Source organism: Macrotis lagotis, chromosome 8, assembly GCF_037893015.1.
Source record: "Macrotis lagotis isolate mMagLag1 chromosome 8, bilby.v1.9.chrom.fasta, whole genome shotgun sequence".
In the NCBI taxonomy this organism is placed as follows: domain Eukaryota; kingdom Metazoa; phylum Chordata; class Mammalia; order Peramelemorphia; family Peramelidae; genus Macrotis; species Macrotis lagotis.
Genome location: NC_133665.1, coordinates 26,480,223 through 26,552,311, shown reverse-complemented (window position 1 = coordinate 26,552,311; position 72,089 = coordinate 26,480,223). Strand labels below are relative to the sequence as shown.

Here is a 72,089-nt window from a genome sequence, read left to right as displayed (position 1 = left end):
CTCACTCAAAAACCAGTGACACAGCAGAGTAAGAAAATATCAGGGCTAAAAAAACATCCCCATATTAGGAAAAACTTTTGCATGTGGGTTATTTACCCAATGCCAAAACATCTTTCTCCCTCAAAGGATTGAACCCATGATCTTACCTAGGGACAAAAAGATAGCACTTGTAGAAAATTCTTAAATTAGAAAACCAAAGTTGCAATTTGGATTCCACTGGTTACAAGAAGTCTAAGTCACAAGGTGAGATTATTCATTTATAAGATGAGATCATAGTTTTTCTTATACTACTCACCTCAGAGGGTTGTAAGGAAAAGTTGTTTTTGGTTTTTTTTAAGTGTGAAGAGATATATGACTCACTGAGTTTAGAGGCAATGTGGCAAAGGAAGCAGCTGGAGTTAGGGAGACCTGGGTTTGTCTCCCCTCAGATATATGCTGATAACATGATCCTAAGGAAGTAACATCTGCTCAGTGTCTGAGGGTTCATTAAGGATTCCTCAAGTTTGCAAGTTCCATTGATAAAGCCTCATTCTAATACCTTACACCAGTAGTTCCAAAACATTTTGCTTCAGAAAACCTTTATCCATCAATATTTATATTAGAAAATTTTTTTGACCTTAAGCACTGTCTTACATTAGGAAATGTATTTATGGACAAAAGTTCATATTAAAAAAATTCCTTAGCTTTCAGGCCTACTTTCAGGTTAAATAAATTGCCTGAGCTTACCAGTTTCAGATAAAAAAAATCTGATCCATTTTTCCCTCTCATAGGACTTCAAGGGGATGACATTTTTCTGAGATCTCTGAGCTTGCATTTGCTAAATTCAAGGTAGGCTTAGAGTAAGATGGTCTTCCCCATTCTTTATGTAGTCAAGGCCCTAGAGATTCAAGGAATTCAGTAAAGGACCAGAATTCGACTTCAATAAGAAGAGTAGTTAGGATTACAGGGAGAAATTCTAATGGGGAAGCATATATCAAAGCCAGTATTTTGTCTTGGTCTCATACCAACAAGTTGCCTCATACTTTCCTTTTACAACTTATTAACTTTTATGGGCTCCCCTGGATCCCAACAGCAGATTCAGATTATCTGTGGAAGGGGAAGGGACTCAAGGAACCCCAACAGAGGTCAATATGTACTACTTAAGCTCTAGATCCCCCCACCCCCAGGTAAATATAGGCAGGGGACCAAGAGGGTCATTTCCTTCTCAAAGAGCAGCTCCTTCCCAGATCAAGCTGGGGAGGAATGGTGATTTCATGAGTCATGGCTGTGCTTCCAACCCCAGCCAAGTAGAAGCAGCATACAAGCACCTGGCCAAGGAAATGAGAAGACACAACAGCTCTGGAAAGTTCTTCCCAAGTCTTGTCTGGGTATGAGGCACTGTCTTGGCACCCTCCCTCCCTGCATAGAGAGGACAATGAAGATATCAGAAAGAGGTTTCCAGGGGAAAAGGAGGAGAAGGGGCCAGGACTCAAACTCTGATTTTACCCAAAGTTTATTATCTCATTACAACATATTTTTGGTTTAGAAAATGCTTGTGATTAATTTATTTTTCCAACATTAACTCATAAGTGTGTAAAATAAAATGAGTTTACTCACTATGTAAACCCCCAGCAGCTGTGGCCCTTATCCTGGTTTGGACAGGGAAAGAAGTGACAGTATGGGCAGCATGAAATTCAGGTGCTTTTATCACTGCTAGGGACTGGATGCTGACTCCCTTGCTCTTGCCCTACACAGGTCACCCAACTGCTATACCCCACCCCAAACTACAAAAGAAATGGTGCAGGCTTAAGGCCCTAATTTCCCTATTGATAATTCACTCTCCACCTCCCAAATGAAAATCGATTTTATTTTATTTTTATTTTGTTTTGTATTTTTTGCTACAGAAACGCTCTGTCCAGAGTCTGACTGCACTTTAACTGTATGGACTGAGGAATAGAACAGGCACCAGGTGCCCCCAGCCCCTCTCAGGCAAGCGCCTCACTCACCTGGGGACCGAAGTCTGGCCAGCTTGCTCCATGGCTAGCTTAGGTCATCCTCACTGTCATCCATGTACTCGTTGTCACCTGTGCTTCCTCCACTGCCCTGGCTGGGACCAGCCCGGCCTTGCTTCTCTCAGGGAAATCTATAGGCCAGAAAGTGTCATTAGGACCTAGTCAGAAGCAGCCTCCTTCCTTCCACCCCAGGAGGCTATCCAATCTAATTGTTCATTGATAAATGGGGCTTACCCTCTCAGGGAGGACAACATCACACAGAGGGGGAGAATTAGAACCCAGATTTGGGGCCTGGACAAATTCTCTGACCCCAGGGCCAAGTTCCTTCCACTGTCCCTTCTTTCTCTGCCTAGCTTGACCAATTCCCAAGTCAAAGATATCATCCCATTTCCCCTTTGACTGGTTCACATTCCCTATTCGCTCCCAATGGCCCAAAATATCTACAAGTCTCCACAATCGATCCTTCTGACACCTTAGGCTTCACTTCATGAATCCCATACCTAAAGCTGCCAAATCCCCTGATCTGCTGAAGGGTCTGGGCAAACATCTCTTATTTCCAGATATCATTGTCACTGACAGAGCTGCAGGCAAAGCACATGGCCTCCTCAAAGTGGTCCAGGCAGGTCTCAGGGACTGGGTCATCCTCTTCTACCTCCTGCAGTATAGAAAGAGTTAAGTGGGGGCTAAGGTCTATTATGGGCTTGCCAAACTGGTTCTCCCTTTCTTTCCCCCCACCCCGAAGGAGCTCAGGGCAACTGGCACATCATACTTGGAACAAGATAAAGTCCAGGCTCCAGGTGGGCACTGAACAGACCAGCCCTGCAGCCTTCTCAGTTCTAGAGTCCAGCTTTACTGTACACAAGCATAGTTTGAAGAGGTTATTCAGAACCGTCCCTAATGCTGTCATCAAAGATGGCCAAACACCCCATAGTGATCCATTTCAGGATATAAGAAATGGTCAAAAAAACCTCCTTGATCTTAATTTTTATTTTCAGCTTCAATCACAACTTGGGCAGCTACATGATCTTCTTAAGTCTGGTGCCTAGTTTCCAAGAATGTCCCAATATTTGCACTAAAACTAATTCCCTTCATTCCTGATGAGGAAACTTTCTCTTCCCAAGGTAATTTGGCAATGCTCTGAAGTTTTAGAAAGTTGTTTAGGACACTGAAACGTGATGACTCTTCATACACAAAACTTCCCCTCAAAAATCTCACTACTGACAGTACAGAAGACAGACAAAAATAACTACTCCATGGTAGAAGACCACAATGTACTCAGAGAATATGGGGAGGAAGCAATCACTTCCTCTGTTGGGGAATTGCCTAGAGGAAGTGGCATCTGAGCAGTGACTTGAAAGCAGGATGGAATTGGAAAATGACAGGCAGTGTGTTTTGGTTACAAGTCAGTAGACAGATAATGCAAATCAAAGGATATTAAAGTTGGAAAGAACTTTAGGAAACAAATAGCATAAGATAAAATCAGGAAAATAATTGGATCCAGATTATGGAGAGCTTTAAATAGCAGGCCAAAAGATGACCTTTGGCAATGATGTAAAGGATAGATTAGAGATAGGAGAAGGCTCAAGTCTGAAAAACCAAATTAAAAACTATTTCAACTATCTAGGTCAGAGGTCATCACAGAATTTGAAGCAGGGTGGTAGTAGAGGAAGAAAAAAAGGAGGGGATGGATTCAAGAGATATCACTAAAGGTCCAAGATGACTTGGCACTTAACTGCACTGCAAATGGGAGATGAAAGGGAAAGAAGAGACAAGGTTTTGAGGTGGTTGACTAGGGATGGGGCTGGGGAAGATAAGTTGTTCAGTTCTGGTCACATTGAGTTCCCATGATATACATGTTAGAATGGAGCTCAGGATGAAAGATATAAATATAGGCATCGACTGAATAAAAGTGATAAATAAAATTAAACTGAATAGCTAAAATAGCCAAGGAACAGAAAAGCAAAGGAGAACCATGATTTAGAAGAGGAGAAAAATGGGTTAACAAAGACAGCCAAAAAGTAGATTTATGCAAAAAGTTGAGAAATATCATTCAGTGAATGTTCAATCATTAAGTTTGACATCAAGATCAAGGAAAATGCAGAGGAAAAAAATTCACTGTTTTTGATGATAAGATAACTGATAGCCTTTTATTATTATTATTATTATTATTATTATTATTTTTAATATTCTCTTTTTGTACAAATGTTTTTTATACATTAATAAAATATTCTTGTTTAAGAGTAAACAGAATACCCCTCCCCCACAAAATATAGACTTGTTTGAGCGATACAGTAAAGGGGAGAAAAAAAATTAAAATTAAAAAAATAATAATAGGAATCATTGTATGCATGGCCAGGTGGCGCAATGGACGGAGCGCCAGCCTTGGATCCAGGAGCACCGGAACCCATATCTGGCCCCATACACCCAACAATCACCCAGCTGTGTGACATGCAAGCCACCCCAACCCCACTGCCCTGCAAAAACCAAAAAAAGAAAAAAAAACCCAAAATAAAATAAAATAGTAATAATAGTAGGGGTGGCTGCGTGGCGGATCGAGCATTGGCCCTTGAGCCAGGAGCACCTGGGTCCAAATCTGGCCTCAGACACCCAACAATCACCCTGCTATGTGGCTCCAGGCGGGCCACCCAGCCCCATTTGCCCTGCACCCCCGCCAAACAATAATAATAATAAAAAATATGCTTGAGTCTTTGTTCCAACACCAACAACTCTGTTATGGGTGGATCACATTCTTTATGGTAAATCTATAGCAAAAGTTACTTCCATATTTTTCCACCATTGCCATTGGTGATTGCAGCTCCCTCCTTTTGTATTTCTCCACTACCAAGTACTATATTTTCTGTCTCCTTTTATTTTGACTCTGCTGTAGGGTAGCTGAGTGGTGCAGCAGACAGATCCCTGGCCCTGGGGCCAAGAGGCCCCGAGCCCCCATACCACCCCTTAAGCCCAGAATACACCTGGCCCTATGGTCCTGGACAGGCCATCCAATCCCAGCCCCTTGCAAGAAGTAAAAAAGAAAATGTGTTATATCTGACCACTCTCCCCTCCATGGTCCATCCTGTCCTCCATCACTCACATCCCTCCTTCCCCCATCCGCCCCTCTCCTTCTTACTCCACATGTCTATACCCCATTGAGTATATATGCTATTTCTTCTCCTAACCACCTCTGATGAGAGCAAAGATTCCCTCATTCCCCCTTGCCTTACCCCCTTCCATATCATTGCAATAGCTCATTGTAATAAAAAACTTATTATATGAAACATCTTGGCCTATTCCCCCTCTCCTTTTTCTTTCTCCCATTACATTTACCTTTTTTCTATTGACTCCATTTTTGCACCATATTTTATCTTCAAATTCAGCTTTCTGCTGTGCTTCATCTCTAAAAGCTCCCTCTAGCTGCTCTATTAACTGAGAAGATTCATATGAATTTTTTCAGTGTCATTTTTCTATGCAGGAATACATGCAGTTCATCATCATTAAGTCCCTCATATTTTACCCTTCTCCTTCAATCTCCATGCTTCACCTGAGTCCTGTATCTGAAGATCACACCTTCTGTCTAGCTCTGGCCATTCCAAAAGGAATATTTGAAATTCCCCTGGTTCATTGAAAGTCCATCTTTTTCCCTGGAAGAGGACATTCAGTTTTGCTGGGTAGTTGATTCTCGGTTGCATTCTAAGCTCTTTTGCCTTCCAGTATATTATATTCCAAGCCCTGTGAGCTTCCAATGTAGTTGCTGGAAGTCCTGTGTGATCCTGACTATAGCTCCACGGTATTTGAACTGTGTCCTTTTAGCTGCTTATAATATTTTCTCTTTGACTTGGGAGTTCTTGGATTTGGCTATAATTTTCCTAGGGGTTGTTTTTTTGGGAATCTCTTTCTCAGGGGAATTGGTGGATTCTGTCCATTTCTATTTTGCCCTCTGCTTCTAGAATTTCAGGGCAATTTTCCTGTAGTAATTCTTTGAAAATGATGTCAAGGCTCTTTTTCCTGATCATGAATTTCAGGTATTCCAATAATTTTTAAATTATCTTTCCTAAGTTTATATTCCATATCAGTTGTTTTTTCAATGAGATGTTTCATATTTTTTTCTAATTTTTCATTTTTTTTTTTGGTTTTGAAGTAATGAATACTCGTTTCTTGTAAATTCATCAATCTTCCTAAATTCTATTCTTTGTCTGAAGGATTTGTTTTCCTCAGAGAGTTTTCTTATCTCCTTTTCCATCTGGCCAATTTTGCTTTTTTAAAGCATTCTTCTCCTCAATAACTTTTTGAACTGTTTTATTCGTTTGACCTAAGCTGGTTTTTAGCATGCTATTTTCTTCAGCATTTTTTTTTGCATTTTCTTGACTAGTCTGCTGACTTCATTTTCATGTTTTTCCTGCATCTCTCTCATTTATTTTCTCAGTTTTTCTTCTAAATCCCTCATCTGATTTTCAGTCTTTTTTGAGCTCTGTCATAGCCTGAGCCCAATTTCTGTTTTTCTTGGAGTCTTTAGATGCAGGAGCTTATGCTTCCTCATCTTCAGACTGAGTATTTTGATCCCTCTTGGGCTCATATGCAAAATATTTCTCAATGGTGTTCCTCTTATCTCTCTGCTTGCTTATTTTCCCAGCCTTAGCCTGTTTTTTGGGTCCTTCCTGATCTTTTGGGACACTCCTACAAGGGCCTCAGTGTGTGAGGCTCTGTCCTCCCTCCTGATCTGTGAATGACCATATGTGCCCCCTTCTGCCACGGGGCTGAGGTTGGGGGGGGGGCCCTGCTGTTCTATGGGGGAGCCTAGACTGCGATCAGGATCTGAATGTGGTCAGAGCCTCAGAGTCCTGTTCCAGGGACAGAGGACAGAATTCTGCAGTCTCTCTTCACTCCCCTCCTTAGATTCAATGGGCTCATGCCCTGGGGGCTCCTGCTTACCAGCTCCTGCCTGATTCTGTTCCTGGATCTGGGCTTCCAAAAGACCACTTTGCTGGCTGTGTGCCCTGAGGGCTGGGTTTCATGTGCTTGCTCTGGCAGAGGTCCCCCCTCTGACCCCCAGGTTGTGCTTGGTGCTCCCCGAGGTGTAGCTCAGGAGACTCCCCTGCTGCTGTGAGTTGGCTCCCAGTACCCTGGGGCTGCCTCTGGGAGGTTGAAGTTCTTTAGGTCTGGTGGGCCACCCCTCTGGCGGGCTGCCCCTCCGACCCCAAGGAGCAGAGCCTTTCTGCTCTTTTCCAGGTTACCTTGAGTAGGTGAACTGCCTCACTGGGTCCCTCTGTGGGTTCTTTCTCTCAAAAGTTTAGTTAGAGTCCTTAGTTTCAAAGTTTTATGAGAGAGCTTCTAAGAGATGTTCCTCTCTAGTCGCAATCTTGGCTCCACCCCCAACTGATAGCCTTTTTAAAAAGACTTTCAGTAAAAGCACTGGCAAGGGTTGAGCAATATATGAATAAAAAAATTATAGCCATAGCATAAGGTCCTATTTCTAGAAGTTTGGCAGTGAAGGGTAAGACGAAAGTATTTAGGCAAGGACTTTTTTTTTTTTTAAGATCAGTACTCTTCTAGGAGGGATGGGAATTCAGGGAAGCCTGGAAGGATTTGCATGAACTGATGCTAAGCCAGATGAACAGAACTAGAAAAGCAATGTACACCCTAACAGCAACACAGGGGTGATGATCAACCTTGATGGACTTGCTCATTCCATCAGGGTAAAATCAGGGACAATTTTGGGCTGTCTGAAATGGAGAATACCACCTGTATCCAGAGGAAGAATTATGAAATTTGAACAAAGACCAAAGATTAACATATTCAATTTCAAAAAAAATGTTATCTTAGTATATAATTTTGCTATCTCTTATACTTTATTTTTCTTCCTTAAGGATATGATTTCTTTCTCATCACATTCAACTAAGATCAATATATACCATGGAAACAATGTAAAGACTAATAGATTGCCTCCTGTGGTGAGTGGGGGGAGGGAAGCAAGAATGGGAGGGAAATTGTAAAACTCAAAATAAATAAAATCTTTCCTTAAAAAAATTCAGTATTCATATAGGGTAGTCAAGTGGAGAAAATTAATGCAAGGAAAAAGAAACCGGAGGCAATGAGATCAGCTATTTGAGATAAAGAAACAAAAGAATGTATGAAAACTTGAAGCTTTTGCAAGAGTATTAAGAGAGCTCCTTGGGGCAAAAGTCCTGTATCTGAAGCTTTGCCAGTGTCTTGCAAACCAGCTATTTTCTGAACTCAAGAGCATGGTACTGGTTAAGTATTTCGTAAAATCTGGCTAGATGGGAAATCGGGTTGGAGTAAAGGACTTGGCCTGGCTGGCTGAGTCTGCCTTTCTCATTCTCCTCAAATTTCCCTCTCAGTGGACTCACAGATACCCAGCTTGCAAGTAGGCTGGCAGATCTCTATCAGGTCAGCCACAGAGAAGCCATTAGTTATCCTGGCCAGGAACTCTTAGTCTACATCCTGTCACAAGTCAGAAAGAAAATTCAGCACAGAAGACCTAAAGTCTCAAAAAGGTCTTCCCTCCTATAATGATTATTCCTGACTTTGAACCCAGAATTCCCAAGGAATTTACAAGGGCTACCCGGGAACACTCCGAATAAGACCTACATTTTTGGGGGGATGGGGGGAGAAGAGTAAAAACAATTCAGGAGGACCATTTTCTCACCACATTAAACTGCTGTTACAAAGAAACATGGTTGTCAGTTTTTCCCTTCAATCCCTATACTGACCTTTGCAACAGGTGACTTTCTCAGGTTGGCCTTAAGAATTGCAACATGCCACTTCTCATAAGGCAGGTGTATGTAGATGAGCTGATCCAAGCAGCCAGGTCGAAGAATTGTAGGGTTCATATCAGGTGGGTTGGTGGCACCAATGATGAACACAGATTTCTTTGTGGACATACCATCCATCTCTGTCAGGATCTGCATGATGACTCTGTCAGCAGCACTTCTTCCATCTCCAGTGTTGCCACTACCAGCCTTGGGGATTAAATCCAGTTCATCAAAGAACAGAACACAGGCAGCAGCTTGGCAGGCCTTCAAAACAGGAATGAGGTGAAGAGATATGAAGATTTGCAACAGGCATTGTTTGCCCCAAAGGGCTCTTTCATCCCATATCAAATGATTATAATTAGAGAATGCTGAAATGATTTCATATTTCAATCCAATTATCAGCTCCTACCCATTGTTAGTTTGGAAATCAAAAGGTTAAGAGGCTTGAACCAATAAATACCTTGTCAATCATCTCACAGACATTGGCCACAGATTCATCAAACCATATAGTCAGAAGTTCAGGTCCCTTAACGGAGATGAAGTTTGCCTGGCATTCATTGTTGATAGCTTTGGCCAATAGGGCTTTCCCACATCCAGGGGGCCCATAGAACAGGACTACCTTGGAAAGTGTCATACTAAATTTGAGGAATTTGTCTGGGTGCTCCACAGGGTACTAAATGAGAAGAGAGCTCATGTCACCCTCTAGTATGAGGAATTAGTATGAATGAATGTCATCAACAGCATCTCCCCTTCTGGGAGTAGGAAAAGAACACACACACACACACCCAGTTTGTTTCAAGACAGCAGTTTCTCATTTCCATAAGCCCAGGCTCCATTCCATGCACCCCAAAGTAGTCTCATCTGCTATAACAATCCTTGGGGAGTAGGTACCAGAAGTCTGATTTGTCATTCTACAAAACTCTGAAATAGTTTTAGTTTCAAGATTCCCTCACCTGAACAAGTTCTTGGAGCTCCTGCTTTACATCCTCCAGACCACTGATGTCTTCCAGGTCAATGAGCTCCATCTTCTTTTGAATAGCCTGCAGTGCTGCCTCTGAACAGGGCTGCCAGATTAGCATCTATGGGTCCATGGGTCTCATTGGCCACCTGTGGGCAGAAGGTCAATCTGATTTAGAGCTCAGTTCCAGACCTGGGGTTCCCTCTTCCTCACTGTGCAGTTAAGGTATGAAGAGAAGGCTGGGCACACTCCACACAAGGCCTCCTAGAATATCTTGCTCAATTCCCTCTCCCCATAAACTCTTTCCACTGTGAGGTGATGCCTCAGTCTTCTCTTCTCAGGAGGCATCACTACAAGATTTGCCTTCAGAATTTCAATTGTTCTATTCACAAATTCGAATCACCTATTCAGAAACAGTTTACATTTGCCAGAGCCAGGCACCCAATGACTGGCACTTGACACACACACATCAACATTAATCTATTTCAGAGTAACCTCAAAATCATTTTTCTTCTCCAACAGTTTATCTTCCAAAGTTCAGGTGTCTCACTATACTTCTGTATCAGTAAGAGCTCCACTTCAACAACCTAGAGTTCTACTCTATATAGTCTCTGGGGCTCAAACTTTCCCCTCATTCCTTATCTTCCTACTTAGCCATCACCACCCCCTTAACTCTTATGTGTTCTAGGTCTACATCGTCCCCCAGCTTCATGCTTTTGGTATGGATGTGCAGAATCTACAAGTGTCCTGTGGCATCAGGAATTCCAATATTTACCTAACTGTCAAATAGACCTGTAGGGATACAGGAATACACCCAATTCAACCCAAGGCTCTGGCCATATGTACCTGCTCCCTCACCAAAGGAAATGTGCTTTTGTAAAAGGGAAGACTCCTCCTGTGATCCAGAGCACATGTGATCCAGAGAAAGCTCAAACCCTGCTATTGTTGAGAGAAAGGGGAATAGAAGGGGAAGGAGAAGAAATGGATGGGAAAATGAAATCTCAAGAAAAGCAGTGGCAGGAACATGTTAATCCCCAGGCCAATATGCTGTATTTTAAAATGAGATATATAATCCTATGACTTCATAGAGAAGAGTTTTCATCAAAAAAGCCAAGGGGCAATTACCAAACCATCTAAGATCTGGGTCAAAGCTGTGAAGTCTGTTGGTTGTTGCCATAACAATCACATGTGCCCTCTGCTTCAAACCATCCATGAGTCAGGAGCTGTGACACGATTAGACATTCTACTTCTCCAGGAGTCTGTCAAAGCACAAGATCTCTGGATTAAAGTCCTCTCTCCCTTAGAGGAATCTATAACTTTTCTCTCTTGGGAGCAATGGTATCCAGTTCATCAATGGAAATAATGGCAGGAGCATTCTTTTCTGCCTCTTCAAAGGCCTTCCACAGGTTGCTCTCTGACTCACCAGCCAACTTGTTCATAATTTCAGGACCTCAAGAGATGCACAGAAAAGGTTGGGTTTTTTGCTCCCCAAAGAGAGGAAGCCATAAGGGTTACTCTCTAGCTCTGCTCAGACTCTTACAGCTAAAGCCCTCCATACACCTCTGACAGATCCTGACCTGGGAAAACAGCCAAAAGCAGAAAGCAAAAGTCTGGTTTTCCCTGCTATGAAAATAGGATTATGATGATGTTGCTAAGAACACATTAAAGGAGACAAGTTGGTCAGAACAACCACCTGAGAATCAGATGCAGTAGTCACTCCGCACTTCAAGGCTACTTTTCCTATGACCCCCCCCTTCCTTTTTCCTCAGGGAATGCAGGACCCAACAAACCATGGATTTTTTTTGGTCTCCCTTAACTTACTCAGATAACTTTCAGGAAAACAGCCTTCTCTCCTTTTAAAGCATCAATTTAGCATTCCCATATAAGTTAGGGTGGATAATGAAATAATTCTAACAACCCCCAAACTGATACATATCCCCCATACTTTCTGAATTCTAATAGAAGACAGTTCTGGGGGCAAGGACACATACAAAACAATTAAAAGAGCCCCGTGACATATGCCTTTAACACATTGAAACCGTTTGCCTCCCCTGGCTGGTGTATATTTGAATTCACCACTCCCAAGGCAAATATCCTGCACCCCCTTTCAAAACCAGTGGTTCTCACTTTTGTCTTGAACTTAACTAAAACTGAGGGGAAGGAGTTGGAGTGGGGAGAGGACTATGTACACAAATGCAAAGGGACAGCTAGAAATCAACACTAAGCATTAGAGCCAACTCACCTCAGGAAGAATTAAGTCACTCACCATTGATCAGAAAGAAAAAGACTCCAGTCTTATTTGCCACAGCTCAAGGAATCAGGGTCTTACCTGTTCCATGAGGCCCATAGAACAGGATACCCCAAAGAGGCTAAGAACTGTCCCAAAGTAGATTCGAAGTTAAGCTAGCACCCACACTGATACTCTTCCCTCCTCAACTATCTATTTTCAGGAAGATAAGCAAAGGTTAAATTTGGGGATGGGATGAAAAGTTTAAACCTGGCAAGAAGAATGAATCCTTAAGTAGCAAAAGTAACAGTATGATTCAGTATTCAGCCCAGAGGAGTGAGTTGTACACAGTGAAGTCACTGGAAGAGGAGAGAACACAGGGAAAACGATATAAAAACATTCTGGGACACAAGCATGTATCTCATGGGGTTCAGGAGTTAAGAAACATTAAAGGGTAAAACATAATTCTTAGGAAAACTCTAGTCAGATTCCACAAGTTAGAAAGGAACCAAAAGGTGACCTAGTCCTTAAACTTCAGGCAAGAAACTAGATCATGAAGGACAAAGAGATCTTAAGAAGTCTCTAGAAATGCAGGTTCCCTATCTTCCATTACTGTCCATTCTAGTGTTCATTATGGCCTCATCCAACCATCATCTCTACTGAGCCAAGCCCATTTTAAAAATTCAGAGTAAGAGTGAAGAACTTGGAGGTCATCTGATACTATCATCAGTTTAAGAAAGTTTAAGACCCAGAGAGGTAACTTTGACTTGCTCTTCACCCTAGTGCTTCCTCTTCCATGAAATGAGACACAAGAGTGATGGCTTAGTACTCTTATACAAACCATTCATGTCCATAGTACAGTCACTAAATTGAGCCCACACTCATTGCCGAGTTACCTACTTCATGGCAAGGCAGTGCGCTAAGAAGCTGTGAGGAATATAGAATGAAATACAGTTCCTTTACTCAAGGAGTATTTAATCTAGTAATTTCAATCTTTTTTCTTCTTCAGGTTAAACATCAACCTTACCTAGACCAATTTTCCCATTGCTGTACTTTTCTTTGACCCTTTTCTCTAAATCTTTTCCAGTCCCTTCATAAATCCTCTAAAATGATCTCACTTGGATATGGCATTCAAATTAGGTCACTACTTCATCATATTCCTTATAAGTCAATAGTAGTTTGTGCTCTGAACTCCAAGATTTATGCTTGCATTCTCATTTTTACACTCATTTTTCTAATTACCAACTTGATCTCTGTCTTATGAAAAACTAGGGAAATCAGGCTAGTCCCAGAATGTAGGATTCCTAGGAGCATATGCACCCAAGTCATTATTCAGATCACTGCAGAGTATTCCTCAAGATAAATCTCTAGAGGATACAACTCACTATACTCCTACAGTGCCATGAAGGCATTGCTAACTACTTTCTACTCTCCCTTTGCTTTCCATTCTCCTTTCACAAAGCTTAACTTTAAAAAGCTCTCTCCCTAATTTCTTCCTGGGCAGGGTCCTTTCTGAACCCAAAGGTCAAATATCAATGGCCCTGAAGAGGCCTGGATGTCTCAGTCACAGCTCTACCATTTCCTTTATCTGAGTCAACTGTTTCTGGCAACCACCAATGTCATCATACAACAATTCATTGAGGGATTCCACCACAGACAAGGAAGATATCACCTGAAGGATCATTGTAGTATTTAGTTACTACAGGGAACAATAGTATTGGTAATAAGCTAGAAAAGGCCAAGTGTGAATTCAGCCACTAACACTGAGACCCAGAAGTTTAAAAGCATAGGGGTTCCCATGTCCTGACACTTGGTCAAGGGACAGAACATTAATCTGGACTGAAATCTCTTTACTACTTGGGATACCCTGTATAGAAAAAGAGTCTTTCCAATAAATAATCACCCTTTGCAACAAGTGATTAAGAGCCTGGACTTCAATCTAAAAAGAAGGAAAAATGGTCAAAGTTAGAGTTTCACATGATGGAGGCAAAAGAAGCCCTGTACTCTCTAGGAATAAGAACTGGGCAAACTGACCAAAAGCTTACCCAGGAAGGGTGTTGAGAGCCAGCAGGAACACAACTACCACCAAGGCCTAGCCTGGACTAAGAAAAATAAAAGAGGTAGCTTTCTCTCCTAGATACAGGATATAACTAGGTGAGTTGGGAAGATAAGTGGGAGAAGTTAGAGGGGGAGGTCAGGTTTTTAGTGTTTTCTAGAGATCATGAATACCTGCACCAAGAACCCCACCCATAATCAATACAATGCTTTGAAAATGAATTCCCCACTAGTTTATTTCCCCAAGCCCAAAACATACCTTTTCCCAAAACATACCTTTTTGGGTGGATTGCTAACCTTCCAGAAAGTATGGCATGAAATACACCTCAAAGAGATTGCTGGTGATGCCTTCATCAATGGGCAGCAAATGAATACATTTGCCATACTTCACATCTGGACACGGCTGGATGCTGAGGACCACAAGCAGACTCCACGTTACCCACCACACTGCAGCCCCAAGTACTGGACGTCAGAAAGGGCCTAGTACAGAGAGCTGATGGCAAGTGAAAGAGAAAAGACAGGGACGGCTTTAGGTGGAGAGAAGGAGGAAGAAAGGAAAAAAGGCAGGATCTGAAGGAAGACATCACACAACCCAGGGCCCTGGACTCTGTACTGGAGAGATGAATGCCAGAAGTTCTGGATAGGAACCCAGGGAAGAAAAAGGGCTAATACTACTACTATTCAAGGACAGCAATATAAAGAAAAAGGGAAAAGAGCAGGCAGCTAGGTAGCACAGTGGATAGAGCACCAGCCCTGAAGTCTGGGGACCCAAGTTCAAATCTGACCTCAGACACTTTAAAAAAATTTTTTTTATTTAATATTTATTTTCATTTTGTACAAATAATGTTTTTTACATTAATAAAATATTCTTGTTTAAGAGTAAATGAAATACCCCCTCCCCCATAAATATAGACTTGCTTTAGCGATAAAGTAAAGGGGAGAGAAAAAAATTAAAATGAAAAAATAGCAATAATTGTAGGTATGGCCAGGTAGCACAATGGATGGAGCACCAGCCCTGGAGCCATGAGCACCTGAGCCCACATCCGGCCCTGTACACCCAGCCATGTGACATGCAAGCCACCCAAACTGCACTGCCCTGTAAAAATAAAAAAAAAGACCCCAAATAAAATAAAATAGTAACAATAGTAAGGGTGGCTGGGTGGTGGACAGAGCATTAACTCTTGAGCCAGGAGCACCCAGGTCCAAATCCGGCCTCAGACACCCAGTGATCACCCTGCTATGCAGCCCCAGGCAGGCCACCCAGCCCCATTTGCCCTGCAGCCCCCCAAATAATAATAATAATAATAACAATGTGCTTCAGTCTTTGTTCCAACACCAACAACTCTGTTGTGGGTGGATCACATTCTTTATGATAAGTCCACCGCAAAAGTTACTTCCATATTTTTCCACCATTGCCATTGCTGATCACAACTCCCTCCTTTCGAATTTCTTCACTACCATGTATTATATTTTCTCTCTCCTTTCACTCTGACTCTGCTGTAGGGTAGCTGAGTGGCGCAGCAGACAGATCCCTGGCTCTGGGGCCAAGAGGACCTGAGCCCCCGAGCCCCCCTACCACCCCTTAGGCCCAGCATCCACCTGGCCCTATGGTCCCAGACAGGCCATCCAATCCCAGCCCCTTGCAAGAAGTAAAAAAGAAAATGTGTATATCTGACCACTCTCCCCCCATGGTCCATCCTCTCCTCTTTCATTCACATCCCCAACCCTTCCCCTTGTCCCCCCCCCTTCTTACTCCAGATGCCTATGCCCCATTGAGTATATATGCTGTTTCTTCTCTTAACCACCGCTGATGAGAGCAAAGATTCCCTCATTCCCCCTTGCCTTCCTTCCTTCTATATCATTGCAATAGCTCATTGTAATAAAGAAAAATCTTATTATATGAAATATCTTGGTCTACTCCCCCTCTCCTTTTTCTTTCTCCCATTACATTTACCTTTTTTCTATTGACTCCATTTTTCCACCATATTTTATCTTCAGATTCAGATTTCTCCTGTACTTCAACTATAAAAGCTCCCTCTAACTGCTCTATTAACTGAGAAGGTTCATATGAGTATTATTAGTGTCATTTTTCTATGCAGGAATACATGCAGTTCATCATCAAGTCCCTTATATTTTCCCCCTCTCCTTCAATCTCCATGCTTCACCTGAGTCCTATATCTGAAGATCAAACCTTCTGTTCAGCTCTGGACATTCCAACAGAAACATTTGAAATTCCCCTGGTTCATTGAAAGTCCATCTTTTTCCCTGGAAGAGGACATTCAGCCTTGCTGGGTAGTTGATTCTCAGTTGCATTCTAAGCTCTTTTGCTTTCCAGTATATTATATTCCAAGCCATATGAGCTTTTAATGTAGCTGCTCCTAAGTCCTGTGAGATCCTGACTGGGGCTCCATGATATTTGAACTGTGTCCTTCTGGCTGCTTGTAATATTTTCTCTTTTACTTGGGAGTTCTGGAATTTGGCTATAATATTCCTAGGGGTTGGTTTTTTGGGATCTTTCTCAGGGGGATCGGTGCATTCTCTCCATTTCTATTTTGCCCTCTGCTTCCAGAAGATCAGGGCAATTTTCCTGTAGTAATTCTTTGAAAATGTCAAGGCTCTTTTCCTGATCATGACTTTCAGGTATTACAGTAATTTTTAAATTATCTTTCCTAAGTCTGTTTTCCATATCAGTTGTTTTTCAATGAGATATTTCACATTTTCTTTCCTAATTTTTCATTGTTTTGGTTTTGAAGTATTGATTCCTGATTTCTGGTAAATTCACCAATCTCCCTGAATTCTATTCTTTGTCTGAAGGATTTGTTCTCCTCAGCGAGTTTTCTTATCTCTTTTTCCATCTGGCCAATTTTTCTTTTTAAAGCATTCTTCTCCTCAATAACTTTTTGAACTGTTTTATTCATTTGACCTAAGCTGGGTCTTTAGCATGCTATTTTCTTCAGCATTTTTTTGCATTTCCTTGACTAGTCTGCTGACTTTATTTTCATGTTTTTCCTTCATCTCTCTCATTTATTTTCCCAGTTTTTCTTCTAAATACCTCATTTGATTTTCAAAGTCTTTTTTGAGCTCTGTCATAGCCTGAACCCAATTTTTGTTTTTCTTGGAGTCTTTAGATGCAGGAGCTTGTGCTTTCTCATCTTCAGACTGAGTATTTTGATCCTTCTTGGCTTCATATACAAAATATTTCTCAATGGTCTTCCTCTTGTTTCTCTGCTTGCTCATTTTCCCAGCCTTAGCCTGGTTTTTTTGGTGCTTCCTGAGCTTTTGGGACACTCCCACAAGGGTCTCAGTGTGTGAGGCTCTGTCTTCCCTCCTGGTCTGTGAGTGACCACATGTGCCCCGCCCCGCCACGGGGCTGAGGTGGGGTCCCTGCTGTTTTATTGGGGGGCCTAGACTGTGATCAGGATCTGAAAGTGGTTAGAGCCCCAGAGTCCTTTTCCAGCTGCAGAGGACAGAGCTCTGAAGTCTTTCTCTTCACTCCCCTCCCTCAGCTCAATGGGCTCATGCCCTGGGGGCTCCTGCTTATAGGCTCCCCCTGCTTCTGTTTCCTGGATCTGGACTGCAGTGGCCAAACTGCTTGCTGTATGCCCTGAGGGCTGGGCTTCATGTGCTCGCTCTGGCAGAGGTCCCCCACTGTTCCCCCACTTTGTGCCTGGTGTTCCCCGGGGTTCAGCCCAGGAAACTCCCCTGCTGTTGTGAACCGGCTCCCCACACCCTGGGGCTGCCTCCGGGAGGTTGAAGTTCTTTTGCTCTGGTGGGCCACCCCTCTAACTGGCCGCCCCTCCAACCCCAGGAAGCACAGCCTTTCTGCTCTTTTCCAGGTTACCTTGAGTAGAACTGCCTCCCTGGGTCCCACTGTGTTCCCTCTCTCAAAATTTTAGTTAGAGTCCTTAGCTTATGAGTTTTATGAGAGAGTACCTAAGACATGATCCTTTCTTGTCTCCATCTTGGCTCAGCCCGAAACTCCTCCCTCAGACACTTAATAATTACCTACTTGTGTGACCTTGGGCAAGTCATTTAACCCCATTGCCTTGGAAAAACCAAAAGAAAAAAGAAAAGAAGAAAGGAAGAACAGCTCTTCAAAGGCAAATTTTCAATCTCCCACACCTTCTGGTAACCTTGGTGTTGCATGGCCTCAATCATCAGGGAAATTTGGTCCAGGAGCAAGGTGTAAAATGAAAGAAACACCAGCTATACTTGAGAGAAATAGTTTTGATACCAGTCTTTCTACATAGGAACATAATTTTATCTCCACTCTATGTGTGCCTCAGAACACTGCCCAAAGGGATCTCTTTAGCTCTAGTCTCCTAAGAAAAAGGTTACATGAGATTCAGACAGGAGATTGTAACTAAACACAGTCAAGATGAGAGATACAGACAGAAGGAACTCAGAAAGAGAAAGCAAAGGAAGGTTACTAGATACCACTCATCCATGACCGGTACTACTTGAGCCAATTCCCTGTAATAGCTGATATTCTTAACTGACTTTCCTGGGGGCTCTTTTTGTCATCATCATAAGATCCTGAAAATTCTTGGGAAGTATTCCTCCCCTTAGTTCACTATCACCCAGCACAAGAACACAGAATGTTCAGCACAAGCACAGGCAGAAGAGACACTGCAAGACATTGCATAGTCTGACTGGGTCCCTAAGCAAGAAAATTACAAAATGCTAGCTTTCTAGGAAACAGTGCAAAATTCAACTTGAAACCAAGGTGTAGAACTCAATCTCATACCCTTCTCAGTTGCAAAAGTGGTTGCTGAGACCTTAGGATACCTGAGTCTTCCCCAGGAACATAACTGAGCCCTGAAGTGAAGTTCCAGTCTCCCTTCCAAAGTAAGGAGGAATGGTTATGATATGCCGAATGCTGCCTACTCAGTCCCACCCCACTGCCCAGGACTCTTTCTGGTCTCCCTCCTCAAGGTTGAAGGATCCCCACACACCTGATGACATCTCCCAGGCACATTTCCCTGTGGAAAAAAAGTCTATTGTATCATGTATTTTTTTTTTAATCCTAGGAATAAGTTGGGATCAGTGTCCTCAGATTTGCTCCCCCCACCCCTTTTCAATTAAATCTGTAATGCAACTGTAAAATTTCCCATACTAAACACAGGACTTGCCACAAACACCCAACACTGCCATTTCCATCAGCTGAAAAACCCACCTGTACAGTGAATGAGAGGATGCTTTAAACCCAGAGAAGCTCATGGTATAGTGATAGAAGAGGCTCTTCTCCATCTCGCCTTCCTTGTCTCCCCTCTTCCCCAGGTGCTGTGGCTGCATTGTGAGCATTCCCACCCTGGATGGCCGAGTCAGCCCCCTGCCTTTCCATGATGGCATCAAGCCGGGCGCTGTGAAGAGACTACGTGGGGAGGGGCTGCCCTTCCCCAAGGTGCCCACCCAGCAGGGCCACCTCCTAGTGGAATTCAAAGTGCGCTTCCCGGGCAGGATCACTCTGCAGGTGCCACAAATCTTAAAGCAGCAGCTGCCTGGCTCCTAGGCCTGGCCTCGGGGCGGCCCCGGCCTCCACACCAATAGCGCCCTCCCGCCCCAGGCTCCCGCAGCCACACAGGCGACCCAGCCCGCCCCTCAGTACACCAGGAAAATTTTTTCTAAAATGCAAAAAAGCTGCTTTTCTTCTCAGAGAGTTGTTCCTGCCCCTCACCTGGTGGAGCCCTCTCGGGTGGGAAGGGAGGGTGGGGGGAGGGCAGAGGGAGGGATGCCCCGGGCCCAGGGGTGGTTGTTTTTGTCCCAAGCTTTGAATCCACTTTTCCTGCTGTTCCTGGCTGGACAGTGACTTGACTGTTACTTGAGGATCTGTAAAGGTTTCCTATCCAGGCCTGTAAATAGCATGTCGTTCCCCCACCTGCTGCCCAGGTCCTTCCTGCCCTTTCTCGTCCCCTCTCCTGCCAAAGGTTGGGGGGAGGACCCGCAGGACACAGTTACACCGGATAGTCACCAGCAAAGGGGCAAGGGGGCAAGGGTGACTCTTCACGTGTACACGCTCCTGTGAACATCCCTGCCCACAGAATTGTGCACACATGCTCGGGTATGGGGAGGGGGGTGGGGAGGGCCCCTGAGCACCAGACACTTTGTATTTCCCAGGTGTGGAGGTGCTGAGCCCCTTGGGGAGAAGTGAGAAGGAGAGGCAGCTGGCTTCACCACCCATGCCGCAAACACTTTCCCTCCTTTGGCAGCCACACCTTCCCCACCACAAACTGGGTCTGCAGGCTGGGGGCCGTGGGGGTGGGCAGAAGGGGAATGCCCATACCACAGTACCACATGTGTTTTCTTTCAGGCTTAACTAAGGGGCTGGGGTGGGAGGGATTTTTACCTTTTTGTACTGAGCTGGTCTTTGGTGCTGCCAGCCTTGATTCAGAAGGAAGGGCATCTGGAGCTCCCCCCCCTTTTGTATTTTTTGGTAATGACAGTATTATGAAAAAATGAAAAGTATTTTAGAAATAGATATCTTTAAACCCCTGCACTAGAGGGAATTGGGCAGAGGGAGGTGAGGGATTATGGCCTCTCAACCAACACTGCCCAGGTTCTTATCACCAGCTCCAGGGGCGAGTGGCCCGCTAGTGGCCAAGCAGATTATCGCAGAGACCCAGCCACTGACTTCAAGGAACCTTCCCATCCCACAGCAGCCTCTGAGCATGTCTCCCCTCCCCCAATCACCCAAAGCTATGCAGCAAACAGAAAAATGACTGCTCTTTTTAGAATAGAATGTATTTGGGAAGAATAATACCATTAATACAAGTGGTAGCCATCCCCTTTGGAAGGTCCCATAGTGTCAAGAGAACAGGTTATCTCCTGGGTGACTGGATTCTCTTGGAGGGAGCCAAAGAATTCCATACTTAGAAGGGCCTAGGGAGTCCCTTTGAAAGGATCCCAGAAGAGGCGGCTTGGGATGGTGCTGTGTATGTCTTCCAGTCCTGGTGAACCTGGACCCTTTATGGCGATGGTGGATTTGACCTGAAGAGATGGACACTTCACTAGCAAGGGAGGCTAGCTTCTCTGGAGGCAGATTCCTGAATCTCAGAGTTTTACCTTTAACTCTTTTCTCTCTCTCCTGGGTCTGTCTCTCCCAACTCCAGTGGTGTTTTGAACCTTTTCTGTGGTCCCTTGACTCACTGTTTCCCTCCTGAACCTTACCAGTGGGGTGTGCCTGGAGTTCCTTCAATTTATGGCCTGTGGGCTCACTCTGAGTCTTCAGGATTTGGAGTTCCCTTTCCTGTTGCAGCTTCTCTTTACAAGCATCCACCGAGCCCTTCTTTAATATCAGGCCAACAACCACCATATTCTCTGAAGTTGAAGTAGGCTCACTACTGAAAGGAACCTCACTCTCTTTGGAGGGAGACTTGACCATGAGTGGACTCTCCTCAGTGGTCTCCTTCCCAGCTATTGCCACTTCTACCCTAGGGAAGGGCTCTTCTGACCCTTTGATTTTCTTCTTAGGACAAAGCCATCTGAAGAATCCCTTTATCTTCAGCGCTAATCCAATTACTAAAGAGGTTTTCTGTTGGAGTACCCCATCTGGCTTTGGCAACCCTACAACTCTGCTCATAGTATCCTGGGATAGACACTTGGTATCAGAAGTGTGACCCTTCAATAAGCTGGAGTTCTTTTCCTTTCCATCCCACATTTCTTGGTCTACTTTGAATTTACTAAGGTTCCCTTTTCTCTGAGATTGTACCAAGAATTTGGCCTGGTTTTTCCTGGTGACCCGAGAATGAAGTTTCTGGTATTCCCTCAAACTGGGGCATTTTCCTTTTAGCTTCCCACAAGGACCAGGCTCCTGGATACTTGTCACATTTTCATTCGGTTTCCTCAGAGTTATGACCCGGGGACCTCAGTAGCCTGAAAACCAAGAGCATGGAGATAGACCAGAGTGTCTGAAGCGTGTCTCTGACAATAGCTATGTTCTAATACGCTTGGATGGAACTCTTCCTCATTGCTAAGTTGGGCTTTAAAGAGAAGGGAACTTAAATCCTGAGTATCCAAGGTGCTTAGAGAGAGGGCTTGTCCCTCAGCCATCTGGGCATCTTTAATCTCTCTCTCATGGGAAGGCCCTGGAAAACTTTCAGTGGCTTCACCTACCAGAGGGGCTTCCACTTGAAGGGAGGGAAGGAGTTGGAGTTGTTTTCTTGTTGCCAGTTCTCTAGACTCCCTTACCCTTAAGGGAATTCCCAAAACCTTTTCCACCATCCTTTTCTTCAGATGAAAATTTAGCTTGGAGAAGCTGACGGCATTGTTTAATGTACAAGGACTCTTAAGGAGGCAAAGTCTTTGGCCTTCATCTACTCTCTCATTTTCCTCAATGAGGGGAATTACCCTGTGATCCTGTTTTTCCTTTCCTTGTAGTTTCTTCCTGAAACTGGGGTCTAGGTCCTTTTGTCTTTGAAGTAAAGCTGGATGTTTCATATTCAACTCTAAAATTTTCCTCCTAGACCCCATCTCACTCATATGCTGTCTAGGTTCCCTATCCATTTGGCAAGGTCTAGGAGAGAATATATTCTCTTCCCAGTCTCCCCTAGCCTGAGGTCCTTTCCCCAGTTCCTTTCCAATATTCCAGGAACTCTTCTCTGCTTCTAAGATATCTAAAACAGGAGCAGAGGCTTCTCTGGCAACACCAACTACCCAGAATTCCTGGAGGTTTCTTTCCCCTATCCCAGAGTAAGACCTCAGCCAATGGACAGGTGAAACTTGACTTGAAGGATTTTTTAGTTTAAACAGGTGGATGGATTCCAGGACTTTTTTGGGCAAACCCCACTTTGACTGAACGTGGAGATGACTAATGTGGGATTCAAGGAGTTTTTTAGTCTCTGGATTAAGGAATGGAACATCCTTGCAGGTTTCTGCTTGATAAAACACTTCTTTAATGGGTGAAGGAGCCTCTTGCCGGAATTGTAGTTGGGGCTGGATTTGGGACTTGGGTTCAGTTTGAGATTGAGTTTGAGTTTCTATGTCTTCCATATATGGAGCTTTGGGGACAATCTCTTTCATTTTCAGTGGTCTATGTGGTGTCTGACCAGGCTGTAATGTTATGGACTGATACCTTGCCCAGGAACGACTCACTGTCTCAGGAACCACTTTCTGCTGTATTGCTAAGCTCTTCTTAATAAGATGTTTCTGCAATATTTCCTGTTTACTTGGGGTTGGTATTTTCCCAGGGTTGCACTTTGGGCCCACCTTTGTGTGCATAGTTAGACCTGTCTCTGGCATTATTGCTGATCCCACACCTAGAACAGCCACTGAGTCACTTGCTGTATCCCTTTTGCCAGAGTGCTTCACATCTTGGAATGCAGGAGGTTTAGGCTTTTTGGATTTTGCAGGGTCTTGCTGAGGTATAGTATGAAGCACAAGGTGTTTGATGTTGTCTTCAATCCTCCGGGCAATTCCGCGGTGATGTTGTACAAGCCTCCTTCGAAGATGGGTTTCCAGTAGTTTTTTAAAATCTTTGGATACGAAAGGTAGCTCCTGGGGCCAGTTGGAAACCTGTACCTGGGGGAAAGGGGACTTATGGACCTGGGGCAGTGGGAGAGGCAAAGGGTAGAAGGCTTTATAAGATCTCTGAACAATATGGGGCACACCCCATAAGGACTGGAGCCGTTTCTGCAGCAGGTGCCACTCCAAGGTCTGGAACTTTGGCAGGTAGATAGTTGGGATCCGTAATGAGGTCTCTTCAGGGTCAGTTCTGAAGTTCCTGACTGGGGCCAGTGACGAGGATAGGGATGGAGAAGGGAATGGGTATGAGGTCATTGGACGAGTTGGGGGTGAGGGTCGGGGTGGGATTGGGGATAGGGGTGGACTATGAGGTAAAGACAGTGGCTGGGATGAGGTTGAATGAGAATTTAGAAGTAGTTTACAGTTTTGGGCTGGAGAAGGTAGAGTGGCTGGATTCGCTGAGTTAGACAGGTGGAGGTAGCAAAGATCATTGAAGAAAACTAAGGGATTTACCCTTGGTGGTAATTTGATGCTGGTCTCCTGCCTGGAGGAGGAACTAGATCCCATGTAGGATGTCGCCAAAGATTCACTATGTAGAGAGGGAAGACCCCAGAAGAGCTGAATGCATTGTTGATTATGGCTTATTGTGCTCTCAGGATTCCACCCAGGCATGGAGCAAAGTCTGTTCAGAAAATGAAGGGTGCTGGGGTCTAGGATCAGGGATAAAGGAGTGTGAAGCTGTTGAGAGCTGGACATCTGTTCTGGTTTCATGTTATTGCCAAGGGTTTCAGAACCCAAGAAGGGTTGGTCTGTACTCCAACACTGTGGATCTGGGGTCCACAGATCTTTAGCAGATGGTTCTGTGTCTTCCAGAACTAAAGACAATTTTTCCAATTCCCTGTGGTGGAAACAGGGTGGGAGATCTGCAGTAGCTTGGCTCAGTAATTCCTTTTCCATCCTAATATGGTGTGCTTTCTTTTCTGTTATGTGCATCTCCAGGAACTCCTGGGCATTTGAACTGAGGAGAGGGACTTTATTAGCCTCTGGATGCTGCTGGTCTCTGGCATTCTTGGTCTGTTCAGAAAGCTGCAGTCGTAAAGGAACAAACTGCTTCTGCTGCTCTGAGCTCTTATGATCACTTGGCTTCTCTGGCATAAGAATGGGTAAGGTCCCATTGTGTTTTCTATTTTGTCTCCAGAGATAGGCTTCTGATGGGTCAAGAGAAAGGGGCTCCAATTTTGAAGCCCAGAGCAACAAATATGGGAGCATTAAATACTCTTGGGAATTCTGCTGCTGAGAGATGCCTGAAAAGGTTGCATGTGATTCATCAATGTCAGAAGTCAATGGGGCTGAGGTCATCAGAGGAGCATCATCAGTGGTTAAGACTCTTGGAATGGAACCCAGCAGTTCTGGTTTTCCACATGTAGCTGGTGCCAAAGGAGAACTTGGTGGCCTTGGAGTCAGGGAAGACTGTTGGGGAAGTTGAAAGTCCACTAAAGAGGTGGGCTTCAGAAAGATGGGTGTATCCTTGTTGCACATCCAGGGCTTTCTACGTGGTGTGACAGTGTGAGCTGGTGAAGTTAAATTCCATGATTCTGTGTGTGTTATAGGTTGAACATGGGCCCTGGAAGGATTGTGGTCTACAGGAGTACCACCTGCCAGTGAAAATCTAAGGATCTGGGAACTAGTCATTTTCTCTAAACTGGTGGCTGCTACTGAAGTGGTTTGAGTTGGGGAATGAATATGGGCTTCTTCAGAGGGAGTGTGGAGCAATGATGATCTAAGTATCTGTGAGCAGATTTTCTCTTCTAAGTGGGGGGATGCCTGTGAGGAGAGAGCCACGGAATTGGTGGCAGTTGTAAAGGAGCCACAGGATATAAGGGGAGTATGAACCAAAGAGGGAGTACAGATTGTGGAAGAGGGAGAAGCCTGAGAATGGGTATGGCTAGTAGAGCCAGTGCAGGTCACCATGGTGGTACAGGCCACAGAAGGCATAGGGACGAGGGAGTGGTCATGAACCAGAGAAGAGCTAAGGGTTTCTCCAAATGTTCTGGCTATACATGAAGTGCGGGATATAGAGGCCTTTGGTGCTATTGATGAGGTATGGAACCTTGAGGTCCTGGCAGGTTTTCTTGATGTGGCAGAATTTTTTAAGGGGACAATTGAAGAGGTGGAAGGTGAGGAGAAACTAGGTCTCCTAGAGAAAATGGGGGCCATTGAAGGAGCTTTTGAGGAGGTAAAGGTTGTTGAATGACTAGGGGATAAGGAGGAAGTAGAAGCCACAGAAGTGATGTAAGTTCTTGAGTAGCTGGGATTCAGTGAGCTGGTATGGGCCACAGAAGGAGAATGGCAGATCTGGGGCTGTTCTCTTAAGTAAGTAGGGTCTATTAAAAATGAGTGGTCTATTATTGAAGTTTGGGTTATTGGGGGCTTGGAAGCCATAGAATGGGCAGGAGCAACTGAAGAGACAGGAGCAAAAGAAGGAGTGGGAGCAAAAGAAGTGGAGGGTGCAAAAAAGGGAGTGGGAGAAAAAGGAGGATTTGGAGTAACTGAAGGGATGGGAGGAAAACAAGGTGCAGGAGCTACAAAAGGGGAAGGAGTTACTGGAGGAACAGGAGCCACCCGAAGTCCAGGAGCAAATGATAGGGTGGGGGTAATAGGAAGTGTAGAATTAAGAGAAGGGATGGGAGTTTTAGAAAGGTCAGATGCAGTAGAAGGGGTGGGGGTCACAAGAGGAATGGGAAAAATAGAGGGGCGAGGAGCCACAGGAGGATTGGGGATCAGAGAAAGAGTTGGAGCCACAGAAGGGGTGTGAATAAAAGCAGGGGGAGCTGCAAGAAGAGAGGTGAGAGTCAGGGGAGCAGGAGGGGACAGAGGCACAGGAGGGCGCAAAACTGTACCAAGGAGGGAAGCCACAAGCGTTGGTGGAGTAGTAGAAAGACTGGAAGCAACAGGTGGGGTAGGAGCTGAAGATAAAGGAATGTTTACTGATTGGAGATCCATTAAGGAGGGATAGGTAATAGTGGCGCTAGCTGGTTCCTGCGGAACACCTGGGATGGGTGAAGGAGTAGAAGGCTTTGGATTTGGGGGAATCATTGAGGCAACGGGGGCCATTGAGGCAGTTTGGACCACGGATGAGGCTAGTGAGTGATTTGGAAGCAGTGAGGATGTGAGGGTCTCTGTGAGCCTAGGAACTAATGGTGGGACTAAGACCATGGGAGGGACAGTTTCCACAGAAGTGTTTGACCTTACAGAATTGCGGGCAACTGTGGAGGTATGAGCCCGTACTGATATATGGGTCCTGGACGTGGAAATGGACTCGGAGTCAGATTGGACCATGATGGGGGTTGTGGAAGAATGGGGCAGGGTGAAATTGAGGTTCACTGGGGGGATGGGAGCAATAGAAGCAGTATGACGTGGCAAGGTACTGGCAGCCAAAGAGGAAGAGGGATTCAGTGAGGTGGGATCAGATGCAACTGGGTTATGTGAGGGTCTGGGTACCAGGTTAAGTTTGGATGGCAGGGTCCAGGAGGCCAGTTGGGGCAGAGGGGATTTGTACAGCAGAGCAGCCTTCAAAGCCGCAGAATCGCACACTTCACAGCAGGGGTCACTGCAGAGCATCTGCCTGATTCTGTCCTTGTCAGAGAGCTTGGCCTTGGGGCTGCAGGAAATAGGAATGACTGGCTGAAGGAACTAGGGAAGGGGCATTTGAGGATCCTTGTCCTTCCTCTTCCCCCACCCCCATTCCCAAGTCGGTTCCACCCCCTCACCAGGCACATCCCACATTAAATGTTTAATCCTCCCACCCCATAATAGACACAGAAATCTAGAATGATACAGATGGACAAAGGGGAAAGGTTACCTTGTCAGGAAAGATGGAAGGTCCTCAGAACTTTTGGTTCCTTCTTGGTGAGACCTCCAAGCTATGAAACCAGAAAAGCAATTTAAGATGACTGATAACATAGACTGGAAATTTTAAAAAAGCATTAAAAAGCTGAGTTGTATGTTGAGTGGGACAGAACTCTAAGGGATAATAAAACAGGAGCTATGTTGGGAGGCCACACTTCCTGACAGCCCTGAGTTAATTCACAAATTCAAATGGGCCAGAATAAGGCAATGAGTTTCTATCCTACTTTCTATTCCCTTCTTGCTTTTAGAATAAATAAAAAGCAGGGAAGAAATTGTCCATAATTTCATTTACCCGAGCCAGAAAATTGCCCAAATTTTGGTTTCCCTTTAATGAGCTTCTCCTTTGAGAATTTTTATCCAAATATTCAAAGCAATATTCTTTACAAGAGCAAAGGAATCGAAAAAAATAAGAATGGGATATGAGAACATATAGAATGTTTTTGAACAATAAAAAATGACAAATATGTTAGTCCTTGCCCTCAGTCAGTCAATAAGCACTTAGGAAGGTACTCACTAAACAGATGATTTTCAAAACTGGTATGTAACCCTCATTATTCAACTGTGGGTGCTATTCTCCTACTGAAGCCAGACACATTAGATGCTAAAGAAATAATAAATTTGACAATCTCTGCTCAACAGGAGCTTAAATTATAATAGGGAAGGTGTCAAGTATATTTAAGAACTCAATAAATTTGGGGTGGCTTGGTGGTGCAGTGAATAGAGCACTGGGCTTGGAGTCAGGAGTACCTGGGTTCAAATCCGACCTCAGACACTTGATAATTACCTAGCTGTGTGGCCTTGGGCAAGCCACTTAACCACATTGCCTTGAAAAATCTAAAAAAAAAAAAAAAGAACTCAATAAGGTCTTCATCTATCTTTCCTCATACTGCAGATCCCAGGAAATCAATGGCCACATTGGAGAGGGAGCTTTCCCCACATATTTACAACCCTGTGGATTTCTATTAGCTATTCCAAAGTCCAAGCCTTCTCTCTTTCTCCTTGTTTCTCTTAAACTCTTAAACTCTCCTTTCATATCTCTGACAATCAGAACTCATATAGAATCAGAAGAATATTCTTCAGGGAACTACCTGAGGTGGAGAAGTTATAACTAAATTTGCATTGTTCCCCACATGGCTCTCATATGAATAGGAAAGAGGAACTCAACCAAATAAGTCATTGAGGTGATTCCAAAAATAAAATATATTTAGTTACATGAAATTGAAAAGCTTTACCCTAAATTTAAAAAAACACAATGGGTTAAGGAGAGGAGTTGATTAAGAAAAAAATCTTTCTACCAATCTCTGATAAGTATATCTGATATACATATATGTATATATATATATACTTATGATATGTGTACGCCTGTATATATGCATATATATGGAACTAAAAACATCAAAAGTCTTTTCCAGTGATTGAGTGATCAAAGGATTATGTCAAACAGTTCTTCATAAAAGATTGTTCCAAATAGCTAATAATAAAAGAAATGCTAATCAAAAGAACTTTGAGGTTTTATTACATACCCAGAAAATTAATAAGGATCACAAAATATGGAAATAGTCAAAGTGAGAAGAATCATGATAGGCACCCATGCATACACAAATTCAAATATACATTAGACACACATACACTTACAGTTGATAGAATTGTGAATTGGTCCAACCATTCTGAAAGGAAATTTAGAATAGTTCTTATTTTTTTAAAAAAAGTGACTGAAATATATCCCAAGAAGTTCAAATGCAGAAAGATTTAATATGCCCCAAAATAGTTCTGGCAGAACTAGCCAAGAACTAGAAACAAATAGATGACTATTGACTAGAGAATGGCCAACCAGGTGATGGAATATTACTCTGCTGTAAGAAATAATGATTGTGGTGAATACAAGGAAGCTTGAGAAGGTTTATATGAACTGGTATGAAGTAAAAGAAGCAGAACAAGGAAAACAAAATACACAATAAAAGCAACAATGAAAATGGAAACTTTAACAACAAAGCATAAAAACTGAATGCTTCAAAATTGGAATGACGAAGTTGTCCGCAAAGAAGAGCTATGAGAAAAAGCAAACTCTAGTGGGGACTTGAAGTATGGTTGGCTTCCCCTTTCTTATCAATAACAATAGCTCTGCCCTGAACATCCAATTCTTATTTTGATTTCATTTCCTTCCCCTGGGACAAATGTGTGTGTGTTTGTGTGTATGTGTGTGTGTGTGTGTGTGTGTGTCTGTGTGTCTGTGTCTGTGTGTGTGTATATATTTGTTCAAACTCATGAGCTCTTGAATAGAATTCTCCCTGTCAAAATAAAAGTAGCTTGTGATTATTTTCTTGGTACACATTAATAATTTCATCCTTCCAAACTGGAGGAATACATAAGGAAACCTGCTATTCTGGACCTAATTCTCACCATTGTGTGAAGTTGCTGAAGAAGAATAGGAACTGTGGGCAGAAGTGACCATTCCACCTACGAATGTATAGAAAAGAGAAATGGCTAAGCATAGTTTGACATAATTTTAGATTTTAGAGAGAATGTCATTTCAAGTCATTCATAAAAGGAGACAAAGGAACAGAGATTATATAGAGGTTTAAGGAACCACAAAGATCATCTAATCGACTTCTTTATTTAACTCCGAGTTCCTGGGCTCTGCTCACAGATATAGCATTGCTATGGAAAGGAAGGTAGCACTACCAAGGAATCATATCCCCAAAATGCAATATGATTAGTGAGCCCATGCCATGGGTTTGTTCAGTCCAAGGTCAAAATAATATAGGGGAATGCAAGAGTGGTCTGAGACATTCCAGTGAATGACATCACAGGGCATTTGGCCAGAAAGTAGGAATTGCCTTGACAGAGGTGGGAGTGGGGTTGTCAGTCACCATGGAATGAGGCCTTTTTTCCTGGCTACGTAGGACCAGAAATCCTTGGGGGGGGGGGGTTGAGTCAAGGAATGATTAATAGTAGAGAGGGGAAGGGAATGCCAGATACCTCTCCTCCACAAATGGCCCTTGGTGCAGCTGTTCCCTTGGCAAACATGAAATTGAGAAGTCCAACCTTACTCAAAGGCTGCCCCTGGGAGTGAAAATTGCAGACCTTTTTTTTTTTTTTTTTTTTTAAAAACACAACAGGACTCAGCTAATCAAAATTTTCACATTTTATCTCTTTCATCTTGATTTCCTGTAATAAATACAACCTAATCTTTAATATATTGGACTTTCCTTTGGGGGCCATGAGAAGTTGAGAGACAGGCATCTCAAAAAGAGGGCAAATAGAACTCATTTATTAATAACTTATGAAATGCTGTATGACTATGGTTTTACATTTTTTAAACTGACTCAAACTGAGGTAAAAATGCAGCTGGGGGGCGGCTAGGTGGCGCAGTGGATAAAGCACCAGCCCTGAAGTCAGGAGTACCTGGGTTCAAATCCAGCCTGAGACACTTAATAATTACATAGCTGTGTGGCCTTGGGCAAGCCACTTAACCCCATTGCCTTGCAAAAAACTGAAAACATGAGCTAAAGCACTGAGAGACCATGATCATTCAGGTCCTTGAAAAGCATCTTTCCTACTGTAAGGAACAGGTATTTCAGCATTAAGCAAGAATTTAATCCAAGAGTTCCATGGATAGATTTCAAGGAGTCCATGACCTTGAGATGAGAAAAAAAATTTACAATCCAATGTATTTTCATGTAATGCATTTAAATCCCTTATTCTGCGGAGGAATCTCTGGATTTCGGCAGACTGTCCAAGGAGTTCATAAAACTATAAAGCCAGAAAAATTTCCTATAATTTGCCCACAACAGCAGTACCACTGCTTCCTCTCCCTTCACCTGTGTTTTCTGCTCTAGACTTTGGGTCAGGAAAGTATAGAATTTTGTAAATGACTAAAGTTAACTTAACAGTCTATATTCACATATTTCTTTAAGGTTTGCAAAATGTTTGCAAATATTACCTCATTTTTTATCTTCACAAAAACCCTGATAGGTAAGCATTATTAACTTCATTTTATAGATGAGAAACCTCTTGTAGAAAAGACATAAGTGACTTGTCCAGGGGCAAACACTTAGTAAAAGTTTGAAGCTAGTTCTGATCTTAGGTCTTCCGGACATCTATCCCTTGTACCTCCCAAACAGTAAATAGGACTCAATACATGCAAATTTACTGAGAATTAACCAGTTGCTGGACAACTGTGAGTGATATATGAAAGATTATGGAAAGGGGCAGTGAGGCGACTTGGTAGATACGGCACCAACCCTGGAATCAGGAGGACCTGGGTTCAAATCAAGACTCCGAAACTTAAAAAAAAAGTTACCTAGCTGTGTTAAACTTGGATAAGTCTCTTAATTCTACTGCCTTGCAAAAACCAAAAAGAAAGATCATGGATGCTTTGACCCCAAAATACTGTTTCGAAACAACAACACAGGAAAGTCAAGAGAGAAGATTCCAATTTTTACCAAAATATTTATGACTGCGGCAGTTGGGTGGTGCAGTGGCTAGAGCACCAGCCCAGGAGTCAGGAGGATCTGAGTTTGAATTCTGCCCCAGACACTAAGTAATTACCTAGCTATATGACCTTGGGCAAGTCACTTAACCCCACTGACTTGTCAAAAAAGAAAACATTTATGCCTACATTTTCCATAAGATATAGATTTAGAGTTCGAGGTGACCTTAGAAGCCATTGAATGTAACCACCATATTTTATAGATAATTAAACCAAGACAAACAGAGATGAAGTGATTTGCTTGTGGTGCCTGAGGTGGAATTTGAACTCAGGTCTTTTTTGACCTGACTGACACTCTAGTGCTATATCCACCATGCCCCTTAGTAGCCTACCATACCACCCAGTGCCCAATCAATGGGGAATGCCTGAACAAATTGTGATAAAAAATATAATGATAAATTATTGTGCCATAAGAAATAGTGAATAGAAAAAAAATCAAGGAAATTGGGGGAGATTGATATAAAATGATGCAAAGTATGTAAAACCAGAATGAGTTATGATGAAGTCTTTTAAAAAATTGTTTTTATTCAAGGCAATGGGGTTAAGTGACTAGCCCAAGGTCACACAGCAAGAAACAGGACAAAGGTAAACAACATTGAAAGACAAACATATTCTGACCAATGCAATGAACAACTTAGAAAAATTGATGGGGAAGGATCCCTACCTATTTTTAATGGACTATCAATGTGAAAGGAAGAATATACAGTAAGATACTGTTCATGTGTTGATTTGTTTTGCTTAATTATGATTTGTTATGGGAGTGGTTCCATGGTGAGAGGGAGAGGGGAGTCATAGGGAAATGATAGTGATGTAAAAAACAGATGATATTTTCTTTTAAAGAATAAGCATTAGGAAGGAACAACCAGGTTGAGCAGTAGTTAGAGCACTGACCCTTGAGTCAAGAGGACTTGAGCTCAAAAGTGACTTCAGACACTAAATACTTACTGGCTCTGTGACCTTGGGCAAGTCACTTAATCCTATGTCCCACAAATACACACACACACACACACACACAAAACACAACACACAGACAACACACACACACAAACACACACACACACACAAACACACAAAGAGAAAAGTAAGCATGGAAAATGGAAGTGTGACCAAGGAAGTGGAAGAAGGCAAATGGCCTGACTTTCCAAAAAGGGAATTCTATTGAATGGAGTTTACAAGCTATCAACCAGTGAGCTTGTTTTGGATTCCTGGCAAAATTCTAGAATGTATTATTAAAAAAATTGGTTAATAGACATAGAAAATAGGAAACAGAGATAGCAACAAGTGAGAATAGCTTGACCAAGAATAGATTATTTCAGATTAAGTTCATTTTTTTTCCCAAGGAAGATGACTTTAACAATATTGTTGAGCCATACTTATGCTATTCTTGGGGACAGGATGAAAAGATGTTGTTTTGTGGCTTGGCTGCCCCTAAAGAATCAACTGGGGGGGGGGAGGAAAAGGGGAGAAGAGAATAAACCTTAATTAAGCACCTACTTTGGACCAAATATGCTAAACAAATACTTTACAAGTATCTCATTTGATACAAAGATCTGAGAAGTAGGTGTGGTTATTATTCTCATTTTACATTTGAAGAAACAGAAGTTAATAAAGGTTGAGGGACTTGCCTACACAGCAAAACAGCTATTTGAGTATCTAAGGCTGAATTTGAATTCAGGTCTTCCCTACTCCTTATATTCCATGTACCACCTAAGTACCTATGGGAAGTTTCATGAAGTGCCCCAGGGATTTGTGTTTGGTCCTGTTCTACTTAACAATTTTATGACTGACTTAAATAAAGACATAGAAGGCATGTGTATGTAATTTATAGATGTCTTTAATTTATAGACAAAATTAGAAGTGATCACTAATACACAATATAAACAAGCTGAACTCCAAAAGGATATCAACAGTCTAGACTGCTGAACCAAAAATAATGGAGTGAAATTTAATAAGAACAAATGTGAAGTCATATACATGGGTTCAAATAATAAACATCATAAATGCAAAAAGGAGAAGCACGACTAGATGGAAGTTCATTTGAAAAAGATCTGAGGGCGGCTAGGTGGCACAGTGGATAAAGCACCGGCCCTGGAGTCAGGAGTACCTGAGTTCAACTCCGGTCTCAGACACTTAATAACTACCTAGAGGTGTGGCCGTGGGCAAGCCACTTAACCCCATTTGCCTTGCAAAACCCTAAAAAAAAAAAAGATCTGAGAAAAAAAATGACAGATATTCAACAGGCGAAAAATAGGTCTGGGAGTGCTATGAGAAACATTTCTGGTGGATTGGAACTGAGTTGGAAAATCTGTTTCTAGTTTCAGTTTTACTACTAGATCCCCTTACTTCTCTATGTCTCAGTTTCCTCAACCATGAAATAAAAGGGTTGAAATAGATAATCATTGAGGTTCCATCAATCTCTCGAATGTCTTAATTCTTTTTAAATGGGGAAGTGAGGAGAGTAGTTCAGAGTTTAAAGATTAGACTTGTGCTCCCCTCCACTTCTTGTTTCTGACAATTGTTTTCTACTTTATTCAAAAATGTTACCCATTTATTTATTATGATTTTTTTATGATTTTTTTTGCAAGGCAATGGGGTTAAGTGGCTTGCCCAAGGCCACACAGCCAGGTAATTATTAAGAGTCTGAGCTTGGATTAGAACTCAGGTTCTCCTGATTCCAGGGTGGTGCTTTATTCACTACGCCACCTAGCCACCCTACCCATTTATTTTTAACTCCAAAGTCACAAGACCATGGTGGATCTCTCATAAACATTTAGAAATCAAAGCTTTCTAAATGTATTGGTTCTGATTTAGTAGTGGCATTATTACTGAAGAGTAAACCCAACAAAACCTATCATCCTGCCCCAAAAGTTCAGATGAAATCAATGTTTGTCCAACTTTGTTATAAACAATGGAAAGGGAGAGGATGAAAAAGAAAAAGAATAGATGTAGATGATAGATAACACAATGGACAAGTAAAACACAGAGGTTTTATTTAATGGAAACCCACTATTTTTCTTTGATGGATTTATTTGTTCAATCAGCACTTTACAGCTGATTTTTAACAGCAACAGCAACAACAGTAACAATAAGAACAAAAAGCGAAAATAAGGTGTAAGAGGAGGAAGGAGGAAAAAGAAAAGTCAATGGTAGGATATGGCTGCCAAAGGGATAATTTCAAACTTGTTTCCATTAAGAGAGGCATACTGACCAGAATCGAGGAGGAGATAGGTCCATTTGTGTCATATCATAGTCATATGGTGTTCAATTCTAGGAACTGCATTTTTGGAGGGTCATTCATAATAAACTAAGGAAAAGTCTCAAGATCATATTGTGTGAGACATTAGTCTTCAAGTCTTCCCTCTAAGATTATTTCCTTTTTTTCTTTTTTTTTAGGTTTTTTTTTTTTTTGCAAGGCAAACGTGGGTTAAGTGGCTTCCCCAAGGCCACACAGCTAAGCAATTATTAAGTGTCTGAGACCGGATTTGAACCCAGGTACTCCTGACTCCAGGGCCGGTGCTTTATCCACTATGCCACCTAGCCACCCCTAAGATTATTTTCAATTTATCCTCTATAGATTTAATTTATATGTATTTATTTGTTGTCTACCTTGAATTCTTTAAGAGCATGTACTGTTTTTCTCCTATATTTCAGACTAACATAGTCTGAAGCAAAGATAATATTTTCAGAGGACATGCAAACTGTCTTGTCTGAAAGGTTTTCATGAGCGAAATGAACCTTTGTTTGGCCTCAGGATGGAGCCAGGAGCAATGGGTAGATGGATATACTATAGTAGATTTAGGCTTGATATGAGATAGAACTTCCTAACAATTAAGCTGGAATTGACTGCCTTGGGATTCTCAAATTTCAATTCACTAGGGTTCATGTAAAATCTTTATAATTACTTGTTGCATATGTGGTAAAAGAGATTCTTGTACAGAGTTGAACTAGGTAGCCTCTGACATCCATTCTGACTCTCAAAGTCTGTAACTGGGATGGAGACATAAATCAAAATTGAGATGGGGATGAGGATAATGTTGAGGAGGGGATAAAGAGAGAAATGGGAATGAGGATGGAAGGAAGAAAATAATGGCATTCGGATTAATATGGAGTAGGGCTAGAGATAGGATGGAGCAGACCTGAGGGAGAGACTGGGGGATAAGGTGGTGAGGGGTAGAACCTCAAGGGGTTGGAGCACACTGTTTGATGACCCAGTCCCAAAGAAGTTCAGGACAGAAAGCACAGGACCTTACCTCTCACTGTAGATTCTATGTTCTGTGGCCGAATATGCTGAAAGATAAAAATGAGAAAGGGGTTGGAAATCTTATGCGCTTGGATAGTTACAGAAGTCTCATCTAAAACCAAAAACTCTGCCCTCCAAAGCCCCAATCTCCCAGACTAATTCTACTCACAGCCTCCTGTGCATGGAAAAGAATTAGACTTAGCACTAAGGAGACTGGGTGGGTGGAAAGGAATCCTTGACTTAAGCCCTGCCTGGGTCATCCAGTCACCAACAACTCCTTCTGAAAAGCATCTAATTAAACACTTGCCTGTTTGAAATTCTCTGATAAATCTTTTTACTTCCAGAGATATTCACAGGTATAAGCATTTTCCAACCCTTAAAACACTCTGTAAATGCTAGCTATTGTTATAAAATACACACACCAGTTCATGCTTCAAAGAAAAATATCCTCAGAAGACTTGATAGTCTGAGCCTCAGAAAACAATAAACAGGAGTGAGAGAACTTGCAAGTAGTAAGGTGAGGAAAGTATACCTAACTACCACTCCCTCCCCTTTCCCTGCCTGAAAAGTCTTTGGGTTAATGGAGTAAAAGATGGAAAGGATCTTCAAGATCATCTAATCCAACTCTTCATTTTACTGATGAAGAATAGGAGATTCAGAAAAGGTAAATGACTTTCTCAGGGATTATTTATGCATTTATCTATATCTCCCAAGACCCATTATCACATCCGTTTTTCCTCCACTTCATGTCTCATGACCACTACCAAGGTCCTCATCACTTCATACCTGGGTCACTGTAATGTGGTCTCCCAGCCCCCAACCTACCACTCTATTTAGAAGCAAAATGTTCTAATCAGGCATTTTAATTCTCATCACCCCCACCCCCCACCACACACACAGTCCCAAATTCAATAACAAAGAGAAGTGGAAATATCCAATTTAGTGACCACATTTGGCAGTGGATACAACATACTGCCCTAATAGTTTTCCTGTCTTCTTGTAATGAGCTGGAAGACAAGAGCTGTCTATGGGATCTTCACCAGTTTTTTCAGTTACTCCAAATTCTACATCCTTTTTGTGATCATTCTCTTGTTCCTGCTTATTTTGCTTTGCATTAATTCATATGGATCTTCCTATTTCTCTTCAAATCTCAAATTTTATCCTGTCCACAATCCATTACATTCAAGTTCTTGTTGGTTCAGCCTTTGTCCATCACTATTTATACTCCCAGTTTCTTTTCTGGGTGAAGGGGAAAAAAAAGGAGTGATAAAGAGTAGGCATATGCACACTAATAGTAGAACCATTGAGTCAAAGGGATGAAGATTAGCTGCTTCTATAAACTAATTCCAAATTAATTTCTTAGGTGACTGAAGTCAACAGTTACACCAACAGTGAAATAATGTGCTTTGTATTCCAACAATATCTCCAACATTGACTTTCGTTTTTTTATTTTTGTTATCTGGGCCAATTTATATAAGATGGAATCTTAGGGGTTATATGTGTGCTTCTATTGATATTAGTGATTCAGAACATATTTTCACATGATTCTATCCTTTCCTTAGCCCCTCTTTTTACAAAGCTAATTGCCATACTAATCTTCAACCACATCCATCTCTGGAGCAACCTGGGACTCTACTGCCCACCTGTTCCCAGTTGAGGGATGGATAACTTCATACGAAAAATCAAGTACTTAGTTTAATTTCATTCCTGCTGAAACTCAGCTTTGGCTGTCCAGGTGACCATCCACCACAGTCATGCCTTCTCTACTGCGTGTGTCACATCTGTTTGAGAGCAAATACCAAGAGAACGTCTTCTTCCTTTATAATCTATGTATAATTTTAAGAGACTTTAAAAGTTTAGCAAGAATCTTATAAAAGAACAGAAGATGACAGTGTTACTTCAAGAAACATAATTCTTTTCTCTGTCAGATTGACTACCTTTGTCCTTTGTGTTTTCTCTCTGTATCCTGCTAGTTTTTTCTTGTAGAATTCATTTATTGCTTCTTCTACTTCCAACAGTTTTAGGTTCTTTCTCTGCCTTTATTTGAAAAAAGTGGTTAAAAGTTATTTTGCATTTCCTTTTCACTTAAAAAAAGACCTTCTTGTTTTCTTCATTTTTTCTTTAATTTGTTTCCTTTGAATCAGCAAGAAGTCTCTCAAAAAGAACTCTCTCAAAAAAAGAAAGCAAAACGTATATATTGAATGATTAAAAGGACCAAGTTTGGCCCCTCATTCTATACGAGACTGAGTATTGAAGGTTGTATATTATGTCAGATATTATTTGCTGGATTTTATGATATTCTTTGTCTCTATATATTAACTGTTGTTACAAGGGTAGGTTTAAAAGGGAGCAGCCAAGGGGAGAGGTATATTAAAAATAGGAAAACAAAAGCCATTAACATTACTTAATAAGTAAAATTCATAGTTACTCCCCCAAAAGAAAGTTCTAAAGTCCTATGTGGCACCTGTCAAAACACTATTTCCAAAGCTGAACTCTCTCCCATCAGATAAATGCAGACCTTCCCAAGGACAAAGGCCTGTCTTCTCTTTTCTCATTTCTAATAAAAAACAAAAAAAAATCGACTGACAAAAACCTATTTGAGCCTTGAAGAGTAACTTATGGGGAATCATCCCCTTTTTGCCCTTATTTTGCCCTTACTTATGGACCCTTTAATGGATACCAGGTCACTTGCCAGGAAATGACCAGACACATGCTCTGACTTTAAAAGGATCGTGACCCTTTAATTCATCCTAAGTAACCCAGGAGAGTCTGTGAAAATTTGGGGAAATAATTTTAAGAGGAGATGCAGAGAGCAAACTAGGATATCAAGGAATAGTTTATCTGTCAGATCTATGGAAAGGGAAGCAGATTATGACTAAGGAAGAGATGGAGAGCATCATTAAAAACAAATTGGGGGGGCAGCTGGGTGGTGCAGTAGATAGAGGACAGGTACTGGAGTCAGGAGTACCTGAGTTCAAATCTGGCCTTAGACACTTAATAATTACCTACTGTGTGGCCTTGGGCAAGCCACTTAACCCCACTGCCTTGCAAAAATCTAAAAAAAAAAAAGATAATATTGATTACATTCAATTAAAAAGCTTTTGCACAAACAAAACCACTGTAACCAAGACCAAAAGAAAAATATACTCAATGAGGAAACAATTTTTGCAACTAATAATTCTCTTTTATTTAAGTTTTTGTTTTGTTTGTTTGCTTTTTTGCAAGGCAAATGGGGTTTGAGGTCTGAGTTGTATTTGAACTCAGATACCTCTGAATCTAGGGCCAGTGCTCTATCCACTGTACGACCTAGCTGCCCCGCAACTAGTATTTTTGACAAAGGACTCATTTCTAAAATATATAGAGAAATGAATCAAATTTATATATAAAAAACCCAACAAGTCTTTCACCAATTGACAAAGGGTAAAATCATATGCAAAGGGAAACTACAGATGAGGAAATCAAAGCTGTCCATAATCATATGAAAAATTGCTCTAAATCATTTCTGATTAGAGAAATGCAAATTAAAGCATCTCTGAGTTACCATCTCACACCTCTCAGATTGGCTAATATGACCAGAAAGGACAATGATCAATGTTGGAAGAGATGTGGGAAATCTGGAACTCTATTACACTGTTGGTGGAGCTGTGAACTCATATAGCCTTACTAGAAAGCAATGTGGAATTATGCTGAAAGGGCAATAAAAATGTGTATACACTTTGATCTAGCAAAACCACTACTGGGTCTATACCCTGAAGACAACTTGAAAAAGGGTAAAAACATCACTTGTACACAAATATTCATAGCAGTCCTGTTTGTATTAGCAAAGAACTGGAAATCAAGTGAAGATCTATCAGTTCGGGGAATGGCTGAACAAAATGTAGTATGTGTACCTGATGGAATATTATTGTTCTATTAGAAACCAGGAGGGATGGGATTTCAGAGAAGGCTGGAAGGATCTGCATGAACTGTTGCTGTGTGAGATGAGCAGAACCAGAACAACACTGTACACCATAACAGCAATATGGGGTTGATGAACAGCCTTAATGGACTTGCTTGTGATATCAATATAGTATCAGGGAAAATTTTAGTGTGCCTGTGATGGAGAATACTGTCTGCATCCAGAGAAAGAACTGTGGAGTTTAAACAAAGACCATAGTCTGTTGCTTCAATTAAATAAAAAGTATCCTATGTACTACATAATTTTGCTATCGCTAATATTTCATTTTCTCCTCAATGATATGATTTCTCAACACATTAAATTTTGACCAATTTATAGCATGGAAAGGAGGGGAAATTCTAAAATTCAATACCTTACAAAAAATAATAGGTAGAAATTACTATTGTATATAAATGAAAAACCAATAAAATATTAATAAAAAAGAGGTGATGCTGAGAACCTTAAGAAGCCAACTTGAGTCATAATCAAGATAGAATATCAGAAAGAAAAGTTGAAGGAGAAGGGAAAAGAAGAGCTGGTCTCTAAGGGAGCCTACCTCACTGAAATGGCTGTTCCTCCTAAATTGGGGTAGAAATTGGCATTTTAAGAAGTGAAAGAGGCACATAAGGAAGAATATGATGCCAAAGAAGTAGAGGACTAAGCCAATGCCCCCTATAGTTGGTATCTGTTCCATCAGCATCTGAAGTATATCCCAGGTGACCCCAAAGTCACACAGAAAAATGTTGCTGGCATCCATCTTCTCCAAAGTAAAGCACCAATAAATGATTCTAGCACAAAATGTCCCATTCTAGGCAAGGTTCCAGCTCTGCATCATAGGGCCTGGAACTTGGGTCATGGGGTATGTCATAAAGAAAATTCTCTAGGTGGGGGCTGGGGGGAAGATCAGAAGAAGATAGACAACAGCCCCTCTGCCTATGGTCCATCTTAGAACCTCCCCATCTTTTGCCTTTCCTCCCCACTCTTTTTCTGGATTTGAGCCTTCCTTAGTTGGCTACTTACTGATCCTACCTCCAGCCTCCAGGGAGTTTTCTCTCATTATTCCCTTCTATTTTTCATCCAACTAGAAAAACCTTCTTTGTCTCCTCAATGTGCTCATGTAATAATAATAACAATAATAATAATAATAATAATAATAATAATAATAATAATAATAATAATAATAATACAATTGTTTTGGGGTTTGAGATAATCAGGTTAAAAGACTTGCCCAGGGTCACACAGCCAGTAAGTATCTGAGGCTGGATGACTTTGGAGCCAGTACTCTATCCACTGGACCATCTAGCTACCCCAAGCATAATACTTCCTAATACTTCACCCTGTTTGCCTCAGTTTACAGTTTACCTGTAAAATGAACTAGAGGAGAAAATGGCAAACCCAGCATCTTTGCCAGGAAAACCCCAAATGGGGTCACAAGACATTACTGAAAACAACTAAACTACTACAAAAGACCCCTTTCTCTGTCTTCTTAATTTGTTCAATGTCCTTCAAGAACATTCTATGTGAATTTGAGGGGAAAAGTGTTGGAAAATGTGGAATGGTGCAGAACAAAGTTACAAAGGAAGAAGAACCATTCAGCATGAGGAACAGGGAGGGGAATGGAAAGGGTGATGAAGGAATCATCTCTAGGGAATCTGACTGGTTCCCTTTACCTTAGAAAAATGTTTGTTCTTCTTGAATTGAAGCTGATGATGAGACTTATTGAAATGATAGAGCAGCAAAAGTAGCAAAGGAATCAAACAAAAGATTCTCTTTTGTGACCTATGGAAGTATCCCCAAATATTGGGTTGAATTATTCAGGTTTTTTAAAATATTGTGATAACTCACCTGGTATCATTTTCTTCTCCTACCCCTAACTGGAGGGGGGAAACTATATAACTGGGTTAAGTCATGGGTTCTTAACCTTTTCTATGTCATGGATCCCCTCTGGAAGTCTGATGAAGTCTTTGGATTACTGAGAATAAAGTTCTTCAATGAATAAAATAAAATACATAAGACTGAAAAGAAACCAAATATATTGAAATTCAGATATCAAAAAAACCCTTTTTTTAAGTTCACAAACCCTTGATTAAGAACTTTTGGCTTTAAATTAAAACAGCTATGAGGTATCACCTTACATCTACCAGACTGGCTAAAAAGATAGAAAAGGAAAATGATCAATGTTATCAGAGGCTGTGGGAAGACTAGGACAATAATGCACTGTTGGTGGAGTAGTGAACTGATCCAGCCATTTTGGAAAGCAATAGGGAACTGTGCCCAAAGAGCAATAAAATTGATCATACCCTTTAATCAAGCAATACTAGGCCTTTATCCAGAAGAAATCATAAAAAATGGGAAAAGTCCCACATGTTTCAAAAGGTTGATAGCAGTTCTTTTTTGTAGTGGCAAAGAACTGGAAATTAAGGGGATGCCTATCAATTCAGGAATAGCTGAACAAGTAATGGTATATAAATGTTATAGAATACTATTGCTCTGTAAGAAACCATAAATGTCAGACTCCACAGAAGCATGGAGTAACTTACGGGATCTGATTGCTGAGCAAAGGGAGCAGAACCCAGAGAATATTATATATCTTACTAACAACATTGTGAGTTAATCAACCTTATGGCTGCAGCTCCTGACAGCTGTTCAGAGACCTAGGGAAAAATTCTAGAAGATTGACTAAGGACAATGCTTTCATTTTCCAGAGGAAGGAAAATCAAAAGAAAAGTTAAAAAAAAAACACCTTCAGAATCTGAATGAACACTATATTAACACTATATTAACTTTTCTTTTACTAAATTAACTTTTTTAAAATTTCTCTTATGTATTTCTTTACTATCTCATAGTTTTCTCTTTTCCTTTAATCCTCATTCCTCATACAGAAAATGGCAAATCTGTTCACATATTAAACACACATGTGTATGCAGAAAAGTCCCCTGACTGTTCACTGCAATCTCCAATTTACTAATTCTTTCTCAAATGGCACAACTGAAGGGAACCCAATTATTCATAAATGATTGAACCAGGGAAATGTCATATAACATTTCTAGGCTTATTTCCTCACCTGTTAAGAGGGTATAATAATTTCTGTCTTGGAGCAGCTAGGTGGCATAATGGATAAAGCACCAGCCCTGGAGTCAGGAGTACCTGGGTTCAAATCCGGTCTCAGACACTTAATAATTACCTAGCTTTGAGGCCTTGGGCAAGCCACTTAACCCCATTTGCCTTGCAAAAACCTAAAAAAAATAATTTCTGTCTTGTGATTTCATGGGGTTGTGAAGAACAAACAAGATTCTCAACAGGTTATCTCTTCAGCTTGGTTCTACCTAAGTTAGCTAGGAAGGCTCACTTAAAAAACAAAAAGCCTTTAATGACAAAATCAGGATCCAAGTTGACAAGTCAAGACAGAGACTCAAATTTAATAAGATAAAATTGAATAAGGGAACAAATCTTCACCATTGTAGTGGGATCCTGGTGATTCTTTATCATTTGTCAATCACATTTGGTACTTACGCCAAACTCAACTAGCTCCTCACCTTCTCTGCTTTTCTTTCCAATACTTTCTCAAAATTCAGAGAAGCTCCATGTCCTGATCCAGCTACCTCAAAAGAAGGTAAGAAATAAAAAAAAACAAAGAAAAGGAAGTGGAAACAACTTTCCTAATCCTCCCCAAAATTAGGTAAATCCTTGGGCACAGTGGGAGGCACCTCATCCAAGTCTGGTGGAAAAGAAGAGACACACAGGATGAATTCTCCATGACTAGGTTGAAGGGGCTGTGTGGAAGATGAAGTTATAGACCTGGGTTTCAGAGCTGAAAGATTTGAAGGTTCTAGATAGAGGCATCAAACTTGAGGTTTTGACATATCACACTCAAGCAGATTAAAATATTATTGACAAACATTTAACAAAATAAATCAAAGCCCTCAAAAGATAATGATAATTAGGAGGCACAGTGGTTCTAAAGTCAGAAATCTTTTATCCTCTTTGTGACATAGGCAACTCAAAACCTTATTAATATTTTGACACATTCTTTCATATGATTTTTTTTCTTTTGTGAACTTTGTATTCATAGACCCTTTCCCTTCCTCTCAGTTTTGGCCAAGTCTGTTGATTCTGCTGAAGGTACATCTTTTATGTCTCATCTCTTTTACTCTTATAGCTGCCACTCTAGACCTTACTCCCTGTTTTGACTTTTCCCTAACTTTTTAAAAAAAAATATTTATTTAAGGCAATGGAGTTAAGTGACTTGCCCAAGGTCACACAGTTAAGCAATTATTAAGTGCCTGAGACTGGATTTGAATTCAGGTCCTCCTGGCTCTAGGGTTGGTGCTTTATCCACCTAGCTGCCCCTTGACTTTTTTGAAGTACACTCCTTCTTGAACTTCCCAAGTTTAAATCTGGCCTCAGACACTTACTAGCTGCTGGAACCCTGTTTTCTTCAATTGCTTGTTTTTCCAATGAGATAGTTCACATTTTCTTTGAATTTTTGTCATTTTTGAAAGTTTTTCTTCTTCCTGATTTCTCACAAAGTCATCAGCTTCCTTTAATTCCATTCTGCATTTGAAGGAGTTATTTTCTCCAGACAGCTTTTTTATCTCCTTTTCCAGCTTGCCAATTTTGATTTTTAAGACCTTCTTCTCATTTACATTTTATTTTGATTTTTCCATTTGGCCTAAACTGGTTTTTAATATATTTTCTTTAGTATTTTTTTGTGTTTCTTTCACCAAGCTGCTGATTTGGTTTTCATGATGTATTGGTCTCATTTCTCCTCCCAATTTTTCATCCACCTCCCTTAAATGCTTTTCAAAGTCTTTTTTGAGCTGATCCCTAGTCTGAGCCTATTTACTAATTCTCTTAGAGTCTTTGGATACAGAAGCTTAGAATCTGTCACCTTCTGAATCTTCCATGGCACCAAAGGAAACTTCTATGGTCAGATTATTCTTTTTCTGTTAATTATTCATTTCTTCAGTCTAAGTCCTATTTACTGCACTTCCAAGGCTTTGGGGGTTTTTGGGGGACACCCCACTGGGACCTTTATTCCTCTAAGATCCCATGGTCTCTCACCTGTGCTTTGAAATGTAACTGACCACAGGCGCCTCTGCTCAGGAGCTGGGAGGAGGTACCCTGCTCGTATGGATGCCCCAACTGCAACCTAGATCTGAGTGTCAGTAAATAAGAGTCCTGCCCCAGAGAGAGCAGAGTGATTTCTTCAGTCTCCTCTCTAGGCAGTGCTCTGGAGGTACAAGCTGGTTTCCCTCACTCCCACTGCAGGTTCTCACTGCAGGGCTGTTCTGAGGCAGGTGTTCCTCAATCCACACTCATTCTTGTGCAGCAGAGTTCTCGCACCACCCCTTCAAGGTGTTCCAGGTGGTCCCTTGGCTGGGCTGGGCTGTGCTGCGACCAGGACTTTTTCCCAACTCCCTGTCCTGGTGAAACACTTTCCCATGGAATTTCTAAGTTATTTTGGACTGTGAAATTGTATCACTCTGTCTTTCTGTGAGTTCTGTCCCTTTACAATTTGGGTAGAGTCATCATTTGATGGCTTGTGGAAGGAGTTTATAGGAAATCCTGCCTTCCCAATGCCATCTTGTCTCCGCCCCCCCATCTGAACTCTCTATAATTTTTGTGTTTATGTTTGTCTCAATGTCATTGCCACAAATAGTAAAGGAAACATTGCTTTCTCACCTTAACCTCCAATTTCCCATCCCCCTTTTGAATCTTGGGTCCTGGGATCAGCTGCCTCAACCTGCAGTTTCTGCAGTAATTGGAGGGACTCATAGGACAAGAAGTCAGGTCCCTCAACATGGCCCTGGTACTCAGAGCCAAGGGCAGCAAACTGTTGAGCTTCCCTCTCTTCTTGCTCCTCACTTAGTGCCCTTTCACTTCCTCCTCCTTGCTGCCTGATGATGGTAGCCCAGGAAGTCCTGCAGTGTCAAGAGCAATCTTTAAGGGGAAAATACCTTCTGGGTCAGTCACTAAGTCTTTTAGTATCCTTAGCAAGTTCATCATTTTATCCTCAGTTGGCACCCAGTCTCTCCCCTCCACTTCTAAACATTATCCTTGAGGCTTCTACACTGTCCACAACCACTTGCAAGTACCTCTCTTTTCTATGAAGGAATTCTAGACAGCCCGCCTCTGGATGTTTGGAAAAGTCTTTTACTTGGGAGTCAGAAATTCCAAATGGAAATGCATAGACTTGCCAGGAGCTCTGAAAAAAAAAACTTATTTGTTCCCTACTATTTCTCCAAAACCAGAGATTATTTTACTTCTATGATAGGGAATCCCCCCTAGACTTCAATTAAAAAGTGTGCTTAAGGAGGGACTGAATTGGTTATATAACCATGGTTTCAATTTTGGGAGAACATGACCAGAGTCCTTCCCAACCTCTGTGATTCACTTGGCAGTCCTCACCGGAAATAATTTTGCACTGCTGGAAGTTCTCCATGAGACTGTACATCTCTTCTTCTTTGAGAAGTAGATTAAGGTTGTTGTAGGACAAAGGAAAACAGCTGCAGATGAAGTGAACAGCACTAGTAATGGCAGGGATTGCAAAGGCAATCTCCAAAGGTAAGAAAGAAAAAAAGGAAAGGAAATAAGGATTGTTTGGGAGTTCTTAGTTTTTACTTTTAACATTTTTTTGGGGTGGTTCAAGGCAATGGGGTTACAATGACTTGCCTAAGGTCACACAACTGGGTAATTATAAAGTGTTTGAGGTCAAATTTGAACTCAAGTTCTCCTGACTCCAGGGCTGATGCTCCATCCACTGTGCCACCTAGCTGTCTTTGGTATGGAGTTCTAATCCTAGCTCTATTCTTGACTACTAGGATCACCAAAAATCATTCCCTGGTAGTGCTGCTATAGGAGTAAATGACAGCTGTATAACTAGACAAATGAGGTATCACAAAATTGTTAATAGTGAACAGTAATGCTGATGTATTTCTTTTACTTAACTTCCCAAGACACTTTGGTTGAGGGCTGCATTTTTGTCTAGAAGTGCCATTAAAGGAACAGGTGCAAAGCTTTCTCATTTTAGCAAACCATCTGTGAATCACATGAAGAATCAAATAAGTCTGGGACAAGAACCTGCAGACACTTGGAAGGATAGTGATAGTGAATTTAAGCATAATTCAACGTGGGGGTAAAAATGGGTCTTCAGTTTAGAAAGAGGAAAGCTTCGACTTCATTATAAGAAGAAATTCTACAGCAGTAGCAGAAAATTTTGCAGTAAAATTGTCATCAGGGAAGAAGCTTAAGACTGGAGGGGTGGCATCTGACATTTGAGAAGAAAAGTAGAGTTTGATTGCAGATCTAATTGGTTCTTCAATAACTCCTAGAAGAGGAGTTCTCATCAGTTCGCTCTATAATTAAGAGGATCAAATATCATAGATTTAGAATTGAAAGGGAACTGAGATGCCATCTAGATCAACATAATCTTACAGATGAGGAAACAAATCTAAAGAAGTCAAAAGACTGGCCCAAGGATACAAAGGTTAGCAGATGGAAGAACCATGATTTAACACTTTTGTTCTCTGACAGCAATATTCTTTATGTTGTATCATATTGGAAGTGACACAGAAAAAGGAACCAAGAGATTCTGCTTACCCAGAAGGTTAATAAGGAATAGACTCTCTCTGGAACTGCTAGCAGTAGAAATGGCAGGTGACTTTAGGAGTGGTTGTTATCTCAGTCCTGTCACATATTAGCTATATGGTTGTGGGATGATCATTTGTTTTCACTGGGGCCAAGTTGACTCAGTAAATTAGACATAACAAGTGTTCTAATTGTATTACAGGATGGTTTTGAATATAAAAGAATGTAAATGTGCATGATGATGATATGGAGGATTTCATTTAACACTTAAAATAAGGTGTGTAACTGGAACAGACTTCTTACAATTCTAAAATACTGTAATTCCTATTTCAGAGAGAGAAACCTGACTCCTGAAATGACAAATTGCAAAGCACAGGGTCAAAAGTAGTACTGACTGGGAATCAACTTGGGACTAAAGACCAGAGAAAGAGAGTCAGAAAAAACAGAGTGATACAATTTCCCAGACCAAGACAACTTAAAAGTTACATGGGAAAGGTGTATTTCATCAGGACCCGGGTTAGAAAAATGTTGCAGTGTGGCCCAGGGATTATTAGGAACAGCTTGAAGGGGCCATGAGAGATCTCTGCTGCACCCGATTGTGGGAACACCAGCCTCAGAAGAGTTCTGCAGTGAAAACCTACAGCAGGAAAGGAGAAAGTTAGCCTGCAGACTGCAGACTGTAAGGGGGTTGGGGAGACTGCAGAAATCTCTCCACTTTCTCTGGAGCAGGACTCTGCTGTTTGCCCACACTCAGATCCAGGTTGCAGTTGGGCCTTCATTTTTCAAGAAATAATACAGCAAAAATACCCTGAGATCCTAGAAACAGAGGGTAAAATAGAAATTGCGGGAATTCACTGATCACCTTCTAAAAGAGATCCCAAAAGAAAAACTTCCTGGAATATTATAGCCAAATCTGAAAACTCCCCAGTCAAAGAGAAAATTCTAAATGGTCCCAAAAAGAAACAATTCAAATAGCAAGACTCCATAGTCAGGATTACAGAAGATCTGGCAGCAACTACATTAAGGGTTTGTAGGGATTGGAATATTACATTCCAGAAGGCAAAAGATCTTGGTTTACAACCGAGAATCAACTACCCAGTAAAACTGAACTTTGTGTTTAAGGGGAAAAGATGGACTTTCATTGAAACAAAGGACTTTTAGACTTTCCAATCAACCAGGGCTGAACAGAAAGTTTGATTTTCAAGTACAGGACTCTGGGGATCCATAGAAGGGTTGGATCTGAAGGACTAACTATGAGGGACTTAATGATGTTGAACTGTTTGTATTCCTACATGTGAAGATGGTATTGATAACTCTAATGAATTTTCTCATTTTTAAGAGCTGTTATAAAGAGCATATATAGACAGGGCACAGAAAGGAGTGGAATATAATGGTATAATATAGTAAAATATGGAGTCAAAGAAAAGTATTGGGAGGAAGGGAAAGTTGAGGGAAAGGTTGCTACCATATTTCACTTAAGAGTCAAGTAAAAGCTTTTACAATGGAGTGGAATGCAGGAAGACAAGGGGGAATGAGTGAGCATTCCTTCTCATCAGAAATGCTTCAGAGATGAAAAAACATATACACTTAATAGGGTATAGAAATCTATCTTACCCTAGAGAAAAAATGAGAAGAAATGGATGTGATAAGAGGGAATGGGGGGAAGGAAGGACAGAATAGGTGATATAAGAGAGGGAAGATTATGGGAGAAGATTTCTCAGATGCAACACACTTTTGGACAGGGACAGGATCAAATGAGAGAAAAATTGAATAAATGAGAGTGGGGAGGAATAAGTGAAGGTAAATATAGCTTGTAATAGCAACTGTGGGAGAAATATTGAAGCAACTTCTCTGGTGCACTTATGATAAAGAAGGCAACTCACCCCAGAGATAGAGCCATTGGAATATTAACAAAGAGTCGGGTATATTTTTTTCACTCTCACTATTCTTGGGATTTCTTATCTTCTTGTGGGGGGGGTAGGTTTATGTTTATTTGTATAACAAGATTATTGTAGTAATAAAAAATTAAAAAAGAGATTGAATTCAAGGCTTTTTTCTAGTGACCAATGAATAAATACCTCCAGTGTATCCTAGCTACCTGGGACAAAGATTAGGGTGTTAATTTACTTTGGCTTAGGCAAAAAACCCCAAGAGTCCAAAACATAAGGAAACTATAGCCCTTTGGACTTATAACTTGAAAGGTTTTCAGTATTTTCTAAGCCAACCACATCATTTGACCAGTGAGGAAACTTCAGACCCAAGTCCCTTAGGACTTATTCGAGATCATGCAGATCATAATTAGCAAAGGTGAGATTTGAAAAGCTCCACTTTCAGAAGAATGTGTCTATTAAATGCTTTTATTTCCCATATTGTTCTTCCCTGAAACTCTCCATTAGGGCTACTTACTCTGTTAAAGTAGGACAAACTAAATTTTCCCTTATTTTGGCTGGACAGCCTCCTAGCCCCAAACTGAATGTCTTTGTGCCCAACAAATTTGGTACCAAAATTGACTCTTGGAGATACCATCTGACATTGTTAGCTAAGCCTTAATCTTCATTCACAGTGCTTTCATTTAACCAGGCTTGAATGACCTTCATGGTCTTACAGGCTATAAAAATATATATGTAAAAAATTATTTTTTGTGACTGATAAATTTTTTTCTATACAGCTTGTCAGAAATTCCAATCTTGGGGGCAGCTAAGTCACCTAGTGGATTCAGCACCTGCCCTGGAGACAGGAGGACCTGTGTTCAAATCGGGTCTCAGACACTTAATCATTACCTTGCTGTGTGACCTTGGGCAAGTCACTTAAAAAAAAGAAATTCCCATCCTAGTTCAGAGTTTTTCATTGTTGTTGATTTTAGATTCTGAAGCATTATTACTGTTTAGTTGTTTTAATCCTGTCCTCTTTTTGACTTGGGGTTTTTTGAGCAAAGATACTTGAGTGGTTTTGCCATTTCCTTGTCCAGATCATTTTGTAGATGAGGAAACTGATGCAAAAGAGTTATGTGACTTGCCCAGGTCATATAGGAAATAAATGATTGAAGCTGAATTTGAACTCAGGTCTTCCTGAGCTTCATCCATTGCTAGCTACCCTCCTGAATTTGTATTTAATCATAAGAAAACCTAGGTTTTTATATCTACAATTTCTTTGTTGTGGTGGACTTATTTCTGCAACTGTTACTTATCACACGAATTTCCAAAGAAGATTTTTCCAATAGCAATTATTTGTTTAGTCATGTCCCCAAATCTACTTTCTTTCTAAGTCCTTCCTATCACCAAAAGTGCTACTGCAAATATTTCAATGTATATGGGGACTTTCTTGTTGTCAATGACATCCTAGAAACTTAGTAATAAAATCTCTGCATCAAGGGATTTGGTTTATGTTACTTTATCTTCATAATTCCAAATTGCTTTCCAAAATGGTAGTAGTGATTCATAGCACCAGTGCAGTAATGTGTTTATCTTCTTGTCACCCCCCCCTGCAAAACTGACTCCCCAATTTTTCTCTTTTTTGCCAATTTGTTGAGTGGTGTGAAACTTCATGGTACTTTTGATTTTGTTACTCTTGTTATTAGGGATTTATAAGGAGTTAATGGTTTGCAATTCTTTTGAGAGCTACTGTTTTGCTATTTATCTATTGGGGAATGGCTTTTTGTTAATTGTAAAACATATTTTCATTCAGTTTTTTAATGGGAAATTTTCTTGATATTTGACATTAAGGATATATAGTTACAAGCTGCTTGAATAAGAATTAAAAGTATAATTATTCCCTATTTGTTTTTATTTTCTTATAAGGCAATGGTAACTGTCTGAGGCCAGATTTGAACTTTGTGGGAAAAGATGTTGAAATTTGTGAAGTTCTAAAATAATGAAGCAGTTTAATGAGATACTAAGTCCTCTCACAACTGAAGCAAAGAACCTTTGAACTTTGTTTTGTGAAGAGTGATTCTTTCTGATAGACTGTATGGACATTACTTATTAAAATTAAGAAAGGATACCTGAAGAGAGAGAGAGAGAGAGAGAGAGAGAGAGAGAGAGAGAGAGAGAGAGAGAGAGAGAGGCTAGAACTCAACTGAGCTCTTTCAATTTCCCCTTCAACCAACTTTTATGTAAGGCATCAAGACAGATTCTGGAGTAGCAAAACTAAAGCTGCAGCTGAATCAATTTTCCAACCCAAGAAAGGAAAGGTCTGTCTTCCTCTGGGTACTGGTCAGACAGGGTCAAGATCAGTACGCACCAACTGTAGATGCCTTGGAAGTGGCTGAATATTGAGGACCCTTTGGTAGCAGGGCTCCAGGACCCTATTGCATTGCCAGTCAATGCTGGTTGCAGTCCCAGGGGGAAGAGGAGCATTAATTTTTGGGGTCACAGAGGAGCAAGGTCCCTGGTCACAGCCCTAGGACAGAGAAGAGTGCTTATGGTCCCTGTAAAGGGAACAGGATCCCTGGTCTCATGTGCAAGATAGAAAGGAACACTAGCACTTGTGGCTGCAGGAAAGCAGGGACCCAAGTCATAAGGAAGGAGGGCAATTATTGCCCTGGAGGAGCAGGATACAGTACCACAGTCACAGTTCCAGGAAGGCACAGAGTGCACACTAAATTTTCCCTCAATTTTTGCTGGACTTGTTTTAGTTTGTTTTCTTTTGCAATATGACTGATGTGAAAGTTATAGTTTGCGTAACTGCACATGTATATTCTATATCAAAATGCTTGTCTTCTCAAGAACCAGGAGGAAGGAAAAGAATTTTGAAAGTGAATTGTTTTTAAATTCATGTTAAAAATAGTTTTTACATGTGATTGAGGAAAAAAATTGCAAAAAAAGCAATAATTCCCTCTGCCAAAGTCTCTAACAGAGCAATCCAGTGTTCTGTGGAAAACATCTTGTGGGATAGAATTTCCTGCTTCCTAGGTTAATCCATTCCACTATTGGAGTGCTCTAACTGTGAGGAAGGTTATCTTTATTCTTTTTTCCTATCCCCACCCAAAGGTGAAGTAAAAGAGAGGAGATAAGATTTTAGTCCATCTCCTCATTGAAATGTCCAGAGTTCCCTTGCATTCTGTAGGGGAAGGCCAGATGATATTACAGTCAGATTAATCAGAAGGAAGATACACCAAGGTGTGAAAGAAGCTGTGGGCAGTGCTCCAGATCTTTTGGCACAAATGGAAGCTAGTCAAAGATTTATGCATTACCTGCTGTATACCCCTGCTAACAAATGAGAAGTCACTAGAACTGTCTTAGTTTGTCAAATTCCAATAGCAACAGGAGTAAGTTTGCTATCTGCCAGTACCATATAGGACTGAGGTGTCAAACTTAGAAGAACCAGATTAAAATGTAATGAGAAAATATTTTATAATTTTCTTGAAAAATACAATATGACCAAAATAATGTTAATTTGTGGTTTTCTAATTCAATAATTGGCTGCTGCAAAGATCGTTTGACATCATTGCTGTGGAAATGCCAGCAGAGACTTAATCTATAGTAGAGTTCCCTAGGAACTCCATTTTATTTAAAATTTTTACCCACTCAACTTGTATGAAGGTATAGATTTCTAGGATGACAAAAAGCTAGACTTAAAAAAAGTTGACTAAATGTTAGATGGCATAATAAGAGAAAAGGATTGGACCTGTGATGTCTTTGACTTGAGGAACTTCTCAGTAAGTTCCTCATTAAGTAAGCTTTCAGCAAGTAAGAAGGAACTTCTATGAGAGTAGATCAGGGGAGTTCCCACAATTTATAGGTTAAGAAAATTGTCTAGAGCTGTGGTGTCGAACTCAAATGGAAATAAGAAAACTAAACTTTTCAGAAGGAACCTCCTTGCACAAATTTAATTTCAAAATCAGATATTAACTTTATCTATTTCTTTATTATATTTAATATTTCCCAATTACATTTTGATCTGAATCCACTACTAACCTCTAAAGTTTTGCTTGCCTAGGACATCTTCAGGGCAGGTGTTTTGACATTTCTGATCTAGGACACTGATAGAATGAAAGATTTGTCATTATCTGTCAGATGGGATTTGAATCCAGGTCTTCCGGCTTCAAGGACACATCTCTCTCTTCCATGTTCCAGACAACTTCTTTGGCTGATGGGAATAAAAAAACCCCCAAAAGATAGAAATATTAGAATGAGAATAATCAAAATGACTTTATGTCATGGATTCTTTGGTGAAGCTCATGGACCTTTTTCTCTTATATAATATAGCCTATGACCAAATCTAAAATCCAAATTTTACAGTGAGGTACTATAAACCCTATAAATGAAAAAGAAAAAAATTCAGACCTCTGGCATAAATGAGAGGATCTAAACATTTTATGTGGATATTCCAGATTGTGAGGGTGCTGGAAAACTTGTAAAGTGGAAGGGATAAATATATTTCTTTTGATCCTAGACCTTGGGAGGTAAATATGTCATTATCATCCCCATTTCACAATCAAGGAAACTGAGTTAAACAAGTTAAGTGACTTGCCTAAAGTCATACCAATAACTATGGTTGGATTTGAATTCAGGTCTTCTTGTCCAGTAGTGTTGTGTCCCCTGCTCCACCTACCTGACAAACCTGAATCAAATTAAACATTTAAAAAGTTCAAAAAAATCAAGCTTACAAGTACAAGATGGGAGAAGCATGGTTAGACCGTGGTTTGTCTGAAAATAATTATATAGCAGTCAACAAAATTAATGTCATCTTGGACTGCATTAAGAGAAGCATTAGTTGCAGGAATAAGGTGAGCTTTCCACTATCTTCTACCTTGTCAGACCAAATCTGTGTTCAGTTTTGACTCTCACAGTTTAGGAGAGGCATTGTAAAAATGAAGAGGGAGTGTCCAGAGGAGGGCAATCACATAATGGTGAAGGACTTGACATCTATGGCCCATTGACATCACAGACACACACACTACCAGCTGGTAGGGACTTGAGGTCTTGTGCAGCTCCCTCACTTTATAAACTGCAAATAAATTAAATCACTTGTCATGTGTTATGAATCAGGATTTGAACTCTTGGGTCTTCCTAAATCCAGGTTCAACATTCTACCCACTAGCTCATTTAGTGGGCAGTTGGAGGAAATGGGAATATACTATATACTATATATAGTATATACTATATATACTATATACTATATACATACTATATACTATATACTATACCATATATACTATGAACAGAAAGATTAGGGAGGGATAACTGAGTTCAAACATTTGATGATCAATCACAGGGATTAGGCAAAGTTGTTTTATGTGGCTGTGAGGACAGAATTAGGAGCACAGAAGCTATCAAGAGGTCACCTTAGGCCTGATGTGAATGTAATAGGCTAGATAAGAAGGTAATGGATCTTCAGAGAGGCTCCTGGAAAATGTTTGGTGTTTCAAAGGACAATGGTTGTAAGGCAGAGCTGGCCTTGAAAAATCCAGAAGTTCTCAATGAATTCTATTTCTTCTCCAGATGGGACCGGAGAGTCATCTCTTTGAGACACTGAAATGTATTGCCCAGGGGGTCCTCTGAATGACTTGTTACTTAAGGGAAAAAAACTTCCTCACAGTTCGAATTCTGCCTGTCTCCTCCCACTTCTCATCCTTTCTTTTCCCTCCCTTCATCTTCAGGTTGTGACTTAATGTGACTCATGTCTAATGCCTCATGTCTGAATTGTAAAGAGCTTATGGTCAAGCTGGAATTTAATTGGGAGAAAAAGAAGTCAATGACAAGGAAAAACACACACACATATACAGCAATATCTATGACATCTATGACTCTTTGAAGTATTCCAGGAGAGGCAGATTAGTGCGTCTCATGGTTTTGAAAACCCGTCTTTCTTTTTAGGGTTAGGTTAGACCACTGAAGTCCATCTCAGGAGAGAGAGAGAGAGAGAGAGAGAGAGAGAGAGACAGACAGACAGACAGACAGACACAGACTGAGTCAGACACACAAAGAGACCGAGACTTCCTGTTTCATGGCAGGATCTTGGACAAATCACATCCATTAACTTTAGTGCTTTTTTTTTTAAAAGGCAAGGCAGTATTGTGCTGGTGGTCCTTCATCCAGGCTTCAATGGAACAGAGTTTAATATTGGTTAGAAAGGACTACCAGGCTTCAGGGAAACAGAATGCAATAATCTCTATGAAAGGACACCATATTTAAGGAACATATTTAAGAGTATAGCAATGAGTGGCACAAGGGTGGAAGCCCAATATGCAGCATGATCATGTATAAAGCAAAATATGAGAAACTTCCTTATAAATGGTAGGAGGGACAAACCCAGTCCCATGGAACACAAACACCCCACAGGAGCCTGGTCCTACTTTCATGCGCCTTGAGGGTTTATCTCAGGTCTAGTGATATGTATGTTAATATTATGTTATATTATGCATGTATATATGTATGTCTGTATGTCTGCATATGCTCTGGTCCTCTGCTTACAACTTGTGCTGCTGGAGAAATTGAACTTATTTTTCCTGATCATCTCATCCTAGAAGCTTCCAGAGTCAAGTTCAAAGATATATCACCAAACTGGGAAATCCTGAGATAGCTCCTGCTGGATACTCACCTCCCAAACAGATTGTGCCAATCCAGGTGTCACCCAGATTGGAGAAGTCCCTTCTGAAGAATAAGGTGAGTGGTGAACAGAGAAGTCACCAAGTCAGTAGAAACTGTCTTTCACCCAGGCTGCCCAGTTGAGCTCAAACTTTATAATTGGGGATCCTGTTGGAAACTGGATACAGTAATGAATGTTATTTAGAAAGAGGCCCAGCTTTTTCAATCCCAGCCTTGACTCTGCCAATAACCCACCTGAGGTAAATTGTAGGATCTCTTTTGTCCCTTTTTTCATCATTTACCAAATAAATGGATTGAACTAGACAGTTGCTAAGCTTTCTCCCAGTTCTAATGGTCTGAGATTGTGATGTGGCTGCTGACTCCAGCCTGGGTTAGAATGGTGAGAAGGAAATGGGAAAGTGGAGCATAAAAGAGACTAATCAAGTCAGTCCCTTGCTGGGAGCCAGGTTGGGGATATGCCAAGTACTCCCATGTCTCTTAGGGAATTTAGTGCCATCTCATCTCTCTGCTCAAAGATTCATATGTTGGTTCCTATATCTCCTGAGAACCCCCTCTGCCTATTCACATGTCCACAACTTTCTCCCTAAGAAGATTTATCTCTCTGTCTATATCTCAGGAGAAGGTTGAGATCGCTGGGACCCATGCAATGGGTTTGGATGAATCTGGTCCAGATTGGAAGAAATGGTCCAAATTTATCAGGGGTCACCTAGTCCCTTTGCATTCTGTGGTTCTAAGGACTGTGTTTCAGGCCAAGATGTGACTGAGGGGTCCTTATAGCTATTTCATGCATACTCTATTACTTTTCTCTCTTTAATTTTTTGCATATTTTATTTTCTACCAAGTTACATGGCCATTTTGTATAGGAAGGCTCAAAAAAAAGAATAAAAAAAGTGAAAAGTATTCTTCAGTCAGTATTCTGACAATATCAGAAAACTCAAGAAAAATTTTGCATTCTGTTTGTAAGGTTGGAGTTGTATGGGTTCTGGCACTTGAAGTGTCTTGGAGAAGTGTGAGACCACGCTTCTTAGTCCTTTCCACCCTCAGTGTACTCTGGTTGATGCCCCTTGTTTGTTAGCATTCCAATAGATGCCACAGTGTCATCGAGTGTTAGGCCCAGAAACAGGAAACTCTGAGTACAAATATGACCAAGTATGACAAGATATTTACTAGCTGTGTGACCCTGGACAAATAACCTAAACTCTGACTGCCTCAGTTTTCTCAACTGTAAAATGGGGATAACAATAATATTTACCAAAGGGTTTTTGTGAGGATGAAATGTGATATGTATAAAGCTCTTCGTAAAGTGCCTAGAACATAGTACGCATTTAAAAAGGCCTTCCCTTCTCCCTCCTCGGCTTCTTCTCCTCCTTCCTACTGCCCCTTCCTTCCTCCTTTCCTCCCTACCTCCCTGCCTCCCTCTTTCCTCCCTCCCTATCCTTCCTCCCTTTCTCCCTTCCATCCTTCTTTCCTTCCTTCATATATATATATATATATATATATATATATATATATATATATATATATATATATATATATCCAACCCTGATCTCTGTGAAGCTTCCCATGTAACAAATATTATAGAAAAAAGGAGAGAAAAAAGTTCAGCAAGGTCATCTAACACAAGAAGCAGGAATTATATTTGATACCTTATACAATATTCTACATTTGTCAAACTTCATCCCTTCAATGAAAGGAGGGAGGTTTCTTTCCTTAGCTTTTCCCCTACCCATCAACCTGCTGCTTCCATCTACTCTCTAGTCTCCTTTTTCTCCCTGTATTTCTTACAGGTTACAAATAATCTTTTACCTAGTCAGGATCAAGTCCCAGTAAAAGATGAGAAAGAACAGGATTGGAGCCTATGGATATTATGGTAGAGCTGTGTAGGACTGTAGGATAGGACTGTGTATTCCAATATTCCACTTGGCCTGGGCTGCTGTGTTCTTACTCCATATGAACAGATCACTTGGAGAACAACCATGTCCCCACTGGGCATTCTTTCTTTTCAACATTTTCAGTGACTGAAGCTCTGGGATCTAGTAGGATGTCAGGACATGGCAGCTCTGAGTATGGTTTTATGAAAGGCTGTGTTCCAGTTCATTGGAGAGTTGTTCCTAAAAATTTCCCTAATTTGGAACCTGAGAATCTAGAGCTGCTGGTGATGAGTGCATTTCTGGAAGCTTTTGTTCCTCTGGAGTGCTCAGAGTGTCACATAGTTCTTTGGGACCTTCTAGAGCACAACTGTCTGAACATGTGCTATGTATGGATCAGGGAAAGATTCCAGAGCTTCAGAGAATTCCCTAGATTATTAGGCTTTCTTCCAAGCCCCTTATTTATGTCTAACTTCTTTGCCCTAGGGAGGGATCCATTCTGGTCAAGATGACAGACTTGTTTGGTGAAAAGGGACACTGTGGATAGTCAAGCCCTCTTTGCTGCTTTATTCTTTCTGAACTTTACTTATCACCTCCTCTTTATGAATCTGTCTTTGACACTTATATCTGTTCTCAATCTCATAATTCAATTTTAGTGTTCATGGTAGAATCATTAACCTCTGCTTTCAGGAGAATTAATTGTTCTTCCCTACATAAACATAGTTCTTGGGTCCAATTTGTTCCTTTATGATCCCTTTCCAAGGGTCAGACATGTCATTTTGGAAAATAGCTAAAGGGTACTTTTTCCTTTAAGAGAGCTACATAATAACTAAAGAAATGGTAATGCTGATAATTAGGCCAAGTACTTATGTCTCCAAATGATTTCCTTTCTCAATCACTCTCCATGGGAGGGTCACAGTCTGATCTGAGTGACAAATGGTTTTAGCCAGTAGTGTTAGTGCCTGTCCATCCACATTTAGCTCCAATCTTGATGTTGCACTGATATCCTGGAACCCAGGACTTCTGGCTCATCCCTTACTGGAATAAGCAGCTGCCAGGTTTCTCTGGGTAGGAAGGACTCCAGCTGAGAATTTTTTTTTAATAAGTATAGGATAGTCAACAAATTTATTTTAATTGTTATATTCTAGAAATCTTTTTTAAAATTGATTTTTACTAAGGATATTATTTGAGTTTTACAATTTTCCCCCAATCTTGCTTCCCCCCCACCATGGAAACCACTCTGTCAGTCTTTACTTTGTTTCCATGTTGTACCTTGATCCAAATTGTGTGTGATGAGAGAGAAATCATATCCTTAAAGAGAAGAGAATTCTAAGAGGCAACAGGATCAGACAATAAGATATCTGTTTTTTTTCTAAATTAAAAGGAATAGACCTTGCACTTTGTTCAAAATCCACAGCTCCTTATCTGGATACAGATGGTACTCTCCTTTGTAGACAGCCCAAAATTGTTCCAGATTGCTGCACTGAAGGAATGAGCTAGTCCTTCAAGGTTGAATATCACTCCCATGTTGCTGTTAGGGTGTACAGTGTTCTTCTGGTTCTGCTCATCTCACTCAGCATCAGTTCATGGAAATCCCTCCAGGTTTCCCTGAAATCCCATACCTCCTGGTTTCTAATAGAACAATAGTGTTCCATGACATACATATAGCAAAGTTTGCTAAGCCATTCCCCAATTGAAGGACATTTACTGAATTTCCAATTCTTTGCCACCACAAACAGGGCTGCTATAAATATTTTTATACAAGTAATGTTTTTACCCTTTCTCCTCATCTCTTCAGGGTATAGACCCAGTAGTGGTATTGCTGGGTCAAAGGGTATGCACATTTTTGTTGCCCTTTGGGCATAGTTCCAAATAGCTCTCCAGAAGGGTTGGATGAGTTCACAGCTCCACCAACAGTGTAATAGTGTCCCAGATTTCCCATATCCCTTCCAACAATGATCATTATCCTTTCTGGTCATACTGGCCAATCTGAGAGGTGTGAGGTGGTACCTCAGAGAAGCTGCAATTTGCATTTCTTTAATAATTAATGATTTAGACCATTGTTTCATATGGCTATGGATTGCTTTGATCTCATCTTTAAATTGCCTTTGCATATCCTTTGACCACTTTTTAATTGGGGAATGGCTTTTTGTTTTAAAAATATGACTCAGTTCTCTGTCTAATTTAGAAATGAGTCCTTTGTCAGAATCATTAGTTGTAAAGATTGTTTCCCAGTTTACTACATTTCTCTTGAACTTGGTTACATTGGTTTTATCTGTGCAAAAGCTTTTTAATTTAATGTAATCGAAATCATCTAATTGGTTTTTGGTGATGTTCTCCAACTCTTCCTTAGTCATAAATTGTTCCCCTTTCCATAGATCTGACAGGTAGACTAGTCCTTGATCTTCTAATTTGTTTATAATATTGTTTTTTTATGTCCATGTCCTGTAACCATTTGGATCTTATCTCGGTAAAGGGTGTGAGGTGTTGGTCTAATCTAAGTTTCTTCCATACTAACTTCCAATTATCCCAGCAGTTTTTATCAAAGAAGGAGTTTTTATCCCAATGACCGGACTCTTTGGGTTTATCAAACAGCAGATTACTATAATCATCTCCTGCTTTTACACCTAGTTTATTCCACTGGTCCACCACTCTATTTCTTAGCCAATACCAAACAATTTTGATGACTGATTCTTTATAATATAATTTTAGATCAGGTAGGGCTAAGACACCTTCTTTTGCACTTTTTTTTTTTTCATTAAGCTCCTGGAAATTCTTAGTTTGTAATTTCTCCATATGAATTTACTTACAATTTTTTCTCTCACTCATTAAAGTAATTTTTTGGAATTTTGATTGGTAGGGCACTAAACAGATAGTTTAGTTTTGGTAGAATTGTCATTTTATTATATTAGGTCTGCCTAACCATGAGCAGTTGATATTTGCCCAGTTATTTAAATCTGATTTAATTTGTGTGAGAAGTATTTTATAATTGTTTTCAAAAAGATTCTGAGTCTGTCTTGGCAAATAGACTTCCAAATAATTTACATTGTCTGAGGTTACTTTGAATGGGATTTCTCTTTCTAGCTCTTCCTGCTGATTCTTGTTAGACATATATAGAAAAGTTGAGGATTTATGAGGGTTTATTTTATAACCTGCAACTTTGCTAAAATTGCTAATTGTTTCCAGTAGTTTTTTAGATGATTTCTTGGGATTCTCTAGGTAGACCATCTTGTCATCTGCAAAGAGTGAGAGTTTTGTCTCTTCATTTCCAATTCTAATTCCTTCAATTTCTTTTTCTTCTCTAATTGCTGATGCTAACATTTCTGATACAATATTGAATAGTAATGGTGATAATGGTCATGCTTGTTCTACCCCTGATCTTATTGGGAATGCCTCTAGCCTCTCCCCATTGAATATAATGCTTGTTGATTGTTTCAAATAGATACTGCTAATTATTTGAAGGAACAGCCCATTTATTCCTACACTCTCTAGTGTTTTTAATAGGAATGGATGCTGTATTTTGTCAAAAGCTTTTTCAATAACTATTGATATGATCATATGATTTCTGATAGGTTTGTTGTTGATATAATTGAGTATACTAACAGTTTTCCTAATATTGAACCAACCCTGCATTCCTGGAATAAATACTACTTTATCATAATGTATTATTCTAGCAATGACTTGTTGTAATCATTTTGCTAAGATTTTATTTAGGATTTTTGCATCTATATTCATCAGGGAAATAGGTCTATAATTTTCTTTCTCTGTTTTAACTCTTCGTGGTCTAGGTAAAAGCACCATATTTATTTAATAGAAAGAGTTAGGCAGAGTTCCATCTTTCCCTATTTTTCCAAAGAATTTATATAGGATTGGAACCAATTGTTCCTTAAATGTTTGTTAGAATTCACTTGTGAGTCCATCAGGCCATGGAGATTTTTTTTTAGGGAATTCAATAATGGCTTGTTGAATTTCTTTTTCTGAGATAGGGCTGTTTAGGTATTTAATCTCTTCTTCATTTAACCTGGGCAACTTATATTTTTGTAAATATTGATCCATTTCACTTAGATTATCACATTTATTGGCATAGAGTTGGGCAAAATAATTTTGAATTATGACTTTAATTTACTCCTCATTGGTGGTGAGTTCACCTTTTTCATTTATGATACTAGCAATTTGGTTTTCTTCTTTCTTTAATTAAATTGACCAGAGGTTTATCAACTTTATTGGTTTTTTCATAATGCCAACTTTTGGTTTTATTTATTAATTCAATAGGTTTTTTGCTTTTGATTTTATTAATTTTTCCTTTAATTTTTAAAATTTCTAATTTGGTATTAATTGGGGATTTTTGATTTGTTCTTTCAGTAATTTTTTAAGTTGCATGTTTAGTTCATTGATTTCCTCTTTCTCCAATTTCTTCATGTAAGCGTTTAGAGCTGTAGTATATCCCCTGAGACTCACTTTGAATGAATCCCATAGGTTTTGGTATGTTGTTTCATTATTGTCATTATCTAGGATAAAATGGTTAGTTCTTTCTATAATTTGTTTTTTGGTCCACTCATTTTTTAAAATGAGGTTATTCAGTTTCCAATTTGTTCTGGGTCTATATCTCCTTGGCCCAGTGTTGTATATGACTTTTATTGCATTGTGATCTGAGAAAGATGTATTCACTATTTCTGCCTTTCTGCAGTTGATCATTAGGTTTTTATGTCCTAGTACATGGTCAATTTTTTGTATAAATTCCATGTACTCCCAAGATAAAGGTATATTCCTTTCTATCCCCATTCAGTTTCCTCTATAAGTCTACCATATCTAACTTTTCTAACAATCTATTTACATCCTTAACTTCTTTCTTGTTTATTTTATGATTCGATTTATCTAGATCTGAGAGTGGGAGGTTGAGGTCTCCCACTGGAAGAGTTTTATTGTCTAATTCTTCCTGTAGTTCTTTCAGGTTCTCCTCTAAGAATTTGGGTGCTGTCCCGCTGGGTGCATATATATTCAATATTGAAATGACTTTATTGTCTATGGTACCTTTTAGGAGGATAAAATTTCCTTCCTTATCTCTTTTAATGCTATCTTTTTTTGGTGCTGCTTTGTCTGAGATAAGGATTGCTACCACTGCTTTTTTTACTTCAGCTGAAGGAAAATATATTTTGCTCCAACCTTTTACCTTTACTCTATATGTATCTGTCTCCTTCAAATGAGTTTCTTGTAAGCAGCATAGTGTAGGATTCTTGTTTTTAATCCACTCTGCTATTTGCTTAGGTTTTAAGGGAGAGTTCATCCCATTCACATTCAAGGTTATGATTTCTAATTCTTTATTGCCCTCCTTGCTATCTCCCCTCTGTTTGTACATTTCCCCCTTCCCCCCTTATCCATATTCCCCAGTATTTTGTTTCTGAATAACTTCAATGTGTTTGCCTCCCTATATTCCACCCTTCCCTTTCTTTCCCCCTTTCCCTTTTTCTCTTTTCCCTTCCCTACCTTTTGTTATTTCCCCTTTTTTCACCCACTCCCCTTCCCTTTCTCCATCCCCCCTCCCCTTTTCCCCTTTTAATACTTGAAAGGTTAGATTTTTATAAGTTCACTGAGTATGTGTAGGTTGACTTTAAGCCAAGTCTGATGAGAAGAAGATTCAGGTATTTCTCCTCTCTTCCCTTCTTCCCCTCTATTACCATAGGTTTTGTACCTCTTAGTGTAATGAGATTTACCCCATTCAATCCCCTCCCTCCTCCAGTCTCTTTCCTGTCCCCCTTTTCAAGGACATAGTGTTTTTAAGGTCATTCTATCTAAGTCATAGAAAATTCTGAGTGTCTGTCCCTTCTAGTTCAGTATATTCTATTGAATAGAGTCAAAATTCCTGAGATTTATTACAGTCTTTCTCCCAAGTGGGATAAAAGCCAGTTACATCCCATTAGATAGTAGTCTCATGGATAGGTCATGAATGTCCATCATTTCTGGCTAGGTGTATTCTCTCTGTTAGAGTTACAATTCTCAAGATTTATGAGAATCTTTATTCCCCCATGCTGGGATATAGCCTGTTTCAATTTACTGGATTTCATTTTCTTTCCTTTTACCACCCCCCCTTTTTTTTTTTTACCTTTTCATGTGTATCTTTAACCTCCTGTTTGATGTAAAAATTTTTTGTTTAGCTCTGGTCTTTTCATCAGGAATTTTTGGAATTCTTCTATCTCGTTAAATGTCCATCTTTTTCCCTGGAAGAGAAGGCTCAGCCTTGCAGGAAAGGAGATTCTTGCCTGCATTCCAAGATCCCTTGCTCTTCGAAATATCTCGTTCCAGGCCCTTCAATCCCTTAATGTTGATGCAGCCAGGTCCTGCGTGATCCTTACTGTGGCTCCTTGATATTTAGATTCTTTCTTTCTGGCTGCTTGCAGGATTTTCTCTTTTATCTGATAGTTCTGGAGTTTGGCCACAACATTCCTTGGTGTTTTAATTTTAGGATATTTTTGTGGTGGGGATCGATGTGCTCTTTCAATAACTACTTTGCCCGCTGCTTCCATGATATCTGGGCAATTTTCCATTAGGAGATCCTGTAATATTAAGTGCAGGCTTTTTTTCTCTTCAATGTGTTCAGGAAGTTCTATAATTTTCAGGTTGCCCCTCCTCAATCTATTCTCAAGGTCAGTGGTTTTGTTGATGAATTATTTTACATTTGCTTCTAGTTTTTCTATTTTGTGATTTCGTTTAACTGATTCCTGCTGTCTCATGGAGTCATTAATTTCTGTAGACTCCATTCGTTTTTTGGGGGAGGAGATTTCCTCATTAAACTTTTTCAACTCCTTTTCCAGTTGGTCAATTCTACTTTTGAAAGAGCTTGCCATTTGACCAATTGAGGTTTTGAGAGAATTAATTTCTTTTTGCATTTGCTCATTTGAGGATCTGAGAGAATTATTCTCATTTTGTATTGGTCCAATTGATGATCAGAGAGATTTATTCTCCTTTTGTATTTGTCCAATTGTACTTTCTAAGGTTTAGTTAGTTTTCTTGTTGCAAGGTATTAATTGTCTCTCCCAAATATTTAAGCTCCTTCCTTATTTCTTCAAGGAAGTCTTTCTGTGCTGGAGACCAGATTGTGTTCTCCTCAGAGGTTCCAGGTCTCTCTGAGTTAGGGTCTTTCCCTTCCAGGAATTTTTCTATGGATCCACCTTTCCACTTACCCTTCATCATTTTGCTAAGACCTTGGCGGGGGTGGGCTGGTTCACCAGGGCTTGGAATCGCTAAAGGTTTTACTCACTGAGTGCAGTTTCTCTGGCTGTCCAGTAGAGGTGCTGGTTGCTTTTTCTGGAGTGACTGTGACCTTGACTGAGGCCTTCTCCCTTTGCTTGAAGGGAGGGGTTGGAGCTATTGAATTCTTTTGCCTTCAATCAATGGTGGGCTTTACCCTGGCCTGAGGTCATTCCTCAACTGTGCTGTTTCTTCTGCTGGCACACCTGGGTTTGAGGCAGAAGTAGTTTGCATTTGTTTGTTTGGGAGGAGGTCTGAGTTGTAATGGGACCAGAGGAGCCCAGGATGGTGTCCACAGCTCTCCTGCACCCGAACTCTCCCCCCAGTCTTGTCTGCAAGCTCCGGTTGGACAGCACCAACACCAGCGTCTCTGCTCCCTAGATGATTCAAGCCCCTGTCGTCCAGCCCCACCTCTGATCCAGCAGGTCCAGCTCTTGGGCCCTCAGACTCATGGTTCCAATTCGGCTACTAATCTCCCTGATTGGTGCTGATCCTCCCTCTGAGCCCAGACTTAACCACCCGAATTAGGCTAAAGCTGCTGCCAGAGACAAATCATGAGGTAGATGTTCTTTCTTCTAGCTTTTCTTTCTGGGTTTTGTGGATCTGATTTCTTTTCAGAGGTTTGTTTCATGTGGTTGATGGGGAAGAGATCAGGAGACTTTAGAACTGTGCCTGTCTTCTCTCTGCCATCTTGGCCAGAAGTCTCTCTGCCATCTTGGCCCAGAAGTCTCTAGAAATCTTTATGATTTTAATGTATACATAAAGTACAGCATATTGGAAAAGAGCATTTAAGATAACATTTTGCTATATTGGATTAGATTTTTTTTTAAATCAATAAACCTTTTTATGCTGTCTTTATTTTTCTTTTTAATTTTTAATTTCTTTTTATTAAAGATATTATTTGAGTTTTACAATTTTCCCCCAATCTTACTTCCCTCCCTCCTCCCCCCATGGAAAGCAATCCATCAGTCTTTACTTTGTTTCCATGTTGTACCTTGATCCAAATTGGGTGTGATGAGACAGAAATCATATCTTTAAAGAAGAGACAAGAAGTCTAAGAGGTAGCAAGATCAGACAATAAGACACCTGTTTTTTTCCTAAATTAAAGGGAATAGTCAAACTTTGTTGAAAATCCAAGGCTCCTTATCTGGATACAGAAGACACTCTCCTTTGCAGACAGCCCAATAATGTTCCCGATTGTTGCACTGATGGAATGAACAAGTCCTTCAAGGTTGATCACTCTCATGTTGCTGTTAGGGTATACAGTGTTTTTCTGGTTCTTCTCATCTCACTCAGCATTAGTTCATGCAAATCCCTCCAGGTTTCCCTGAAATCCCATACCTCCAGGTTTCTAATAGAACAATAGTCTTCAATGACATACATATACCACAGTTTGGAAAGCCTTTCACCAATTGAAGGATATTTATTTGATTTCCAATTCTTTGCCACCACAAACAGGGCTGCTATAAATATTTTTGTACAAATGATGTTTTTACCCATTTTCATTATCTCTTTAGGATATGGACCCAGTAGTGGTATTCCTGGGTCAAAGGGTATACACATTTTTGTTGCCCTTTGGGCATAGTTCCAAATAGCTCTTCAGAAGGGTTGGATGAGTTCATAGCTCCACCAACAGTGTAATAGTGTCCCAAATTTCCCACAGACCTTCCAAAAATTATCACTATCCTTTTTAGTCATATTGGCCAATCTGAGAGGTGTGAGGTGGTACCTCAGAGAAGCTTTAATTTGTGTTTCTCTAATAATTAATGATTTAGAGCATTTTTTCATATGGATTTGGATTAGTTTGATCTCCTCATCTGTAAATTGTGTTTGATATCCTTTGACCATTGGTCAATTGGGGAATGGCTCTTTGTTTTAAAAATATGACTCAGTTCTCTGTATATTTTAGTAATGAGTCCTTTGTCAGAATCATTAGTTGTAAAAATTGTTTCCCAATTTACTACATTTCTTTTGATCTTAGTTACAGTGCTTTTATCTGTGCAAAAGCTTTTTAATTTAATGTAATTGAAATCGTCTAATTGGTTTTTGGTGATGTTCTCCAATTCTCCCTTAGTCATAAACTGCTCCCCTTTCCATAGATGTGACAGGTAAACTAGTCCTTGATCTTCTAATTTGCTTAGAGTATTGTTTTTTATGTCTAAGTCCTGTAGCCATTTGGATCTTATCTTGGTAAAGGGTGTGAGGTGTTGGTCTAATCTAAGTTTCTTCCATACTAACTTCCAATTATCCCAGCAGTTTTTATCAAAGAGGGAATTTCTATCCCAATAGCTGGACTCTTTGGGTTTATCAAACAGCAGATTACTATAATCATCTCCTGCTTTTACACCTAGTTCATTCCACTGGTCTACCACTCTATTTCTTAGCCAGTACCAAACAATTTTGATGACTGATGCTTTATAATATAATTTTAGATCAGGTAGGGCTAAGACACCTTCTTTTGCACTTTTTTTCATTAAGCTCCTGGAAATTCTTAGTTTGTAATTTCTCCATATGAATTTACTTACAATTTTTTCTCTCACTCATTAAAGTAATTTTTTGGAATTTTGATTGGTAGGACACTAAACAGGTAGTTTAGTTTTGGTAGAATTGTCATTTTATTATATTAGGTCTACCTATCCATGAGCAGTTGATATTTCCCCAGTTATTTAAATCTGATTTAATTTGTGTGAGAAGTGTTTTATAATTGTTTTCAAAAAGATTCTGAGTCTTTCTTGGCAAATAGACTCCCAAGTATTTTATATTGTCTGAGGTTACTTTGAATGGGATTTCTCTTTGTAGCTCTTCCTGCTGTATCTTGCTTACCATATATAGAAAAGTTGAGGATTTATGAGGGTTTATTTTATAACCTGCAACTTTGCTAAAACTGCTAATTATTTCCAGTAGTTTTTTGGATTATTTCTTGGGATTCTCTAGGTAGACCATCATGTCATCTGCAAAGAGTGAGAGTTTTGTCTCTTCCTTCCCAATTCTAATTCCTTCAATTTCTTTTTCTTCTCTAATTGCTGATGCTAACATTTCTAATACAATATTGAATAGTAGTGGTGATAATGGACACCCTTCCTTCACCCCTGATCTTATTGGGAATGCCTCTAGCCTCTCCTCATTGAATATAATGCTTGTTGATGGTTTCAGTTAGATTCTGTTAATTATTTTAAGGAACAGTCCATTTATTCCTACACTGTCCATTGTTTTAAGTAGGAATGGATGCTGTATTTTGTCAAAAGCTTTTTCAGCATCTATTGATATGATCATATGACTTCTGATAGGTTTGTTGTTGTTATAATTGAGTATACTAACAGTTTTCCTAATATTAAACCAGCCCTGCATTCCTGGAATAAATCCTACTTCCTCATAATGTATTATCCTAGTGATAACTTGTTGTAATCATTCTGCTATGATTTTATTTAAGATTTTTCCATCTATATTCATCAGGGAAATATATCTATAATTTTCTTTCTCTGTTTTAACTCTTCCTAGTTTAGGTAACTGTACCATTTTGGTTTCATAGAAAGAGTTAGGCAGAGTTCCATGTTTCTCTATTTTTTCCACAGTGTTTATGTAGAATTGGAACCAATTGTTCCTTAAATGTTTGTTAGAATTCACTTGTGAATCTATGAGGCCCTGGAGATTTTTTCTTATGCAGTTCAGTGATGGATTGTTGAATTTCCTTTTCTGAGATAGGGTTGTTTAAGTATTTAATCTCTTCTTCATTTAACCTGGGCAACTTATATTTTTGTAAATATTCATCCATTTCACTTAGAGTTGGGCAAAATAATTTCAAATTATTACTTTAATTTCCTCCTCACTGGTGGTGAGTTCACCTTTTTCAATTATGATACTAGCAATATGGTTTTATTTTTTATTTTTTTAATGAAATTGACCAGAGGTTTATCAGTTTTATTGGTTTTTTTCATAATACCAACTTTTGGTTTCATTTATTGATTTCATAGTTTTATTTGCTTTCAATTTTATTAATTTCTCTTTAACTTTTTAGAATTTCTAATTTGGTATTTAATTGGGGATTTTTGAGTTGTTCTTTCAGTAATTTTTTAATTGCATGTTTAGTTCATTGATTTTCTCTTTCTCCAATTTATTCATGCAAGCATTTAGAGCTATAATATATCCCCTGAGAGTCGCTTTGAATGAATCCCATAGGTTTTGGCATGTTGTTTCATTATTATCATTACCTAGGATAAAATGGCTAATTCTTTCTATAATTTGTTTTTTTGGTACACTCATTTTTTAAAATGAGGTTATTCAGTTTTCAATTAGTTCTGGGTCTATGTCTCCTTGGCCCAATATTGCATATGCCTTTTATTGCATTGTGATCTGAGAAAGATGTATTCATTATTTCTGCCTTCCTTCAGTGGGTCATTAGGTTCTTATGTCCTAGTACATGGTCAATATTTGTATAAGTTCCATGTACTGCAGAGAAAAAGGTATATTCCTTTCTATCCCCATTCAGTTATCTCCATAATTCTACCATATCTAAAGTTTTCTAACAATCAACTTACCTTCTTAACTTCTTTCTTGTTTATTTTATGATTTGATTTATCTAGATCTGAGAGTGGGAGGTTGACATCTCTCACTAGTAGAATTTTGCTGTCTATGTCTTCCTGTAGTTCTTTCAGCTTCTCTTCTAAGAATTTGGGTGCTGTCCCACTGGGTGAATCCATATTCAGTTTGAAATAGCATTATTGTCTATGGTACCTTTTTAAATTAATTTTTTTAAAGATATTATTTGAGTTTTACAATTTCCCCCCATCTTACTTCCCCCCCCCAACAGAAAGAAATCTGTCAGTCTTTACTTTGTTTCTGTGTTGTACCTTGATCCACATTGGGTGTGATGAGAGAGAAATCATATCCTTAGAGAAGAGACAAGAATTCTCAGAGGTAACAATATCAGACAATAAGATATTTGTTTTTTTCTAAATTAAAGGGAATAATCCTTGAACTTTGTTCAAACTCCACAGCTCCTTAACTGGATACAGAGAGCACTCTCCTTTGCAGACAGCCCAAATTTGCTCCTGATTATTGCACTGATGGTATGAACAAGTCCTTCAAGGTTGGTCATCACTCCCATGTTGCTGTTAGGGTGTACAGTGTTCTTCTGGTTCTGCTCATCATCATTTCATGCAAATCCCTCCAGGCCTCCCTGAAATCCCGTCCCTCCTGGTTTCTAATAGAACAATAGTATTCCACGACATACATGTACCACAGTTTGCTAAGCCATTCCCCAATTGAAAGACATTTACTTGATTTCCAATTCTTTGCCACCACAAACAGGGCTGCTATAAATATTTTTGTACAAGTAATGTTTATATACTTTTTTCTTCATCTCTTCAGGATATAGACCCAGTAGTGGTATTGCTGGGTCAAAGGGGTATACACATTTTTGTTGCCCTTTGGGTGTAGTTCCAAATAGCTCTCCAGAAAGGTTGGATGAGTTCACAGCTCCACCTACAGTGTAATAGTGTCCCAGATTTCCCACATCCCTTCCAACAATGATCATTATCCTTTCTGATCATGTTGGTCAATCTGATAGGTGTGAGGTGGTACCTCAGAGAAGCTTTAATTTGCATTTCTCTAACAATTAATTATTTAGAGCATTTTTTCATATGGCTATGAATTGCTTTTATCTCCCCATCTGTAAATTTTCTTTGCATATCCTTTGACCATTTGTCAATTGGAGAATGGCTTTTTTGTTTTAAAAATATGACTCAGTTCTCTGTATATTTTAGAAATGAGTCCTTTGCCAGAATCATTAGATGTGTAGATTGTTTCCTAATTTACTATATTTCTTTTGACTTTGGTTACAGTGGTTTTATCTGTGCAAAAGCTTTGTAATAGGGTTGTTTAGGTATTTAATCTATTCTTCTTTTAACCTGGGCAACTTATATTTTTGTAAATATTCATCTGTTTCACTTAGATTATCAAATTATATGGTACCATTTAGGAGGATAAAGTTTCCTTCCTTATCTCTTTTAACGCTATCTATCTATTTTTGCTGCTGCTTTGTCTGAGATAAGGATTGCTACCCCTGCTTTTTTTTTACTTCAGCTGATGCCAAATATATTTTGCTCCAATCTTTTACCTTTTCTCTGCCTCAAATGAGTTTCTTGTAAGCAGCTTATTGTAGGATTCTGGTTTTTAATCCACTCTGCTATTTGCTTACATTTTAAGGGAGAGTTCATCCCATTCACATTCACAGTCATGATTACTAATTCTTTATTGTGCCCTGTACTATGTTCCCTCTGTTTGTATTTTCCCCCTTTCTCCCCCCTTATCCATATTCCCCAGTATTTTGTTTCTGAATACCCTTCCTTTCAGTGTGCTTACCCTCTTAAATTACCCCTCCCCTTTCTTTCCCCTTTCCCCTTTCCCCTTTTCCTTTCCATTCCTTTTGTTATTTCCACTTTTTCCCCCACTCCCATTCCCTTTCTCCATCCCCCCTCCCCTTTTCCCCTTTTAATACTTGAAGGGTTAGATGTTTTATAAGTTAACTGAGTATGTGTAGGTTTACTTTAAGCCAAGTCTGATGAGAAGAACATTCAGGTGTTTCTCATCTGCTCCCTTCTTCCCCTCTATTACCATAGGTTTTTTGTACCTCTTAGTTTACTGAGATTTACCCCATTCAATCCCCTCCCTCCCCCCATCTCTTTACTGTCCCCCTTTTTGAGGAGGTTGAGTTTTTTAGATCATTCTATTTGAATCATAGAAAATTCTGAGTGTCTGTCATTTTTAATTCAATATATTCTATCCAATAGAGTTAAAATTC

The 72,089-nt window shown here is 40.1% G+C and overlaps 1 protein-coding gene and 1 pseudogene across 5 annotated transcripts; both read right to left on the bottom strand.

The window, feature by feature from the left end:
- Positions 1 to 8,240: 8,240 nt before the first annotated feature.
- LOC141496412 (transitional endoplasmic reticulum ATPase-like) lies at positions 8,241 to 13,630 on the bottom strand (annotated as a pseudogene).
- Positions 13,631 to 20,726: 7,096 nt separating this feature from the next.
- On the bottom strand, positions 20,727 to 54,317 carry LOC141495348 (uncharacterized). Of its 5 annotated transcripts, none has more exons than XM_074196552.1 (6): positions 54,236 to 54,317; positions 53,544 to 53,715; positions 36,112 to 36,148; positions 29,770 to 29,826; positions 27,323 to 27,383; positions 20,727 to 27,121 (listed from the first exon to the last, which is right to left on the bottom strand). In XM_074196552.1, the coding sequence occupies exons 4-6, from the start codon at positions 29,819 to 29,821 to the stop codon at positions 21,850 to 21,852; spliced, it is 5,385 nt and encodes a 1,794-aa protein (XP_074052653.1). In that variant the 5' UTR covers positions 29,822 to 29,826; positions 36,112 to 36,148; positions 53,544 to 53,715; positions 54,236 to 54,317; the 3' UTR covers positions 20,727 to 21,849. The 5 variants fall into 5 exon arrangements, with proteins under 5 accessions (XP_074052653.1, XP_074052655.1, XP_074052651.1 ...); XM_074196554.1 differs by lacking the exon at positions 54,236 to 54,317 and adding an exon at positions 54,112 to 54,167; XM_074196555.1 differs by lacking the exons at positions 53,544 to 53,715; positions 54,236 to 54,317 and adding an exon at positions 40,595 to 40,817 and having other exon boundaries at positions 24,809 to 24,887; positions 26,962 to 27,121.
- Between the last annotated feature and the right edge of the window lie 17,772 nt (positions 54,318 to 72,089).

Excerpts from the sequence above, each read along its gene's own strand:
- LOC141495348 (XM_074196550.1), bottom strand. The coding sequence starts at position 40,795 with ATGGATGCCAGCAACATTTTTCTGTGTGACTTTGGGGTCACCTGGGAT. Across the intron at positions 36,149-40,594 it reads GGAACAGCCATTTCAGTGAG|CATATTCGGCCACAGAACAT; the intron begins GTAGGCTCCCTT and ends TTTATCTTTCAG. Across the intron at positions 27,122-27,322 it reads CTTCCATCTTTCCTGACAAG|CCCCAAGGCCAAGCTCTCTG; the intron begins GTAACCTTTCCC and ends TATTTCCTGCAG.